At 39.1% G+C, this 72,089-nt stretch overlaps 1 long non-coding RNA gene and 1 pseudogene across 1 annotated transcript; one reads left to right on the forward strand and one right to left on the reverse strand.

Moving 5' to 3' along the window:
* Nucleotides 1–23,986: 23,986 nt before the first annotated feature.
* LOC138907550 (uncharacterized) lies at nt 23,987–55,422 on the forward strand (annotated as a pseudogene).
* Nucleotides 55,423–69,033: 13,611 nt separating this feature from the next.
* Nucleotides 69,034–70,053, reverse strand: LOC138908725 (uncharacterized). Its single transcript, XR_011415124.1, has 2 exons — nt 69,917–70,053; nt 69,034–69,231 (listed from the first exon to the last, which is right to left on the reverse strand). It is a non-coding gene; the product is annotated as an uncharacterized lncRNA (long non-coding RNA).
* Between the last annotated feature and the right edge of the window lie 2,036 nt (nt 70,054–72,089).

Raw genomic sequence — 72,089 nt, forward strand, 5'->3', positions numbered from 1 at the left:
ACCTGATCTTGTATTCAGTGTGGGATTATGTTCTAGATTTCAATCTAGTCCAAAGGAATCTCATCTGAAAGTTGCCAAGAGGATTCTAAGGTATCTCAAAGGAGCACAGGACCTGGTTCTCTACTATTCTTTAGGAGACAATTTTCACTTAATTGGGTATGCCGATGATGATTATGCTAGTTATCTGGTGGATAGAAAGAGCACATCTGGCATGGCACATTTTCTGGGGTCATGCTTAATCTCATGGGGTACAAAGAAACAAAACTCTGTGGCTTTTTCAACTGCAGAAGTTAAATATGTGGCAGCTGCCTCTTGTTGTGCCCAACTGCTATGGATCAAGCAACAACTAGAGGATTTCGGTGTGTTTTCTGATTGTGTGCCATTACTGTGTGATAACACAAGTTCTCTTAACATGGCAAAGAACCCGGTTCAGCATAAGAGAACAAAGCACATTGATGTGCGACATCATTTTCTTAAGGATAATGTTGAAAAGGGCCTCATCTGCATGAAGTTCTGCAAAACAGAGGATCATGTAGCAGATATCTTCACCAAAGCATTGAGTAGAGCGCACTTTAAAAAGAATCAACTAGCATTCGGGCTAATAAAATCAAACCAAGTACCAGGTCCCTCAATGATTGACTATGAAAGAATCAACAGGTAAAACTGCTAAAAAGTATTTTCTGGCAAACTCAAACTCATCTCTATACCGTTACAGGTAAACACGCATGGCAATTACAGAGTTAACAAGCAGTCAATAACCCTGCATCGTGGTAAAAGGATGAGGCCTACATTTACAAAACTCAATTAGGGAACCTGGTTCCCTTGAATCAGGTTAGTAGTTACTTTTACACTCATGCACATCTTATGTTACGCCCCGCAGTAGTATATTATGACGATGTTACATCCCGCATTTTTATACGTTAAAATTTCATCGTAAGTTAATCGACGTAAGTTCGGGAATTAGATATTTTGGGATTATAAGTATTGTTCTACTTCAAACAAGTGATGAGTAAATTTATGAATGTGAAAGGGTAAAGGAATCAAAGAAAATGAGTTTCATCAAAATTTGACAATTTGGGATAAAATATAGTCCAAGCTATAATACCCGGTATTTACGGACTAGTACCATACAAGGTACCACATGACGATGATAGTAAGGTGTATAAAGTGTGTTAAAAGTAAGTAATATTTTAAGTAATTTGAGATAATTCTTAATTGTGGGGATAATTGGATAATTATGGATTTTTAAGTGGGAGAATAATTTGTAAATGGAATTTTTGGATAAAGCTTAAGGGGGACACCCCCCTCAACGTGGCAGCAAGCATGAAGGCTTAATCAAGCCTAATGTGACTAAGTAAGTCTTGAGATTAGGTGGCATAATTTAGGCATTCTTTGGTCAAGTCACCACACAAGTAGGGCCCACACCCAAAGAAATAAAGACCTCTCTAAATTCACTTTGCATCTCTACAAGGTAATGGAGAAAAATCAGCAAGTATCGTACAAGACTTCTCAAATTCAAAGAGAGATATCATATGATTTGAATGGAAACGTGATTTACTTAAATACGTCATAAGAGATTGTATCTTAGTCACGTGAGATTGTGCAATTTTAAGGGAGTACTGTGCAATCTTTCTCAAGAATATCATACGGATTTTTCCCTACTTCGATCTGCCGTTATGTGTTTCGCCGCAAAAGACGTGTGTTAGAGGAATTGTTAAGAGAATCGCTCCAGGTATGTTAAGACTATCCCTTCTTTCTTTTTGGCATGATCCAAATGATACAAATGAAATGAGCAAAATACGCAACTTTCATAAATGACTCTATTCATGGAAATACTAGGGGTGTCTATATTCTTGATTCCCCATGTGTCTTATTATTCCGTCATCTGTTCATGGGTCTCAGAAAATACGTAAATTGATAAAGGTTATTTCATGACTTTAATCAAAGGCATAATGGTCCTACTACGTTCCGAGAGATTTTATTGACATATATAATATGCATTTCATTCATTTATACATGTACATTGACCCATAACCAGATAGTGTTGTATACGTGTATATATGTATATTATATGTATATGTGATATGGAAAAAGGCTACGGCGTTATATATGCACCACCACCTGATCAGTTGGTATACGTTGATGAATGGCCCACAGTGGCCGAGATGATATGATGGGATGCCCTAAGAGGCTTGATGATATTATGTACGCATATACCTATGCATGGTATGATATTTTATACGCATATGCACGACATTATAAATATTAATGATTCACAGAGTTATTCAGACATACATGTCGAGTCTTTTACTTTATGTTTTCTCATATCTATTGTTTACTGATTTTCATTCCTTACATACTCAAAACATTATTTGTACTGACGTCCCTTTTGCCTGGTGACGCTGTGTTTCATACCCGCAGGTCCCGATAGATAGGTCGAGAGCCCTCCATGTAGGCTATCAGCTCAGCGGAAGATGTTTGTGCGCTCAATTTGCTCCGAAGTTGCTTGTTTGGTCATATGAGTTAGACGTGTATTGTTTGGTATGGCGGGACTCTGTCCCGACCTTTATGAAAATTATATATTCTTAGAGGCTTTAGATAGATGTCATATACGTAAAAGATTGTGTGGCCTTGTCGGCCTATGTTCAGTGTACGAGTGGTTATTTTGGTCTTATAGGCCCGTATGTCTTATGTATAAGTTGGTATTACATGTTGTATTCTACTTCTCTCACGGCAGCCTTTCCTGCTCAGTTATCTATGATAGTTTGATATGAAAAGATACGTTACTTTGGTACTCGGTTGAGTAAGGCACCGGGTGCCCGTCGCGGCCCATCGGTTTGGATCGTGACAAAAGTGGTATCAGAGCAATTCTGTCCTAGGGAGTCTACAATCAGTGTCTAGTAGAGTCTTGTTTATGGGTGTGTTTTGCACTACACTTTTAAGCAGGAGGCTACATGACATTTAGGACTGTCACTCTTTCTTCTTACTCTAGATCGTGTGGTAGAGCTCAGTTGTAAGAACCTAATTTCCTAAACTCTATCTTATTCATAATACGATGATGCCTACACCTAGAAAGACGGTTGGTAAGGGATTGAATGCGGCTGTGGAAGAGTTAAGTCAGAGGAACTCTATTTTGCATCATACTTATGATGAGTAAATGTAAGGTCTCCAGCAGATCGTGTGTGTACTAAGACGTGTGAGCTTGTGGAAAAGGAGCCCTAAGGCATGAATATCTATCTACCCATATGGTAAAAAGCAACAAGAGAATTGGAAGGTAGACACAAGTTTCAGCAAGTAAAAGAAGCAAGGTGAAGAAGGGTACGACATTCCCAGTTAATGAAGATTATCATTATTTACCATTCAGGAAGAGAGATATAAGCATTTTGCATTACCTTCAACAGTAACAGAGGTTTGTATAATTGGCCACACCCATCTCAGTTATGCCCTATAGGAGCTAACAGATATAATTTAAGAGGAGGACAGGATATCAGGATCTAGATGGGGTTAGAGTAACCCAAAATGGTGGATGGATTGTTAGCGTTACCTGACATTTCCGAAGGATATTACAAAGGTGCTAATAGATCTCCTTGTGAGACACCCAGATGATGCACTCTAAAGTAGTACAGCTAGATATGAGTACTACAAAGATAGGCACTGGAAGCCTGGAAGAGATAAATATTATCTTAGTGTGGCTCCCCTCCCTAGTAGAGAAAGAATATTAGGCAACCCAAAGCGCCAATGGATGGAGCAAGGGGAGCTAAAAGCAAAAGAATGTCTTGTTCGAGTTTTCAAAATAAAGTGATAGACATAGATGTTAGCAGGAAAATAAGAAGAGAGTTAATGAAACATTATGAGTAAGATGTCAACATGGATGACAACGATAGATCAAAAACAAAATGATGACAGTATTACAGAGTCTATAGTTAAGTGAAGGAAAAGACGAGAGGTGACGGGCCTTGAGACAACAAAAAGAACACAGGCCATAAAATCATATCCTCATTTCGAGAAATAAGCTCGTGACTCAAACGCGACTACTAGAAGGAAAAGTTAGATCCCACAGTAATAGAAATCAGTATGGACTGATGAACAAGATAAACTAAACATGAATTAGGGGCTGAGTGATTTGATAATAGTCTGTATCATGAGAATTTCAGATTTCATTCCGGCAATAATAGAATGGACAACAGAAGGAGATTCATGAAAAATTCAGAGAATGATCATTCAGGAAGACGCTTCCCTAAAGCAAGCAATGTGAGCAAAGTTAAGCTTAAGGGACTGTATGTGCCAGTTATACTAAGTGTCACCCTCGTAAGTAAGGAACCTTTTTATCCTTGGTACAGAAGGATTATCGCAAGGCGAGTAAGAGTCATCAATGATATGAAAGGACACCAAAGATGAGGTAAAACAACTATACCTAGATCGTCGTAGCACTAAATCTTAGTACTCCCCTAGGGGGGGGAGGGGAATATGGAGTGATATGACATTAAGTCAGAATTAAGTGGTTCTAGTAACTATGGAATGGTAAAGGAAGAATGCGATAAAAATGAGAAAGGGATGAGATTGCACTTATTCAAATCCTACAGATCTGATACGATTCCAGAACATTATGTAAACACGACGTCAAGGAGAGGAAGTAAAGGTTCCTACCCGAGATGTTATTGATAGATAAGGGACCAGTACGGGACGTAAGTTAAGACAAAGGAAATAACCCAAGAAAGATTACGCGGAATATTTATTTGAGAATGGGCCAACGAGTAGTTAGTAGTTGATTCGGAAAGGGCCTAGTTATGGCTAGTCAAGAGGATACAGACAAATCAACAGATCGTGCAAGATGAACATAGTGAACCTAACATGCGGAATTCAGTCTCGCAGATATGACATCATGACCCTTGAGAAATATTCAGATAGGAGTTAGGGTAGTTAAAGGGACCGTATGAATGTTACGAAAAGAAGAGAGAGTCTAACTGGGTAGACAGTCAAAACTTCAGTTCAGAAGCAACCATATGAGCACATGAGTGTGGAGGTAAGTAACTACGGATAATTATAGGCGAGGAAGGACATCAAAAAATCTATCAAGTATACGATGTGATAAGCTTGTAACTTTACAAGAGCCAAAAGGTCTCCCTAAATACTACAACGAAAGACTAGCTGAGAAAACAAGGAAGAAGGCTTCAACCTAAGCACAGTGACCAAAAGAGGAAATGGTGTTGTAAAAATAGTCTCGCTACAACATTGTATGCACTCCATAAGAAAGTGGCACCTACCGTGGCTAATGAATAGGAAGTAAAAATCAAAAGTATCATTCGAGATCATATGAGTTGCACGAAAACTCCGGCATGCGTGGGAACTAAGATAAGCTAAGTATGCACGCAACAAGGGGCAGAAAGACCAGGAAAGGTAATATCTTACATTTAAAGAAAGCTGAGAAGAAATGAAAGGAATTATTCGATCAATGATCCAGAGTGAGTTACGTTATGAATGCACTCAAGATTTTGGAGTATTATCCATGCAACATATATGTTGACAATCATACAGCCGTAGAAGAATCTGGTATAAGTTAAAAGAAAGAATTGAGTCCAGGTCATAGACAAAGGATTGAATCGTTAGAAGATTGTATCATGGATATTCCATAGAGACCATGAAAGGCTATAGTAATAACTAATACCATGAGCCACAGATCGGAAGATAGCTTAAGCCTACATAAAGGCTAATTAGAAGGAAGAGGAAACTAAATAGTTACATCAACTAAGTAAATCAAGAGTTTGATTACTGGACCCAAAAAATTATAGAAATCATGATTTAGAACATAGTGGAATCACTCTTAATATCAGAGGTGCAAGAGAGATAGTACAAGCCATATTCTATAATGGCTCTATGATAAAGCCAGTTAGAAGAGTACCAGCCTCATAAGAAGTCAGTATGAAGCTCTCATCGGATTGTGTATGCACCTGAGGTGCAAGTGTTATAATAGAGCTTAAAGTCGTGGATGTAAATTATACCTATGTGGAAGGGAGGTCATGAAAGAAATAGAAGATATGGTGCGAGATTTTAAGGTAAGTAAAGTAAAGATGAACAACATACGAGATACTCAGGTGCAGAAGGTTGTGAATAATTCATACTGCAGATAGAAGGCTAGAAGTACAGGGATTCAATATCCAGGAATGGTAGCAGCGTCGTCAGTGGCATATCTTCCAGCCTATGGTTTCTAGGTACCAAGAGTCCTAGTTAAGAGAGCAAAGAAGAGTTAGAAACGGTGTGATGTCTCGCTTGATGTTCCAGAATAACACAAGGAAATCTATGGTGCAAGCAAGTTAAAGGAAGGTTGAGAATAATATAAATAGATATCTGTAGGTTGCAAGCTAAAGTATGGTAAAGCGACAAGGTTTTAGGACGACAAGAGTAAGGATAAGAAAGGGCAAGTATGGATAAGTCCTCGAGATTAAGCCAGTGAAAACAAGAGAGATGATGGTTTCTCTAAGTTATATAAAGCTCAATATAGCCTGAATGAACTCAAAGGAGTCTAAGACTAGTAGCATTTAGAAGAGATAGAATGCTGCCCTGGTAGTAGAATAAGTATGTGATTGTGATAGATAAAGGATGACGTTTGGGCCTTCGATTGAGTAATGACTTGAAGAGGATTTCATGAATTGTACGGGAGTAAAATACCCATGTAAGGTGAATCGCATTGGGATACTATAAAATATAATTACTGAAGTACAGTATCGCCCCTATGTGGATCAGGAAAATCACTTCAAATATTCCTCGACGCAACATAAGCCCTAGCGGCAATGTATTACGTAAGAAGTTTCAAGTTATCAATGGAAGATTGTAAGATCAACATTAAGGTGAATTGACAATGGATGGATAAAAGATACAAAGTACGAGATGAGATTAGGCCATCAGTCTTAAGATGAACAGTAATGAAGAAGCGTTAAAAAGACTTAGCTTTATGCATATAGGATAAGCAACGAGAGTAACCTGGAGTTGGTCTCAGACCTCAGTAACAATAAATCGAAGTAAGAGTTATAGTATAGCATGGCCTACTTAGATGTAGTAAAGCTAATGACGCCCAGAGGGACAGCTTGATAATTTTGTATATGTTCACAAAGTGAGGCCTAGAGATTGGCTAAGAGCTGGAGGAAAGAAGAAAGAACTGTCGCATATGCGCACATACAAAGTTTGAGTTGTACAGGCTGCATGATAGAAGGTAGCAACAGTTACGAGAATAGAAGTATTCCGACTACAAGTCATATATGAGAAAGAGGCTTAAAGGGGGGAATGCCCTGGCCTTTTGATTTATTCACAGAACAGTTGCCTAGATGGAAAGAAGAGTACTAAAGTATCCGGAAGACATAAGTTATGAAAATGATAAGTGCGTCAGTCAACATTCCAGGACGAATATTCCAAAGGGGGGAATGATGTTACGCCCCGCATTATTATATTACGACGATGTTACATTCTGCATTTTTGTACGTTAAAATTTCGTCGTAAGTTAATCGACGTAAGTTCGGGAATTAGATTATTTTGGGATTATAAGTATTGTGCTACTTCAAACAAGTGATGAGTAAATTTATGAAGGTGAAAGGGTAAAGGAATAAAAGAAAATGAGTTTCATCAAAATTTAACAATTTGGGATAAAATATGGTCCGAGCTATAATACCCGGTATTTACGGACTAGTACCATACAAGGTACCACATGACGATGATAGTAAGGTGTATAAAGTGTGTTAAAAGTAAGTAGTATTTTAAGTAATTTGAGATAATTCTTAATTGTGGGGATAATTGGATAATTATGGATTTTTAAGTGGGAGAATAATTTGTAAATGGAATTTTTGGATAAAGCTTAAGGGGGACACCCCCCTCAATGTGGCAGCAAGCATGAAGGCTTAATCAAGCCTAATGTGACTAAGTAAGTCTTGAGATTAGGTGGCATAATTTAGGCATTCTTTGGTCAAGTCACCACACAAGTGGGGCCCACACCCAAAGACATAAAAACCTCTCTAAATTCACTTTGCATCTCTACAAGGTAATGGAGAAAAATCAGCAAGTATCGTACAAGACTTCTCAAATTCAAAGAGAGATATCATATGATTTGAATGGAAACGTGATTTACTTAAATACGTCATAAGAGATTGTATCTTAGTCACGTGAGATTGTGCAATTTTAAGGGAGTACTGTGCAATCTTTCTCAAGAATATCATACGGATTTTTCCCTACTTCGATCTGCCGTTATATGTTTCGTCGCAAAAGACGTGTGTTAGAGGAATTGTTAAGAGAATCGCTCCAGGTATGTTAAGACTATCCCTTCTTTCTTTTTGGCATGATCCAAATGATACAAATGAAATGAGCAAAATACGCAACTTTCATAAATGACTCTATTCATGGAAATACTAGGGGTGTCTATATTCTTGATTCCCCATGTGTCTTATTATTCCGTCATCTGTTCATGGGTCTCAGAAAATACGTAAATTGATAAAGGTTATTTCATGACTTTAATCAAAGGCATAATGGTCCTACTACGTTCTGAGAGATTTTATTGACATATATAATATGCATTTCATTCATTTATACATGTACATTGACCCATGACCAGATAGTGTTGTATACGTGTATATATGTATATTATATATATATGTGATATGGAAAAAGGCTACGGCGTTATATATGTACCACCACCTGATCAGTTGGTATACGTTGATGAATGGCCCACAGTGGCCGAGATGATATGATGGGATGCCCTAAGAGGCTTGATGATATTATATACGCATATACCTATGCAGGGTATGATATTTTATACGCATATGCACGACATTATAAATATTAATGATTCACAGAGTTATTCAGACATACATGTCGAGTCTTTTACTTTATGTTTTCTCATGTCTATTGTTTACTGATTTTCATTCCTTACATACTCTGTACATTATTTGTGATGATGTCCCTTTTGCCTGGGGACGCTGCGTTTCATGCCCGCAGGTCCCGATAGATAGGTCGAGAGCCCTCCAAGTAGGCTATCAGCTCAACGAAAGATGTTGGTGCACTCCATTTGCTCCGGAGTTACTTGTTTGGTCAGTATGATTTAGACGTGTATTGTTTGGTATGGAGGGAGTTTGTCCCGACCTTTATGAAAATTATGTATTCTTAGAGGCTTGTAGACAGATGTCATGTACGTAAAAGATTGTATGGCCTTGTCGGCCTATGTTCAGTGTAATAGTGGTTATTTTGGTCTTATAAGCCCGTATGTCTTATGTATAAGTTGGTATTATATGTTGTATTCTACTTCTCTCACGGCAGCCTTTCCAGCTCAGTTATCTATGATAGTATGATATGAAAAGATACTTTATGTTGGTACTCGGTTGAGTAATATACCGGGTGCCCGTCGTGGCCCATCGGTTTGGGTCGTGACATCTTAAGCGTCTATAAAAGTGCCACATCATGAAATGTTTCCGCCTGTCTCTCTCATCTTTTTAAAACCCAAACGTCACACCCGTTACAAACTAACCCATCTACCTAGTACGTTACACCCGTTTGCAACTGGTCCCTCACCCCCTCTAAATAACCCGAAAAGACGTCTCTTTCCAACTATACATATCAAACCAACAAAAATTCCTTTCTTTCCCAAAAGAAAACCCTCTCTTTCTCATGTCTCTACTTCCAAACTCCACTATGTCTCAGAGTCCAGAGCTTTCAAACACCACCAATGTCATTCCTACTGTGCCTTCGTCTTTCGAAGCACATGAGTGTGAGTTTGAGTCCCAACCATTACCCATACAAAACCCCACACCAGACCAACAACCACCTACAGGTTCTTCTCTAACCCCATCGAGTTCTGGTTCTCATCGCAATCGTAAGACTCAGAACCCCAATAGATTTGTGCTACAACCTCTCACTCTACCGTGCCGAAAAAATTGGCAAACGATGAAAAGTAGATGGAGAAGAGGGACAAGAGATCTCCAGTCAGCAGGTTGGGGAAATCTCTAAAACCCAACAAGATGTTGTTGGCAGTGGTGAAGTATCAGTAGTGCCCGCTCCAAGCTTTGATCTGAATATTGCCACTCCGTCAGGTAATATTCCTCCTGCATCTTCTAATTCTATTTTGGGGGTGAATGAGAAAGAAGCTATTGAGAACATGCTACTGATTGCTACAGAGGGAGGTTTGTGTAACACCCCGGAAAAAGTTTGAAGTACTTAAGCGCTATTAAGAAATTTAATGTGCGCTGATTATATTATTCTATGCATAGACAAGGACTATTATATGAATGATATCAATTGATCATGATAATATATGTATGATGTGCATTAAGAATGGTTTATGGTCTAAGAAGATCCCCAAGGCTATGCCAAGTTAAAAATTTTATGATGGGATAAAGTTTCAAGTGAGTTCGCATAAGATCCTACTTCAAACGTATGCTTCTACAAAACTATCACTACTTAGGAGATTATCTACATATAAAAATAAATATCTTTGAGTCTAGGTTCCAATGCTTCAAACCGTTTGTCATTTGGATACTCCTACAAAAAGTTATGACCACATTACCAAAGGGTGGAAAAATGTGACTCTGCGACCAATTCTGCGATCGCAGAATAATTATGCGTTCGCAAAAGTGCTTCTGCGACCGCAAACTAGTCGCAGAATGGACCAGTGCAGCCCAATTTTTGGCACCGATTTTGCGGTGCATTTTGCGACCCACATAGCCATTCTGCGGTCCATTATGCGACCGCAGACCTGATTTCGGAGGGTTAATTTTTTTATTTTCATAACCCGGCCCCATTTTGATAAATAGGCTTTGGGGCTTATTTTGGGGCAATTATTTGAAGTTTTTTAGAGAGAAGTGAGAGTGTTCTAGATAGATAAAGTATATGAAGTGTTTTTTTCATTAAGATCTTACCCAAGCTTTGAAATCCAACAAGGAAATATCACAAGATCTTCATCTAAGAGGTAAGGTTCCACATCCTAGTTTTCAATTTCGAATTTGGGTAAAAGATGGTTGATTGGGAGTATGATTGTTAGGTGTAAGAGCATTATTTATATATGCTTGTACTAATAAGATTTTTGGAAATATTGTTAAGCTCAAATAAGTAAAGATTGGGTTGTGGAGTGAAGGAAATCTCGTAGAAGAACCTTGTAGTTTAATTTGCACACCTAGTGTTTGATAAAATGCTTAAATGAGCTGAGACCATGTATATCTTCCTAATTATGGTTTAATTTTGTTATGTCTCAAAATAGATTGGGATTGCTAGAATTTTCGGGATGTTGTAGTAATTTAAGAAAAGCTCAAAGCGAGATATGTTGGCTAAACTTCCTTCTTAGAATTGAATTCAATGATGTTCCTATAAGTTTCAAGTATGGATGTCTCAAGTTCCTTATTCTATGTTCTGGGTTGTTCCCAATAAATTTGAATGTCCCAAATAAGCAAAGTGTCGAGAATTATGTATTCAAAATGTGTTCCGAATGTTCATATCACATTGTGTTATCTTTTGGGAATGTGTTCAAGAATCATATGTGTGTTAAAATGCTATGTCTTTGAGTGGTGTTTCAAAGGAAGGTTATGATGTCAAATTGTGTGAGAAAACTCAATATGCTTAAGACTCTTAATTGCTCATATGTGTACCTAAAGTATTGATTGGAAATGTCTTATTGTTGATAACCTATAAAGATGGTTGGAAGTGAAATAAATGAATTGGGGATAAAAAGTGTGGCCAGCGTGCCAAGAGTTAAAGTTATACTTGTGGCCAATGGTGCCCATGAAATGAGATGATGTGAGAAAGATTATGAAATGAGCTTTGATTCAATTATTCTAAAATTAACTTTGAAAATAGAATTGCCTAAAAGCTTATGAATTCAAGTGATACCCATATGTGGCTGTTTTAGCTAATGCTATGTTTAGTGAGTATTTTCAATGTGTTTTGCATTCTTACATATTCGTGAGTGGAAATTATGTATTGTCCTTTTTGGGAAAAAGTAATTCAAGAAGAAATGATGTGTTACTTGTTTATGATTTTAACTTGTTCTTCGATTGCCAATCATTTTACTCCATTTTTCAGAAAGAAATCCATTGTGTTTAAAGTCTTCATTACTAATGAACCTAAAGTTGTGATTTTCGGAATATTGTATATGTTGATATTTAGGATGATGATCCATGAAAGGAAAGATATGAAAGTGTGGAATATGAAATACAATCATTGTGCCATAAAAGAAGAATCACATGTATGGCCAAGAGAGACAATGAAATAATAATGTTGTAAGTGGTTGAAAGTATGGATTAAGTGATATAGGGTGTGAAAGGTTATGAGATGTACATAGTTGTACTTTTGTTTCCAATGTGTTATAAGCCCCTATGTTCTTGCGAGTAAAGATTATGATGTTCCTAAATGTTCTAAATGTTCTATGATCACCCATGGCAAGTACAAGTAAGTGATAGTATGAACATGAAATGTGATCGTTGCCTAAATGAGAATTTTGAAGTGTTGTATGTCCCAGTGGTTTCAACTATAGTTGTATGATTCTGAAATAATGTATGTAAATGACTTTGATTGTTAAGTCCTTAAGAGTCATGAACCTAGATAATGACCTCAAGAGGTCAAGAGAGTGAATAATGAGATGTCCTTTGTTAAATGATGATGAACCTTAAGAAAAGGAATTGGGCCCATGTGCCATTGAAATTGACTTATTGATTTACCATGCATGCGCTAATGTAATGAGTTGTGTTTCTCTATGATGAGCATGAACTTGAAGTATTCTAATAATATGAGTAATTCCGCTATTAAATGTAATGACAAACTATGTTGCTTTGAGTTTATATATGGTATTGTGATTGGGATTACCTCCACCCGCATATATTGGGGTGGGGCGGCATGACCGTTTTGTGTAGGGTTTGTGGTATTGTGGAATACACGTCCACCGGCATATATTGGGGTGAGGCGGCATGACCGCTTTGTGTAGAGATTGTGGTATTGTGATACACCTCCACCTGTGTATATTGGGGTGAGGCGGTAAGACCGCTTTGTGTAGGGATTTTGGTATTGTGGAATACACCTCCACTCACATATATTGGGATGAGACGATAGGACCTTTTTGTGTAGGGATTGTGGTATTGTGGAATACATCTCCACCCACATATATTGGGGTGAGACGGCATGACCGCTTTATGTTAGGATTGTGGTATTGTGATACACCTCCATAAACATATATTGGGGTAAGGAGGCAGGGCCGTTTTGTGTTGGGATTGTGGTATGGTGATACACCTCCACCCGCATATATTGGGGTGAGGCAGCAGGGTCGCTTTGTGTAGAGGTTGTGGTATCGTGATACACCTCCACCCGCATATGTTGGGGTGAGGTGGCATGGCCGCTTGGTGTGACGGTGGTTATAAAGGATCCCCGACTTAATATCGATAAATTTGAATGAAAGCTCTTAATAAATTTGCTTGACGTTAACGGCTATATAAGCCCATTTATTGTTACCATGATTCATCATATTCATGTTATATTTTCAAGCCCTTGAATAGGTGTATTTGTATCGTGTAAGTGAACGTTGTGAATGGTCTATGATGTGCATAGGTGTATAATATGATATGTGAACACTAAGGACGGTCTACGAAATGTGTATGTGTAAAATAAGGGAGGAAGGTGCCACTTTCGTTGGCATTGTTTGTACATGTTGATACAATTACATTATATTATGTATTCCACGTATAGTTCATATGGTGTAGTTGATCCTAAAAGAACGTTAGAATGATGCAAGTATAATAAGACTTGAAATGTGATTTTATTGGATGTTTCGTAGTTTCTTGATGTACTTTATTTGCCTCTTATTTGAGTTACCGTATTTTCATATGTTATTTTGACTGCCTTACATACGAGTACTATTCCACATGTACTCACGTCCCTTTTGTCGGGGGCGCTGCATCTTTTAATGGATGCAGGTATACTTCTACAGGATGATATGGATCTTTGATAAGGATCTTCTTCACTACTCAGCTTATGGTGAGCCCGCTACAGTTCTAGTAGGTGTTTGGGTCTAGTTTGTCTTATGTATATACCATCCATTGTCATAGAAGCTCCATGTACACTGTGGGTCATGTAATTAAAAATTTGAATTTTATCATGTATTTATGTTCACAGTATTTACAGCTATTTATAGAGCTGTGTAACCTCCACGAGAAAGCAAATATGGACCATCAAGCCAAGTTTAATTAATATGAAAGTCAAGATCTTATTATGTTATGGTAAATCATGCATGAGTAATGATGAGAGGTTAATGTAAATTAGGCTTGCTCGACTAGGTTTACTCAGTTGAGCGCCGGTCGCGCTCCTCGATTTTGGGGCGTGACAGTATGGTTGGAGAGTATAAGTGTGATGATGCGACCATTGAGTCTCAAGGGGAAGGTGAAGGTCATAGAGTTTAGGGTGGGGAAATGGTGCCTCTTGAAAACTTGGCACCAGTCAGTACTACTAGGGAAACAACATAGGGAGCTAATCCCTCTTCCCAAGAAGAGCAATCTGCTCCTACTTGGGATGAAACCCCTTTCTCCTCAAAAGAGCCCCAGGTCAGTACTAATCCTGCTCCTTCTCCTCACTTTGATGTTGTGCCGTTGAACTTTGTTATTCCTGAAATAAGACCTCTATCTGAAGAGAAAAATGAAAATTGTAAGGAAGACTATGATAATGTAATTGTGGCAAGCTTCATTGTTGCTAGAAGTGGTAGGGTAGTTCCCAAAGAGCCTATTCTTAAAAGACCCATTACCAGGCTTCAAAAGAAAGAAGCTTATGAGACTGTTCTGAAGAAAAACAAAGAGGAAAAGAAAAGAAGGAGGTTGATGAAAGGAGGAAAGCTAGTGAATGAGGAGGACGTGCCTCCAGCAAGTGTTTTCCATGTTGATGATGAAGGGGTTAATGAGGAACCTGCTTCCTTAAATCGTAAATCCTCTAACAAACCTATGATTCCAAAGCCCAAGAAAGGTTCATCTGTGAAAGCTGTAGAGGTTGATGAAGTGAAGAGTGTTGAGGGAGTGAGAAATCTGGTTAGAAGTCTGAAAAGAAGGAGAGAAATGTGAGGAAGTCTGTGAAGAGGAAGGCTAGTGACAAAGAGTAACCCGGTTCCTCTAAGAAGGCCAAAGTGACTGTGTCAAAGTTTGAAAGTGGATAGAACCTTAGGAAGCAGAGAGTGCTGTGGGGCACAACATTTGACGCTGACATTCTCAAAATGTCAGGGATGAGATGGTTGTTTGACATCTGCGAATTTCAGAAGTGGACTCATTTGTTCACCAATCAGAGTCCCAAGGTTCATGAGGAGGAGATTTGTAGCTTCTACGCGATAACATTTTCTTGAAGGTCAATGGTGTAGATTTTGTGATGGACGAGGTTGTTCTAGGGAGTATTTTTGGAGTGCCTACTGAAGGGCTTTCATCCATTGAAGGGACCTTTTCTCCTTACTTTAGAAGAGTCATTCTGAAGGATCAGGCTATGCAGTAGGGGGAACGGGTGCACAAGAAGGCCCTCCTTCCAGGGTATCAACTTATGTTTGAAATGAAGTTCTTGCTTCCACGTGCAGAAAGGTGCTCAATTGCTTCAAAAGCATACATGTTCCTCATGGAAGCTCTGGTTTCATACACCACCATCAATCTGCCAGGTATTATGATTGAACATATGAAGAAGGTGGCAGACTTCAAGGACGGAAACCATGGTTTGCCTTATGAGTTCTTGCTCACTAAAATGTTTGAATTCTTCAAAGTCCCTTTGGGAAGAGCATCAGTGGGAACTCACAAGGAAACCTTCTCAAATACAACCTTGGAGGAATATGAGTGTATTTACAAGAAAGGGGATGCTGGCAGCAATTCCACTATTTCTCAATTGATTGATGCCCAGAATGCTGCAAATGAGGAAATAAGGAGGTCGAAGGCACGGAATGCCATTCTTGAAGGGCAGCTTAGTCAGGCCAAGGAGGAACCTGGTTCTAGCAGTACACAAGGCACAAAGGTTGCTCGCCTGACCACTGAAAATGCATACCTGGGAAAACAGGTCGAGGACCTGAAAGAACGGCTGATTAACGATCAAGTCTGCAAATGCTCGAACGGACATTCTTCTCAGAACCCTTGCCTCTTCATCCTTCCCTCCCCCTTCTATTGCCCCTTAAACAGTTCCCTTCCCAGTGTCCAGTTGAATGATGTCTTTCCTACCCTAGTGTTTTTTTTGTTCCTCTGACTGGTACTTTATGTTTTTTTGTGTGTGGATGTTTTTGCAACAATGGTGTTACTACTTTTGATTTCTTCACTTTTAAATTATTGAGCATCTCATCTTTTTCTATGCATGATTATACTCTTGCGCTCTGTTTTTAGCCATGTTGTGTGCACACATGTAGCTTGAGTTAACTTTGTTAAAATTCTTTTTGAATTTACTTGTGTATAATATTTTTATGATGCCAAAAGGGGGAAGAAAATTAAGAGGGGGAATAGGTTCTCAGGTTCTCAAGGGGAACTTCAATTATAAGTTTGTCATCATCAAAAAGGAGGAAATTGTTAAGTTACATACTTTCTTGTATTTTGATGATCTAACAAACTTCATAATAAGAACCAGATTGGGAACCTGTTACACATCCTTAAAGTGCTCAAGAATATCAAGTCTCAAATCTGGCACAAGTTCCAATAACTTGAGTCAAAGAAACGACATAGGGAACAGATGGCCATAAGTTCCTCTAATGACAGTACAATTCAACTCTCTACAGATGTAAAGTCGCTGCACTGTTTCTCTGCACACGCAACAGTGCAACAGTCACTTTATGGAGGATGCCTTGTACCAGATAATTGCATACATCATCCCAATGACCTAATTTGTATATTACCAACATGAGGCAAGGGAAAAACACACACTTGCAAAAACCTAAATCATCAATTCTCTCTCAAGTGTGCTTCCACTTTCAAGTGATTGAAGAACAAAGTAACAACAGAACCAAGGACCAGATCCCAACACTAAGTCTATTATATGTCCTTAGTATTGTTGTATCTTTGTTAGTGTTATCTATTTGTAACTCCTATTCAGCTTACTTAGAAGCATTTTGTAGGAGATCATTCGTAAAACCATAAACCTTGTGTTTGTATTTTGGCAAGAGTTAGTCAAAGTGTATGCTTTGTAATAGAGTTATTACAAAGAGGATTGTAATAGAGTTATTACAAGTAGGTGAGGGATTAAGAGGTTAATTCCTAGATTACAATAGGTTGTAATCTAAAGTTTTCTCAGTTAGTGAAGTTGAAATCCTACGAGTGTAGGTCGTAGTTTCTAATCCCATGAGCTGGGAGTTTTCCACGTACAACTCTAATGTATTGTTGTGTGTGTTCTGTGAGAACTGATAGAGAACAATATTCTCTATACAGTTTGGTGGACCCTTAGTTTACATCATATAGTGTATATCTTATCTGACATTTGGTTCATTATATAAAATAATAGAAACATAGTTTTTGTACATCTGTCCTTCCATGACTATATTTGATTGGGATGCAAAATCGAGAAATAGATCGATCGCATGTCAAGATTTGGGAATAAGCACTCTGATTGATCAGTTATGTTTGAGAAGAGAGGAAATCTCTATTCAAACTCAAAGCATTAGTCTTACAATCATGTTGCTCACAGGAGGCCAACCCTGCATGCCATTTGTCATAGGCGGCTTTCCAGCCATGCCCCATGACCCCTTGGACGCGTCCCGTGGCGTCCTGGAAACCTTCCCAACACCCATCGCCACGGTCGGCCCCGTGGTCTTGGCAGCTCCAAGTGACAAGCGCGCATGTGCCTCTGTCGCCCCACCGATAGCCATTGCCAGTGCCCAGCCACAGGCAGATGCCAACAGCGCCGCGCACGCAAACCCTGCTGCTAAAGACAAAGTTGCTGCCAACGGACTTGTTTCTGTTCTGTAGAAGACTAAGTCCTTTTAATTGTAAATATAGAGTAGTTTTACTGCATTTTCTTTAAGTGTGATTTTCCAGCTTTCATAGATCTAGTCATGTAAATTTGGTTTATTTTTTTTAAGTATTATTGAGGGGGACCAAGCAATCAAACTTTCAAGCAAGCAAACAATTCTCTGTACTGGTTTCTTTCCCCCCCGACACCGTTTTTTTCTTTTCTGTAATAGCTTTCATTCAATGCAATCAAGCTTTCTTTCATTCTCTATTCTCTTTTTTACTCTCTCTCAATTGATCACGACATTGGTTTTTCTGTACGGCACTGACAATCTAGTCTAGCGTATGGAGGGGACCTCAGTTGGCGGACAACAATCGCACTAACATCGGTTGCTTAGCCTGGTAAAATACGAAGCCATCAAGGCTGGTGAAGATGCCCTCGAGACATGGGCAGAACTCAAGGCAGCCATACGCCTACAGTTCTTCCGCGAAAATGTTGAGTACAATGCTAGGAGAAAGCTACGGGAGCTCCGCCAGACCAAATCAATGCGGGATTACGTGCGGCAATTCTCTGCGCTCATGATGAACATCCGCAACATGGGGGACAAAGAAAAACTCTTCGCCTTCCTGGAAGGGTTGAAACCTTATGCCCACATGGAGTTGCAAAGACAAAGGGTAGACACGTTACCTAAGGCAATCCAAGCAGCAGAGTGCCTTGGGGAATATCAAGTGGAAGCCCGGAAGGACAGGCCTCAATAGCCTGTCCGAGGAGGATACAAAGGAGGCCCTCCGAACACTGGTGGCCCTAGCAGAAGTGGAGGAGACCGCAGTGCAACAAAATCTAAGGCTCCCTCCTCAGGCAGTACTAGCGTTGCATCTAACAACAATGATCGGGGGAGGAAACCCTCCTCTGTATGCCATCATTGCGGTGGACCACATTGGAATAATGAATGCCCACATGCACAAATGAACACCCATCAAGCTTTTGAGGATGGGACGGATGATGATGCCGATGATGTGGACCAAACCAAACTAGTAGGTGCATTCAATGCCATTGTTGGCTCTATTTCTGAGCCCCTAGCGGGAACCAGTGCTGGTATCCGTAAGAAGAAGGACCCTTGTCCAATCGCTAAGAAAGGGAAATAGAAGGCGAAGGAGAGGATTCCTCCTCATCAAGAGAAGACCTTAATGTTTGTTGATATGAAGGTAAATGGCAAACCCATTCGAGCGATGATAGACACGAGTGCTACCCACAACTACTTAGCCTCGACTCAGGTAGAGCGCCTTGGCCTAGTTATAGGAAAGGGCAAAGGTTGTGTCAAGGCTATCAACTCACCACCTCAACCAGTGGGTTGAATAGCCAAAGAAGTACCAGTGAAACTTGGCCCTTATGAAGGAAAGTTCAACCTGCGCGTGGTGATCATAGATGGCTTCGAGTTGATAGTGGGGTTGGAATTCTTGAGATAGACCAATACCATGCCCGCACCGTATGCAGGCTTGTTACTGATGATGGGAGAAAATGGGGCCAAGCCCTGCATTATTCCGTGCATTCACATGAAGATGGACACCGAGAACATCTCGGCCTTGCAGTTCAAGAAGGGGGTAAAAAGACATGAACCCACGTTCCTGGCTACCCTCTGCATGGAAGATATAGAATGCTCCTCGGGTCCCATTCCTACACTCGTAAAGGAGTTGCTTCTGGAATTTGAAGACATCATGCCACAAGACATGCCAAAGCGTCTTCCGCCTAGGTGAACTGTGGACCATGAGATTGATTTGGTGCCGGGTGCAAAGCCACCTATCCGGGCGCCGTACAGAATGTCACAACCCGAACTCACCAAGCTTTGGAGACAATTGACAGAAATGCTAGACACAGGGATCATCGTGCCCTCCAATTCCCCATACAGGTCCCCTGTGCTATTCCAAAAGAAACATGATGTTAGTTTACGACTCTGCGTGGATTACCGGGCTCTAAACAAAATCACCATGAAAAACAAGTACCCTATTCCGCTAATGGCAGACTTGTTTGATAGACTGGGTGGTGCGACGATATTCACCAAAATAGACCTGAGGACAGGTTATTGGCAAGTTCGGATTGCAGAGGGTGATGAGCACAAGACGACCTGTGTGACAAGATATGGGTCGTACAACTTCCTGGTTATGCCCTTTGGCTTGACTAACGCCCCAGCCACATTTTGCACCTTGATCAACCAAGTCTTCCGAGAATACATTGATGAATTCGTCGTGGTTTATTTGGATGACATTGTGGTATATAGCCAGACACTGGAAGAACACCTGGAGCACTTGCGGAAGGTCCTAGCCCGATTGCGGGAGCACAAATTATATGCGAAGCTATCCAAGTGCTCCTTTGCTCAGAAACAAATTGACTTCCTCGGACATGTCATCGAGGAAGGGCGGATCGAGATGGACCAGCAGAAGATTCAGGCCATCACAGAATGGCCGCCTCCTAAGGATATCCACGCCTTGAGGTCGTTCCTTGGCCTATGCAACTTCTATCGGCGTTTTGTGAAAAGTTACTCCCTCATTGCGGTGCCACGGACAGAACATCTCGAGAAGGTCATACCGTGGGATTGGGGCCCCAAGTGAGCAGAGGCCTTCAACGCATTAAAAATGGCTATGTCTAGTAGCCGAGTCTTGGCCCTCCCTGACTTGGCCAAGCCATTCAAAGTACAAACGGATGCCTCCGACTATGCACTTGGTGGAGTATTGCTACAAGAAGGGCATCTCGTAGCATACGAGAGCCAGAAACTGAAGGATCCAGAGCGGTGCTATGCCGCCCATGAGAAAGAATTATTGGCTATCGTTCATTGCTTATGCCTTTGGAGGCATTATCTACTGGGAGCCCTATTCGTGGTCAAGACAGACAACACAGCCGTTAGCCATTTCATGACCCAGCCAAAGCTAAATGGTCGACAGGCTAGGTTGTAGGAACTCCTAGCGGAATTTCACTTCAACCTAGAGTACCGAAGTGGGAAGACCAATCATGTTGCTGATGCGCTCAGTCGGAGAGCTGATCTAGCATCGGTGTGTGTACTCGCCGCCCTAAGGGGAAGCGAAGTAACCACCACCATAAAAGACCAGATATAGGATCTACTCATCAAGGATCCTGCTATACAGTATTTGGTTGATTTGGTAGGACAGGGCAAGACTCGCCAGTTCTACACCGAAGATGGTTTCCCGAAACTGAAAGGGAACCAACTTTATGTTCCTAAAGGAGGAGATCTACGAAGGGCTCTTCTGGCGGAATGCCACGATACTTTGTGGGTCGGTCATATCGGTGAGGAACGCACCATGGCATTGCTTCACCGTGCATATTATTGGCCTCAAATGGACGATGACGTCGCTCAGTATGTGAAGACTTGTCTAGTATGCCAGAAGGATAAGTCAGACCGCTTGACGCAGGCAGGGCTCTTGGAACCACTAGCTATCCCAAAAAGACCTTGGGAAAGCGTTTCCCTGGACTTCATCACCGGATTGCCCATGGTCGGAGATCTCACAACTATCTTGGTTGTGGTGGATCAGTTTTCCAAGTATGCTACCTTTATAGCATCCCCACAATATATATCAGCAGAAGATACAACTCGACTCTTCTTCTCTTATATCGTCAAATATTGGGGCCTACCTAAAGACATTGTTAGTGATCGCGACTCACGCTTCACTAGCAATTTTTGGACCCAACTCTTTAAGTGTCTCGGGTCAAAATTGAGTCATAGCTCAAGTTTTCATCCGCAATCGGATGGCCAGACGGAGCGATTCAATGGCATGCTAGAGGAATATCTCCGGCACTTTGTGACCGGATCACAGAAGAACTGGGTGAAGCTTCTGGATGCTGCTCAACTATGTTTCAATTCACAAAAGAGCTCAAGTACTAACAAAAGCGCTTTTGAAATTGTTACCGGACAGCAACCGCTACTCCCACACACTGTGAACGAACCAAACATGTCAAAATCTCTTCGGGCTACTAGCTTCTCAAAAGAATGGAAGCAAAATTTGGAGATAGTGCGGAGCTATCTTGTCAAAGCCCAAAAGCGGATGAAGAGGCATGCTGATCAAAATCGCCGCTTTGTTGAATACCAAGTGGGAGACAAAGTGATGGTCAAAATCCCAAAGCGGTACTTGTTTGCAGGGGTCCATGACCCTCGCCTATTGCAAAAATATATTGGACCCTTGTCCATTAAAAGGTGCATTGGGAAAGTTGCATACCGGGTGGATACCCCAGCTTGGTGGAAAATCCATCATGTTTTCCATGTCAGTCTCCTAAAACCTTTTCGGGAAGATATGGAGGATCCTTCACTAAGCCAACTCATAATACCAAGTATTCGAGGTCCCAATTTAACCGGGAAAAGGCGTGCTAAAACTATTCTTGATGATTGAGTGATTCACGCCTCAAGAAAAGATCACCACGAGTTCTTGGTGAAATGGCAGGGATGTGATGCAGAGGAGAATACTTGGGAGAGGGGAACAAACCTCAAAGCCTACAAGAGCCTGATTGATGATTACCTTACAAGGAAGGCGCCGAGGATGTCGCCAACTCAGGTGGGGGAGAATGTCATGGGCGGCTTTCCAGCCACCATGACCCCTTGGACACGCCCCGTGGCTTCCTGGCAAGCTTCCCAACGCCCATCGCCACTGTCGGCCTCGTGGTCTCGGCAGCTCCAAGTGACAAGTGCACATGTGCCTCTGTCACTCCACCGATAGTCATCGCCAGCGCCCAGCCACAGGCAGATGCCAATAGCACCGTGCGCGCAGACCCTGATGCTAAAGACAAAGTTGCTGCCAACGAACTTGTTTCTGCTTTGTAGAAGACTAAGTCCTTTTCATTGTAAATATAGAGTAGTTTTACTGCATTTTCTTTAAGTGTGATTTTCCAGCTTTCATAGATCTAGTCATGTAACTTTGGTTTATTTTTTTTAAGCATTATTGAGGGGGACCAAGCAATCAAACTTTCAAGCAAGCAAACAATTCTCTGTACTGGTTTCTCTCCCCCCCGACACCGTGTTTTTTTTCCTGTAATAGCTTTCATTCAATATAATCAAGCTTTCTTTCATTCTCAATTCTCTTTTCTGCTCTCTCTCAATTGATCACGACATTGGTTTTTCCGTACGGCACTGACAATCTAGTCTAGCGTATGGAGGGGACCTCAATTGGAGGACAACAATCGCACTAACATCGGTTGCTTAGCCTTATGTCGCCCTTCCAAGGAACTTCAGGAAGGCACCGTGTAACAGTTGGTATCAGAGCCTAGGCTCGACATCGGACGAGTCATTACATTGCAATTACCACCATTTCTGACCATGGTGAATTATGGGGATCGCATCGCGACCCTTGAGGGAACGGTTGACGCATTACGGCCCATGGTGGAAATGGTGCTTGACCTAAAGACCAGCCTAGTGCAAAGGTTGGATGACCTGGACCGCAGACTGATCCAGGCCGAAGTTGACATAGAAAACATCAGTCGCGACTCTGAAGGAGACCAGCAAATGGCAGCCACAGAGGCAGCCAAAATTTTTGGTAAATTCAAGGTCCTCCAACAGGAGCGGACCTAGGATTTAGCCAACAGGGCATAAGAGGCAGACAGGGTGACTGCCATGCAACAAACTATAGACAACTTGACAGGCCAGCTCAACGTTGTCAATGCTACTTTACAAGGCCTGCTTCGAAGAGGTAGAAACCAAATCGGTATTGTGAACCTCACCCTGTGGCCCAAAAACTGAAAATTCCTGAGCCAAAGCCATATAGTGGAGCTCGGAATGCCAAAGAAGTGAAAAACTTCATCTTCGACATCGAGCAATACTTCGATGCCGTGGGGGGACCTAGAAGAAGCTAAGAAGGTAGCAACTGCTACCATATATCTTCAGGGTGATGCCAAACTCTGGTGGCGGGTGAAATACAAAGCCATCAAGGCTGGTGAAGATGCCCTCGAGACATGGGCAGAACTCAAGGCAGCCATACGCCTACAGTTCTTCCGCGAAAATGTTGAGTACAATGCTAGGAGAAATCTACGGGAGCTCCGCCAGACCAAATTAGTGCGGGATTACGTGCGGCAATTCTCTGCGCTCATGATGAACATCCGCGACATGGGGGACAAAGAAAAACTCCTCACCTTCTTGGAAGGGTTGAAACCTTATGCCCGCATGGAGTTGCAAAGACAAAGGGTAGACACGTTACCTAAGGCAATCCAAGCAGCAGAGTGCCTTGGGGAATATCAAGTTGAAGCCCGGAAGGACAGTCCTCAACAGCCTGTCCGAGGAGGATACAAAGGAGGCCAGCCGAGCACTGGTGGCCCTAGTAGAAGTGAAGGAGACCGGAGTGCAACAAAATCTAAGGCTCCCTCCTCAGGCAGTACTAGCATTGCATCTAACAACAATGATCGGGGGAGGAAACCCCCCTTAGGAAGCCGTCATTGCGGTGGACCACATTGGAATAATGAATGCCCACATGCACAGATGAACACCCATCAAGCTTTTGAGGATGGGACGGATGACGATGCTGATGATGCGGACCAAACCAAACCAGTAAGTGCATTCAATGCCATTGTTGGCTCTATTTCTGAGCCCCTAGCGGGAACCAGTGCTGGTATCCGTAAGAAGAAGGACCCCTGTCCAATCGCTAAGAAAGGGAAAAAGAAGGCGAACGAGAGGACTCCTCCTCATCAAGAGAAGACCTTAATGTTCATTGACATGAAGGTAAATGGCAAACCCATTCGGGCGATGATAGACACGGGTGCTACCCACAACTACTTAGCCTCGACTCAGGTGGAGCGCCTTGGCCTAGTTATAGGAAAGGGCAAAGGTCGTGTCAAGGCTATCAACTCACCACCTCAACGAGTGGGTGGAATAGCCAAAGAAGTACCAGTGAAACTTGGCCCTTATGAAGGAAAGTTCAACCTGTGCGTGGTGATCATAGATGACTTCGAGTTGATAGTGGGGTTGGAATTCTTGAGACAGACCAATACCATGCCCGCACCGTATGCAGACTTGCTACTGATGATGGGAGAAAATAGGGCCAAGCCCTGCATTATTTCGTGCATTCCCATGAAGATGGCCGCCGAGAACATCTCGGCCTTGTAGTTGAAGAAGGGGGTAAAAAGACATGAACCCACGTTCCTGGCTACCCTCTGCATGGAAGATATAGAACACTCCTCGGGTCCCATTCCTACACTCATAAAGGAGTTGCTTCTGGAATTTGAAGACATCATGCCACAAGACATGCCAAAGCGTCTTCCGCCTAAGCGAACTGTGGACCATGAGATTGAGTTGGTGCCGAGTGCGAAGCCACCTGTCCGGGCGCCGTACAGAATGTCACATCCACATGTTAGTTCCCCGTATTTCTCCCTGTATCTCTCTAGCTCATCATAACTATTCCTCCGCCACTGAGGGCTATGGTCTAGTGATAAGAATAACATGTGATATGTGGATTAGAATGTATGTCACGAGTTGGAACCCTCTTGCAGGGATTTCACAATTATACGAATAAAAAGTGTTTTGGGATTAAGAAGGGGTATGGTATAGCTCCTGTTTCTAGTGCTAATTTATAAGTCATGTGCCTATTATTTTGATGATTTAACAAACTTCATATGAGAACCTGATAGGGAACCTGATACAACTAGCCTCTCCGCGTTCAAAACAACAAGTCAAATTCTGGCACAAGTTTCAATGAAATCTGTTAAGGGAATAGCAGAGGGAACAAATAGATATCAGTTTCTTCGGTCACAGTACAAGTCAACTCTTACAACTGTTAAAGCTGTTGCACTGCACACGCAACAGTACATCAGCACTGTTGAAGCATGTTATGTACCGGACACTCCCTTACATCATCCTTTATAACCTCACTTATATATTATCAACACGAGGCAAGGGATTACACACACTTGCAAAACCTAAATATCATTTACTCTCAAGTGTGCAGCCGCATTCATTCTCCCAGAGGCATTGAAGAACAAAACAACAATATAACGAAGGACCAGATCCCAACATTGATTACATCGTATGTCATTAGTATTGTTGTGCCTTTGTTTATGTTATTCATTTGATATAACTCCTACTCAGCTTAATTAGAAGCATCTCATAGGACACTTTGTAAACTATAAATTGTGTGGTATTGTTGACTAGAGTTAGTCAAGTGGTTAGCTTTCTAATAGAGTTATTACAAAGATGCTTGCAATATAATTATTGTAAGTAAGTGAGGGATCAAGAGTTTAATTCCTTGGTTACAATAGGTTGTAATCTAAAGTTGCTCAGTTAGTGAAGTTGAAATCCTACAAGTGTAGGTCGTGGTTTTAATTCCGTGAGCTGAAAAATTTTCACGTAAATGTCATTGTGTTATTTATTTACTGTTGTATTCTGTGGGAACTGATAGAGAACAACCAGATTTTCTCTACAGTTTGATGGACTCTTAGTTTACATCACTAATACTATAAAAAAAAATTATTCTTGGTTAATCAAATGGTACCATGTTGACTCAGTCGCTAGATTCATCTAATGTGCGGCATTTTCCGAATGCTGAATTTTTACATTGAAAATGCATCCAAGTATTTGTCAGCTGTTATATTCTTTTGTTCTGTATGTCACTAAAAGTAGAAGCTGTGAGTTGTGATTCCTAAATAATGATATACATAATGGTGAAATAATAATTAGGAAGATTATGGTTTGAATTTTCAGAAGTAATATTACATATCATGTATATATTTCAAGTACGTATCTACTTGGTAAAATGCATCGTAGAAGGCAATAAATTCATTACATTATACCGATAGTTTAGCTGGACCATTCTTTTGCACGGACCAAACTCCTCTCTATTTTTTACTCTCTCCGTTATTCCAAGTTCCTCTTTAGATTTGCGACACTTGTCCAAATATTGACTTAACTAAATAATAGCTTTAATCATGATTAATAAATTAGTACATAATTACCAAAAAAATAGATTAGTAGATATTACCATTATTTTAGGAAAAAGATACACTCATCTTCTTTTAAATAAATTATTTTTCTTTTAAAACTAATATTTTACATTAATAAAATTTCGATGTTTGAAAAAAGGGTAGGGTATGACTATATGACAATTGTATTTCGTAGTCGATCATTTCAGGCGAGAAATGCTTGGATACACGCTGCAGTAACTTTTTTAGTTTAGGTGGAAAAACTCAATTCAAAAAAATTAAATAAGAAGATGCAATACCTTAAAATCATAGGTGGCAAAGTTAAACTTTAGTATAATTATATTGAATATATGCACATAAGCTAAAACAAGTATTTTATTTAATTACCTTCATTTGCTTAGATAATTTTATCGTAAAATATTCTATGAACTCGTCTTATTAAAATGCAATTCTAAGTATAAATGGACAAGTTTTTAATGGTTGGCAAAATCTTATAAGACGAAGATCTTTTACCAAAGACAGTACTTCTTTCCAAGTTTAATGGGTAAATCAACTTTTTTAACCATAGTTAAAACTATTATTTGATTAAATAAATATGGGCGTTTGACATTGTAACGATCCGATAGGTCGTTTTGAGTACTAACCCTTGTATCCGTATTCCGAGACCTCTTGTAGCTTCTTTTGATGTTTATCGATTTGCGTGCGTGGTCCGTGTTGTTTTCCGAAAAGCTTTTACGTAAAATTTTGAAGAAATTATAATTTTTGGCCTAAAATGGAACTTGAGTTGACCACGATCAATAATTTTGGTAAACGACATCGGATCAGTGTTTTGACGATTCCGGTAGGTTCGTATGATATTTTTGGACTTGTTCGCACGTTTGGTTGGGGTCCGGGGTGACCTGAGCGTGTTTCAGCGCATTATGTGAAAGATTGTGAAAATGAGTTTTTGTAACGACCCGACCGGCCGTTTTGAGTATTACAACTCCGTTTCCCCATTTACTGCTCAAATTGGGCTTTACAGTTATTGTGTGACTTGCCGGGATAATTGGTTCGGGTTCGGTGAGGTTTTGGAATGAATTAGAACACTTAGTTCTAAGGTTTAAAGCTTAAGTTAAAATAGTGACCGGATGTCGACTTATGTGTAAACGACCTCGGAATTTAATTCTGATGATTCCAATAGTTTCGTATGGTGATTTTGGACTTAGGAGCATATCCGAAAAATTATTTAGAGGTCTGTAGTGGAATTAGGCTTGAAATGCCAAAAGTTAATTTTTTGGGAAGTTTGACTGGGGGGTTGACTTTTTGATATCGAGGTCGGAATTTGATTCTGGAAATTGAAATAGCTTCGTTATGTCATTTATGACTTGTGTGCAAAATTTGAAGTCATTTCGGATTGATTTGATGTATTTCGGCACAAGATATAGAGTTTGAAAGTTCAAAGTTCATTAGGCTTGAATTGAGGTGCGATTAATAGTTTTAGCGTTGTTTGATGTGATTCGAGGCATCGACTAAGTTCGTATGATGTTTTAGGACTTGTTGGTATAATTGGTTGAGGTCCCGAGGGGGCTCAGATGAGTTTTGGGGTGGTTTCGGACCATTTCTAGGCCATTTTTAGTTGCTGGTTTCTATCTACAGAGGTGTGCATCGCGATCGCGAACATTGGGTCGCGTTCGCGAAGAGCAAACAGCAGTTTGGAACCTTATGAATCGCGATCGCGGAAGCTCTTTCGCGATCGCGTAGAACAAAATCTCTGCTGCACTGACCCGACTTTGGAAGGTTATATCTCACAATCTATAAAAAATTTGAAAATGATCCAAAACTAAAAGTTGTATCTCTTGATGTCTAGTTTTCATAAATGTGAACCATTTGTCATTTGGAGTTGTGTATAAAAACTTATGGTAGATACACTATAGGCTATCTGGGAACAATTTAAAAATCTCTATTGCATAGGGTTGACTTTGGAAGCTTATATCTAATAATCTATAAGGAATTGCTGCGTATTGGTGCACGGATAGCACGGGTGGTGGCTCTGATGTTATATTGGTTCGGTATGTCTGTGGAACAAATATGTTTAGTAATATAAGGTCATTGGACCGGGAATGGGTACTATCGGGTTTGAAACGGTATATTCAGGAGGATAATATTGAAATTCGGCTTAGAAAGTGATTATGGTTCTGGTTGGGGCGAGAGAGCTCCATGACTTGTTGATCTGATAAGGGGTCCTGAGATTTCTGCGTGTTTCTTTTATTATCAACAGTGTACGAAGGATTTGGGATGAAGTTTGGTTCGATATAGGGTTTAATACTAGTACTTGGTTGGTTTTGGAGTAGTTACTGTGATCAGGAATGGTGCTACGAGCATGCGAGTTATGTAATATGCTGGGTGATTATATCCGTTGTTATAGTTATAGCTCGATGCAGCTTGTTCGGACTTATACAGTGTGTAGATGTGAGATCCAGGTCTTGAAAAGAATTTTGGATGTTAGAAATTTTGCTCCATAGGTTTTGGGCTAAGGTTAGATTAACAATTTTCAGTTATATTGTATGGTCAGGCCTATGTAGAATAGGGTGACGTGAGATCAACCCGAGTACATGTGTGGTAAGATGGAACAGTGATTTGATGGCTTGGAAACAACTCTTGGCACGTTCGAGGACGAACATATGTTTAAGTGGGCGAAAATGTAACGACCCGACCGGTCGTTTTGAGTATTACGACCCCGTTTACCCATTTACTACTCAAATTGGGCTTTACAGTTGTTGTGTGACTTGCCGGGACAATTGGTTCGGGTCCGGTGAGGTTTTGGAATGAATTGAAACACTTAGTTCCAAGGTTTAAAGCTTAAGTTGTATCTCTTGGTGTCTAGTTTTCAGAAATGTAAACCATTTGTCATTTGGAGTTGTGTATAAAAACTTATGGTAGATACACTATAGGCTGTCTGGGAAGAATTTGAAAATCTCTATTGCATAGGGTTGACTTTGGAAGCTTATATCTAATAATCTATAAGGAATTAGGAGATGAGAAACAAATAAAAGTTATAGTCCTCGGTGTCTAGTTTTCAGAAAGTTAAACTAAGTGCAATTTGGAGTTTTGTACAAAACGTTATGACCATTATACTAGAGGCTGTCTGGAATAGTTGAGGAGTTTGTTCTACGCGATCGCGAAGCATTTTCTGCGATTGCGAAGAGCTATTTTGGGGCTGAAAATTTTTGTGCTTCGCGATCGCGAAGAGTAAATGCCTGAATAGAAGATATATTTCGAGGTTTCAGCCATTTTAACACATTTGGAGCTATGGAGCTCGGATTGAAGCGATATTTGAGGCGATTTTCACCATATGGATTGGGATAAGTGATTCTAACTCGGTTTTGGTTAAATTACACAAATCTATTATTATTTTTATTAACAAATTAGTATTTTGGGTTGAAAATAGTAGAAAAATTCATAGACTTTAATTGAGAATTTGAAGGCCGAGTTGTGGTCGGATTTGAGTAATTTTTGTATGGTTGGACTCGTAGTTGAATGGGGGTTCGGATTTTGTGAGTTTTATCGAATTCTAAGATGTGGGCCCCACAGATAATTTTTGGGGCGTAATTTCATATTTTTGGAAAATATTAATATTTTGATATGGAATTAATTCCTAGAATTTTTGTGAGCTGAATCAAATTAATTGTACTAGATTCGAGCCATTTGGAAGTTGATACGTGCATAATGGGATTTTTGGAGCATTGTTTAGCTTGCTCGGCATTGGATTTGGCTTGTTCGAGGTAAGTAACTCTTCTAATCTTGGAGTTGAGGGTATGAACCCTGAATATATGTATTTCGTAAATTGTTGGGAGGTGACGCACATGCTAGGTGACGGGCGTGTGGGCGTGCACTAAAAAAATTGTGACATAATTGTTTATGTAGAATTTTGTAGTTAAATGATCTTGGCATTTTCCATGCGATTTTATGAGTTAAAGAAATTGTGCTGAAAAGCATATTAAAAATCATGTGGAGGCTATGTGCCAGTATTATTGGGACCCACGGAGGTCATATTGTTGTGAAATATTTATTTTAAAATGAAAATTCAAACTCAGTCATATTCATTTCATTGCATATCATATCTCAGTCTCTTTTGTTATTTATTGATACATCATATCATCATTTTTGGGCTATTCTCATGACATTTTGAGCCCATGAAAGAGAGACTAGAGAGATTGATGATTGAGGGAGGCCGAGATCCTGATTGTGAGGATATTTTTAGGATCGGATTGCACACCGCAGTAGGCCATGTTGGCTTTATATATATTATACTATTGCACGTGAGTTGGCCGTGCGGATCTATATATTATACTATTGCACGTGAGTTGGCCGTGCAGATCCGGATATTATTATAGCACGTGAGTTGGCCGTGCGGATCCATATATTATTATTGCACGTGAGTTGACCGTGCAGCACGTGATTGGCCGTGCGGATCCTTATATTATTATTGCACGTGAGTTGGCCGCGTAGCAAGTGAGTTGGCTGTGCGGATCCAGATATTTATATTATGGCACGTTAGTTGTCCGTGCAACACGTGAGTTGTCCGTGCTTATAGCGCTTGGGCTGTAGGAGCCCCTCATGAGTCTGTACACCCCCAGTGAGCGCAGTCGGCTATAAACAGGGATCGTACTGCACGCCACAGCAGGTATTGTATAGCGCTGAGTGATTGAGTGTGCTGAGCACAGTGAGAGAGAATGTGAGATAATGAGATTGAGTACTCTGAGAGTGTGAGTACATGAGTACAATCTCTGAGATACATTGCATTGACATGCACACATGACATATATGCATAGAGATGTGTTTTCCTCATGCTGTACGGTATCACATTATTCATGATTTCTCACATATGTTGACAGATGGGCATAGTGATGTATTTGTTTTACACTGGTTATCTGGAAAGAAAATGAGATATTTTATTTATTATTGAAAGGATTTTGGAAAAATTTCTGTATTCAAACTTATTCACATTTTTGGTAACTTTGGCAATAGATTTGGATTTTCACTGATGTACTTGAAAGGAAGAACTATTATTGCTGAAATCATGAGGTGACTGAGCATTTTATCTCTGAGTTACTTCTGGTATTATTTGCTTTATGCTGTTGTGGATTGTTGTGGACTATTGGTTTTGGACCCGACCTTGGTGGAAGCTCGTCACTATTTTCAACCTACGGCTAGGTTTGTTACTTACTCAGTACATGGGGTCGGTTGTACTGATACTACACTTCTGCACATTTCGTGCAGATGTTGGCTGTTGTTGTTGTTGTGCTCGATGGTTGCGGGATTTGAAGATGTACCTGCGTTCTTATTGTAGCTGGCTCTTGTTCAGGGTAGCCTTAGATTTATAAAAGCTCTGTTTATGTATTATTCTAACAGACTATGTATTTATTTTATTTTCGCTTTGTATACTCTATTCTTAGAAGCTCATGATTTGTACTACCAGTTCTTGGGAAAATGCATTGGTTTTAGATATTTTATTTTAAATAATTATCATTGTAATTGAATAGTTGGTAATTGGCTTACCTAACGGGTTGTGTTAGGTGCCATCACGACTAGTTGGATTTTTGGGTCATGACAAGGTGGTATCAGAGCTCTAGGTTCATAGGTTCTACAAGTCATGAGCAAGTGTCTAGTAGAGTCTTGCGGCTCAGTATGATGACGTCCATACTTATCTTTGATAGGCTACAGGGCATTTAGGATATATACTTCCCATCTTTCCTTCTTTATCGTGCGGAATTGATTCAGCTTGAGACATAACTCTTTGAATTCCTTTCACGTATTCGTATGCGCACAGGAGCGCTCGATATCAGCTGTGCATCGCTGGCTTGTGATTCTATGAACGAGGGTCGAGGTGAGTATTTTGTGTTTTGGTGATGGGCCAACCTGGAGGACTTTAGGCCATGGTTAGACCGTAGCTTGAGCTCGGTAGCTTCAGTTGTAACCTATACAATTGGACTCATATGTCCGGTAATGACCCTATAATGGAATTTGTGGCTCGATGAGTGGTGGAATGGCTTTGTGATGAGTATGATGTAACTGCGGGATGTGTTAAGACGATTTGAATGTGACGAGAAGTGTTTCCTCGAAATGTAAAGGAAGGCCATTGGGTGCTTGATTTTCATTTTGATGTGACGTACAGTCTCTAGTGTGAATGTTTTGAAGGATCTTTCACGATGGTTAAATTTTGTGACAGACCAAATTCTCATGTCTTGTTAATGAGTTTGGACTCAGAAAGATTAAGTGATTGTATAGTAATTGTGGTTGCGAAAGGGTATAACAAGATGCCAATTTAAGGCTGAGCAGGTGGGTTATCTCCTGCGGAGTAATCTACGTAGGTGTGTTCCTTATAATGTTGAGTGGAGAGTTTCTTTTCTACCAGCGGAGGGTATGTGTTGAGATTTGAATTTGAATCTGGTTGAGAAAGTTGAATTGATTGTCAAGAGAAATAAATGCATGCTTAGCGGATGGTTTGGGGTATTTTTTGTGGTTGGTGTTGTATGAGCTTGAGAATAATTTTGTGGCACTGACTACGGTATTATGACAATAATAGGGTATGGGTATTGTGCATTATGGAGTGTTTTAATCTATGGCTTTGAGCCAAGTGGGGGAGCCTGCTATAGACAAATCAATTAATGGGTATGTGTCAAATTTTGGTTGGGTCTAAAGTATACTTGAGAATCAGTGATGACTTGTAGAGGTGGAGTTCGAAAATGACTCGAATAAGGAAAGTACCTGGTTATGGATTATATTTCACGGATGAGTATATGAGAAACAAATCGTGGGATGAGTGAGTTGTTATTGGTGAATGATGTAGTGTGCATGGAGTATGAATTTGGTATGTGGCGTTAAAGTAAAGTTACTTCTTTGAGTATTGTGGTGCCAATGGGGCACGTGTCTTTTGGCCCATTTGGGCGGTGCAATTAGATGTGAGCAAAGTGGGTGACTCCCGAGAAAAATTCCAGTGGGTTTGAGAATTATATATAACAATTGAGAATGTTTCCGGACTTATGTATGGATAAAAAAAATTTGAGATTTGCGTTTGATGGTGCCTGGACTTGTGAAAATTCTATATGACTATGGATTCTACATTTTTGTATAAGGAAGGTAAGAAGAACAATTTCTAATTCACAAAAGGTATTCTCAGAATGAGTGTTATAGTTGTGGTATATTTTGAAGGTGCTTAAGAAGAATACAGTTGCTTATGGGCCGTAGGGCGTTGTGGTTCAATGCTAAGGTTTGTAGGTCTTGATTATGTGCAAATGGATTCCAAAGTATTATTGATGGTTTGTACCGGTGTGGAGAACATGTTGTGTATCGTGATTTCCTCCTGGAAAGAAGCAAGAGAAAGGTTTCTAACTAAAAGGGTATGTAAATTATTGGTGACTCAAAGTTGATAATGGGATTCTTGTGCTTGTCACATGATGGCATAATAGATGTGGTGTGTTGTGTGGGATTAAGGTTGGCGTGTGCAAGGTCATGGTTTGGCTTTGAAAGGGAGGTCATAAGTTCTTCGAGGGCATAAATAGTTTTCTATGTTTAGATGAATGCTATAGCTATTTGGTATTGCGTGAGTAGAGTGTACATTTCAGAAGGCACACTATGTTTTGAATTATGGATATTTCATAGGTATTGCGGCATTTTCCTGGTTGATCGACTGCTGATGTTTAAATTTTTCCTTGTGGCGCAGAAGAATTTTAGAAATATTCCTCGTGGGATGATCGTGTATGAGAGATGTGTTAGACATTCGGGCGGTGGAGATGGGACCAGAAATGGTGGCGTGTGTTCTATGGATTTGGAGACTAGGAGTTGTCAGGAACAAATTGTTTCATGGTTGTGGATTGTGAAGTTGTGGTCGGAGCTATCCAGATGATAGAATGTATTATGATTCAGTCATTATGGAGTTTCGGAGGGATTTTTATCTATTTGTGGATAACCAGAGTGATTTGGGGGTCCATTGATAGGCCCAATTAGGATGTGTATTCTACACCGAGCCGGGATGGTTGGCTCCATACTGCTATTGTTGAGGGACGTGCCATTTGGTTGATGTTGAACTTATTCGTGTTCTGAAATGATTTGTGAGTTACTCCTTTATGCTACGAGGAGTTGTGATTCATTGGTTATGTGCACACATAGTGCGGTTTTAATTGGGGGCCTTATGGCGGAATTTGAACAATATGAGCATTTGAGTACATTTGAATTGCTGCGTATTGGTGCACGGATAGCACGGGTGGTGGCTCTGATGTTATATTGGTTCGGTATGTCTGTGGAACAAATATGTTTAGTAATATAAGGTCATTGGACCGGGAATGGGTACTATCGGGTTTGAAACGATATATTCAGGAGGATAATATTGAAATTCGGCTTAGAAAGTGATTATGGTTCTGGTTGGGGCGAGAGAGCTCCATGACTTGTTGATCTGATAAGGGGTCCTGAGATTTCTGCGTGTTTCTTTTATTATCAATAGTGTACGAAGGATTTGGGATGAAGTTTGGTTCGATATAGGGTTTAATACTAGTACTTGGTTGGTTTTGGAGTAGTTACTATGATCAGGAATGGTGCTACGAGCATGCGAGTTATGTAATATGCTGGGTGATTATATCCGTTGTTATAGTTATAGCTCGATGCAGCTTGTTCGGACTTATACAGTGTGTAGATGTGAGATCCAGGTCTTGAAAAGAATTTTGGATGTTAGAAATTTTGCTCCATAGGTTTTGGGCTAAGGTTAGATTAACGATTTTCAGTTATATTGTATGATCAGGCCTATGTAGAATAGGGTGACGTGAGATCAACCTGAGTACATGTGTGGTAAGATGGAACAGTGATTTGATGGCTTGGAAACAACTCTTGGCACGTTCGAGGACGAACATATGTTTAAGTGGGCGAAAATGTAACGACCCGACCGGTCGTTTTGAGTATTACGACCCCGTTTACCCATTTACTACTCAAATTGGGCTTTATAGTTGTTGTGTGACTTGCCGGGGCAATTGGTTCGGGTCCGATGAGGTTTTGGAATGAATTAGAACACTTAGTTCCAAGGTTTAAAGCTTAAGTTGTATCTCTTGATGTCTAGTTTTCAGAAATGTAAACCATTTGTCATTTGGAGTTGTGTATAAAAACTTATGGTAGATACATTATAGGTTGTCTGGGAAGAATTTGAAAATCTCTATTACATAGGGTTGACTTTGGAAGCTTATATCTAATAATCTATAAGGAATTGGGAGATGAGAAACAAATAAAAGTTATAGTCCTCGGTGTCTAGTTTTCAGAAAGTTAAACTAAGTGCAATTTGGAGTTTTGTACAAAACGTTATGACCATTATACTAGAGGCTGTCGGGAATAGTTGAGGAGTTTGTTCTACGCGATCGCGAAGCATTTTCTGTGATTGCGAAGAGCTATTTTGGGGCTGAAAATTTTTGTGCTTCGCGATCGCGAAGAGTAAATGCCTGAATAGAAGATATATTTCGAGGTTTCAGCCATTTTAACACATTTGGAGCTATGGAGCTCGGATTGAAGCGATTTTTGAGGCGATTTTCACCATATGGATTGGGGTAAGTGATTCTAACTCGGTTTTGGTTAAATTACACGAATCTATTATTATTTTTATTAACAATTAGTATTTTGGGTTGAAAATAGTAGAAAAATTCATAGACTTTAATTGAGGATTTGAAGGCCGAGTTGTGGTCGGATTTGAGTAATTTTGGTATGGTTGGACTCGTAGTTAAATGGGGGTTCGAATTTTGTGAGTTTTATCGAATTCTGAGATGTGGGCCCCACGGATAATTTTTGGGGCGTAATTTCAGATTTTTGGAAAATATTAATATTTTGATATGGAATTAATTCCTAGAATTTTTGTGAGCTGAATCAAATTAATTGTACTAGATTCGAGCCATTTGGAAGTTGATACGTGCATAATGGGATTTTTGGAGCATTGTTTAGCTTGCTCGGCATTGGATTTGGCTTGTTCGAGGTAAGTAACTCGTCTAATCTTGGAGTTGAGGGTATGAACCCTGAATATATGTATTTCGTAAATTGTTGGGAGGTGACGCACATACTAGGTGACGGGCGTGTGGGCGTGCACTAAAGAAATTGTGACATAATTGTTTATGTAGAATTTTGTAGTTAAATGATCTTGGCATTTTCCATGCGATTTTATGAGTTAAAGAAATTGTGCTGAAAAGCATATTAAAAATCATGTGGAGGCTATGTGCCAGTATTATTGGGACCCACGGAGGTCATATTGTTGTGAAATATTTATTTTAAAATGAAAATTCAAACTCAGTCATATTCATTTCATTGCATATCATATCTCAGTCTCTTTTGTTATTTATTGATACATCATATCATCATTTTTGGGCTATTCTCATGACATTGTGAGCCCATGAAAGAGAGACTAGAGAGATTGATGATTGAGGGAGGCCGAGATCCTGATTGTGAGGATATTTTTAGGATCGGATTGCACACCGCAGCAGGCCATGTTGGCTTTATATATATTATACTATTGCACGTGAGTTGGCCGTGCGGATCTATATATTATACTATTGCACGTGAGTTGGCCGTGCAGATCCAGATATTATTATAGCACGTGAGTTGGCCGTGCGGATCCATATATTATTATTGCACGTGAGTTGACCGTGCAGCACGTGATTGGCCGTGCGGATCCTTATATTATTATTGCACGTGAGTTGGCCGCGTAGCAAGTGAGTTGGCTGTGCGGATCCAGATATTTATATTATGGCACGTTAGTTGTCCGTGCAACACGTGAGTTGTCCGTGCTTATAGCGCTTGGGCTGTAGGAGCCCCTCATGAGTCTGTACACCCCAGTGAGCGCAGTCGGCTATAAACAGGGATCGTGCTGCACGCCGCAGTAGGTATTGTATAGCGCTGAGTGATTGAGTGTGCTGAGCACAGTGAGAGAGAATGTGAGATAATGAGATTGAGTACTCTGAGAGTGTGAGTACATGAGTGCTATCTCTGAGATACATTGCATTGACATGCACACATGACATATATGCATAGAGATGTGTTTTCCTCATGCTGTACGGTATCACATTATTCATGATTTCTCACATATGTTGACAGATGGGCATAGTGATGTATTTGTTTTACACTGGTTATCTGGAAAGAAAATGAGATATTTTATTTATTATTGAAAGGATTTTGGAAAAATTTCTGTATTCAAACTTATTCACATTTTTGGTAACTTTGGCAATAGATTTGGATTTTCACTGATGTACTTGAAAGGAAGAACTATTATTGCTGAAATCATGAGGTGACTGAGCATTTTATCTCTGAGTTACTTCTGGTATTATTTGCTTTATGTTGTTGTGGATTGTTGTGGACTATTGGTTTTGGACCCGACCTTGGTGGAAGCTCGTCACTATTTTCAACCTACGGCTAGGTTTGTTACTTACTCAGTACATGGGGTCGGTTGTACTGATACTACACTTCTGCACATTTCGTGCAGATGTTGGCTGTTGTTGTTGTTGTGCTCGATGGTTGCGGGATTTGAAGATGTACCTGCGTTCCTATTGTAACTGACTCTTGTTCAGGGTAGCCTTAGATTTATAAAAGCTCTGTTTATGTATTATTCTAACAGACTATGTATTTATTTTATTTTCGCTTTGTATACTCTATTCTTAGAAGCTCATAATTTGTACTACCAGTTCTTGGGAAAATGCATTGGTTTTAGATATTTTATTTTAAATAATTATCATTGTAATTGAAAAGTTGGTGATTGGCTTACCTAACGGGTTGTGTTAGATTCCATCACGACTAGTTGGATTTTTGGGTCGTGACAAGGTGGTATCAGAGCTCTAGGTTCATAGGTTCTACAAGTCATAAGCAAGTGTCTAGTAGAGTCTTGCGGATCATTATGATGACGTTCATACTTATCTTTGATAGGCTACAGGGCATTTAGGATATATACTTCCCATCTTTCCTTCTTTATCGTGCGGAATTGATTCAGCTTGAGACATAACTCTTTGAATTCCTTTCACGTATTCGTATGTGCACAGGAGCGCTCGGTATCAGCTGTGCATCGCTGGCTTGTGATTCTATAAACGAGGTTCGAGGTGAGTATTTTTGTGTTTTGGTGATGGGCCAACCTGGAGGACTTTAGGCCATGGTTAGACCGTAGCTTGAGCTCGGTAGCTTCAGTTGTAACCTATACAATTGGACTCATATGTCCGGTAATGACCCTACAGTGGAATTTGTGGCCCGATGAGTGGTGGAATGGCTTTGTGATGAGTATGATGTAACTGCGGGATGTGTTAAGACGATCTGAATGTGACGAGAAGTGTTTCCTCGAAATGTAAAGGAAGGCCATTGGGTGCTTGATTTTCATTTTGATGTGACGTACAGTCTCTAGTGTGAATGTTTTGAAGGATCTTTCACGATGGTTAAATTTTGTGACAGACCAAATTCTCATGTCTTGTTAATGAGTTTGGACTCAGAAAGATTAAGTGATTGTATAGTAATTGTGGTTGCGAAAGGGTATAACAAGATGCCAATTTGAGGCTGAGCAGGTGGGTTATCTCCTGCGGAGTAATCTACGTAGGTGTGTTCCTTATAATGTTGAGTGGAGAGTTTCTTTTCTACCAGCGGAGGGTATGTGTTGAGATTTGAATTTGAATCTGGTTGAGAAAGTTGAATTGATTGTCAAGAGAAATAAATGCATGCTTAGCGGATGGTTTGGGGTATTTTTTGTGGTTGGTGTTGTATGAGCTTGAGAATAATTTTGTGGCACTGACTACGGTATTATGACAATAATAGGGTATGGGTATTGTGCATTATGGAGTGTTTTAATCTATGGCTTTGAGCCAAGTGGGGGAGCCTGCTATAGACAAATCAATTAATGGGTATGTGTCAAATTTTGGTTGGGTCTAAAGTATACTTGAGAATCAGTGATGACTTGTAGAGGTGGAGTTCGAAAATGACTCGAATAAGGAAAGTTCCTGGTTATGGATTATATTTCACGGATGAGTATATGAGAAACAAATCGTGGGATGAGTGAGTTGTTATTGGTGAATAATGTAGTGCGCACGGAGTATGAATTTGGTATGTGGCGTTAAAGTAAAGTTACTTCTTTGAGTATTGTGGTGCCATTGGGGCACGTGTCTTTTGGCCCATTTGGGCGGTGCAATTAGATGTGAGCAAAGTGGGTGACTCCCGAGAAAAATTCCAGTGGGTTTGAGAATTATATATAATAATTGAGAATGTTTCCGGACTTATGTATGGATAAAAAAAATTTGAGATTTGCGTTTGATGGTGCTTGGACTTGCGAAAATTCTATATGACTATGGATTCTACATTTTTGTATAAGGAAGGTAAGAAGAACAATTTCAAATTCACAAAAGGTATTCTCAGAATGAGTGTTATAGTTGTGGTATATTTTGAAGGTGCTTAAGAAGAATACAGTTGCTTATGGGCTGTAGGGCATTGTGGTTCAATGCTAAGGTTTGTAGGTCTTGATTATGTGCAAATGGATTCCAAAGTATTATTGATGGTTTCTACCGGTGTGGAGAACATGTTGTGTATAGTGATTTCCTCCTGGAAAGAAGCAAGAGAAAGGTTTCTAACTAAAAGGGTATGTAAATTATTGGTGACTCAAAGTTGATAATGGGATTCTTGTTCTTGTCACATGATGGCATAATAGATGTGGTATGTTGTGTGGGATTAAGGTTGGCGTGTGCAAGGTCATGGTTTGGCTTTGAAAGGGAGGTCATAAGTTCTTTGAGGGCATAAATAGTTTTCGATGTTTAGATGAATGCTATAGCTATTTGGTATTGCATGAGTAGAGTGTACATTTCAGAAGGCACACTATGTTTTGAATTATGGATATTTCTAAGGTATTGCGGCATTTTCCTGGTTGATCGACTGCTGATGTTCAAATTTTTCCTTGTGGCGCCGAAGAATTTTAGAAATATTCCTCGTGGGATGATCGTGTATGAGAGATGTGTTAGACATTCGGGCAGTGGAGATGGGACCAGAAATGGTGGCGTGTGATCTATGGATTTGGAGACTAGGAGTTGTCAGGAACAAATTGTTTCATGGTTGTGGACTGTGAAGTTGTGGTCGGAGCTATCCAGATGATAGAATGTTTTATGATTCAGTCATTATGGAGTTTCGGAGGGATTTTTATCTATTTGTGGATAACCAGAGTGATTTGGGGGTCCATTGATAGGCCCAATTAGGATGTGTATTCTACACCGAGCCGGGATGGTTGGCTCCATACTGCTATTGTCGAGGGACGTGCCATTTGGTTGATGTTGAACTTATTCGTGTTCTGAAATGATCTGTGAGTTACTCCTTTATGCTACGAGGAGTTGTGATTCATTGGTTATGTGCACACATGGTGCGATTTTAATTGGGGGCCTTATGGCGGAATTTGAACAATATGAGCATTTGAGTACATTTGAATTGCTGCGTATATTGGTGCACGGATAGCACGGGTGGTGGCTCTGATGTTATATTGGTTCGGTATGTCTGTGGAACAAATATGTTTAGTAATATAAGGTCATTGAACCGGGAATGGGTACTATCGGGTTTGAAACGGTATATTCGGGAGGATAATATTGAAATTCGGCTTAGAAAGTGATTATGGTTCTGGTTGGGGCGAGAGAGCTCCATGACTTATTGATCTGATAAGGGGTCCTGAGATTTCTGCGTATTTCTTTTATTATCAACAGTGTACGAAGGATTTGGGATGAAGTTTGGTTCGATATAGGGTTTAATACTAGTACTTGGTTGGTTTTGGAGTAGTTACTGTGATCAGGAATGGTGCTACGAGCATGCGAGTTATGTAATATGCTGGGTGATTATATCCGTTGTTATAGTTATAGCTCGATGCAGCTTGTTCGGACTTACACAGTGTGTAGATGTGAGATCCAGGTCTTGAAAAGAATTTTGGATTTTAGAAATTTTGCTCCATAGGTTTTGGGCTAAGGTTAGATTATCGATTTTCAGTTATATTGTATGGTCAGGCCTATATAGAATAGGGTGACGTGAGATCAACCCGAGTACATGTGTGGTAAGATGGAACAGTGATTTGATGGCTTGGAAACAACTCTTGGCACGTTCGAGGATGAACATATGTTTAAGTGGGCGAAAATGTAAAGACCCGACCGGTCGTTATGAATATTACGACCCCGTTTACCCATTTACTACTCAAATTGGGCTTTACAGTTGTTGTGTGACTTGCCGGGGCAATTGGTTCGGGTCCGGTGAGGTTTTGGAATGAATTGGAATACTTAGTTCCAAGGTTTAAAGCTTAAGTTGTATCTCTTGATGTCTAGTTTTCAGAAATATAAACCATTTGTCATTTGGAGTTGTGTATAAAAACTTATGGTAGATACACTATAGGCTGTCTGGGAAGAATTTGAAAATCTCTATTGCATAGGGCTGACTTTGGAAGCTTATATCTAATAATCTATAAGGAATTGGGAGATGAGAAACAAATAAAAGTTATAGTCCTCGGTGTCTAGTTTTCAGAAAGTTAAACTAAGTGCAATTTGGAGTTTTGTACAAAACGTTATGACCATTATACTAGAGGTTGTCTGGAATAGTTGAGGAGTTTGTTCTACGCGATCGCGAAGCATTTTCTGCGATTGCGAAGAGCTATTTTGGGGCTGAAAATTTTTGTGCTTCACGATTGCGAAGAGTAAATGCCTGAATAGAAGATATATTTCGAGGTTTCAGCCATTTTAACACATTTGGAGCTATGGAGCTCGGATTGAAGCAATTTTTGAGGCGATTTTCACCATATGGATTGGGGTAAGTGATTCTAACTCGGTTTTGGTTAAATTACACGAATCTATTATTATTTTTATTAACAAATTAGTATTTTGGGTTGAAAATAGTAGAAAAATTCATAGACTTTAATTGAGGATTTGAAGGCCGAGTTGTGGTCGGATTTGAGTAATTTTGGTATGGTTGGACTCGTAGTTGAATGGGGGTTCGGATTTTGTAAGTTTTATCGGATTCTGAGATGTGGGACCCACGGATAATTTTTGGGGCGTAATTTCAGATTTTTGGAAAATATTAATATTTTGATATGGAATTAATTCCTAGAATTTTTGTGAGCTTAATCAAATTAATTGTACTAGATTCGAGCCATTTGGAAGTTGATACGTGCATAATGGAATTTTTGGAGCATTGTTTAGCTTGCTCGGCATTGGATTTGGCTTGCTCGAGGTAAGTAACTCTTCTAATCTTGGAGTTGAGGGTATGAACCCTGAATATATGTATTTCGTAAATTGTTGGGAGGTGACACACATGCTAGGTGACGGGCGTGTGGGCGTGCACTAAAGAAATTGTGACATAATTGTTTATGTAGAATTTTGTAGTTAAATGATCTTGGCATTTTCCATGCGATTTTATGAGTTAAAGAAATTGTGCTGAAAAGCATATTAAAAATCATGTGGAGGCTATGTGCCAGTATTATTGGGACCCACGGAGGTCATATTATTGTGAAATATTTATTTTAAAATGAAAATTCAAACTCAATCATATTCATTTCATTGCATATCATATCTCAGTCTCTGTTGTTATTTATTGATACATCATATCATCATTTTTGGGCTATTCTCATGACATTGTGAGCCCATGAAAGAGAGACTAGAGAGATTGATGATTGAGGGAGGCCGAGATCCTGATTGTAAGGATATTTTTAGGATCGGGTTGCACGCCGCAGTAGGCCATGTTGGCTTTATATATATTATACTATTGCACGTGAGTTGGCCGTGCGGATCTATATATTATACTATTGCACGTGAGTTGGCCGTGCAGATCCAGATATTATTATAGCACGTGAGTTAGCCGTGCGGATCCATATATTATTATTGCACGTGAGTTGACCGTGCAGCACGTGATTGGCCGTGCGGATCCTTATATTATTATTGCACATGAGTTGGCCGCGTAGCAAGTGAGTTGGCCGTGCGGATCCAGATATTTATATTATGGCACGTTAGTTATCCGTGCAACACGTGAGTTGTCTGTGCTTATAGCGCTTGGGCTGTAGGAGCCCCTCATGAGTTTGTACACCTCCAGTGAGCGCAGTCGGCTATAAACAGGGATCGTGCTGCACGCCGCAGCAGGTATTGTATAGCACTGAGTGATTGAGTGTGCTGAGCACAGTGAGAGAGAATGTGAGACAATGAGATTGAGTACCTGAGAGTGTGAGTACATGAGTACAATCTCTGAGATACATTGCATTGACATGCACACATGACATATATGCATAGAGATGTGTTTTCCTCATGCTGTACGGTATCACATTATTCATGATTTCTCACATATGTTGACAGATGGGCATAGTGATGTATTTGTTTTACACTGGTTATCTGGAAAGAAAATGAGATATTTTATTTATTATTGAAAGGATTTTGGAAAAATTTCTGTATTCAAACTTATTCACATTTTTGGTAACTTTGGCAATAGATTTGGATTTTCACTGATGTACTTGAAAGGAAGAACTATTATTGCTGAAATCATGAGGTGACTGAGCATTTTATCTCTGAGTTACTTCTGGTATTATTTGCTTTATGCTGTTGTGGATTGTTGTGGACTATTGGTTTTGGACCCGACCTTGGTGGAAGCTCGTCACTATTTTCAACCTACGGCTAGGTTTGTTACTTACTCAGTACATGGGGTCGGTTGTACTGATACTACACTTCTGCACATTTCGTGCAGATGTTGGCTGTTGTTGTTGTTGTGCTCGATGGTTGCGGGATTTGAAGATGTACCTGCGTTCCTATTGTAGCTGACTCTTGTTCAGGGTAGCCTTAGATTTATAAAAGCTCTGTTTATGTATTATTCTAACAGACTATGTATTTATTTTATTTTCGCTTTGTATACTCTATTCTTAGAAGCTCATGATTTGTACTACCAGTTCTTGGGAAAATGCATTGGTTTTAGATATTTTATTTTAAATAATTATCATTGTAATTGAATAGTTGGTAATTGGCTTACCTAACGGGTTGTGTTCGGTGCCATCACGACTAGTTGGATTTTTGGGTCGTGACAAGGTGGTATCAGAGCTCTAGGTTCATAGGTTCTACAAGTCATGAGCAAGTGTCTAGTAGAGTCTTGCGGATCAGTATGATGACGTCCATACTTATCTTTGATAGGCTACAGGGCATTTAGGATATATACTTCCCATCTTTCCTTCTTTATCGTGCAGAATTGATTCAACTTGAGACATAACTCTTTAAATTCCTTTCACGTATTCGTATGCGCACAGGAGCGCTCGGTATCAGCTGTGCATCGCTGGCTTGTGATTCTATGAACGAGGTTCGAGGTGAGTATTTTGTGTTTTGGTGGTGGGCCAACCTGGAGGACTTTAGGCCATGGTTAGACCGTAGCTTGAGCTCGGTAGCTTCAGTTGTAACCTATACAATTGGACTCATATGTCCGGTAATGACCCTACAGTGGAATTTGTGGCTCGATGAGTGGTGGAATGGCTTTGTGATGAGTATGATGTAACTGCGGGATGTGTTAAGACGATTTGAATGGGACGAGAAGTGTTTTCTTGAAATGTAAAGGAAGGCCATTGGGTGCTTGATTTTCATTTTGATGTGACGTACAGTCTCTAGTGTGAATGTTTTGAAGGATCTTTCACGATGGTTTAATTTTGTGACAAACCAAATTCTCATGTCTTGTTAATGAGTTTGGACTCAGAAAGATTAAGTGATTGTATAGTAATTGTGGTTGCGAAAGGGTATAATAAGATGCCAATTTGAGGCTGAGCAGGTGGGTTATCTCCTGCGGAGTAATCTACATAGGTGTGTTCCTTATAATGTTGAGTGGAGAGTTTCTTTTCTACCAGCGGAGGATATGTGTTGAGATTTGAATTTGAATCTGGTTGAGAAAGTTGAATTGGTTGTCAAGAGAAATAAATGTATGCTTAGCGGATGGTTTGGGGTATTTTTTGTGGTTGGTATTGTATGAGCTTGAGAATAATTTTGTGGCACTGACTACGGTATTATGACAATAATAGGGTATGGGTATTGTGCATTATGGAGTATTTTAATCTATGGCTTTGAGCCAAGTGGGGGAGCCTGCAATAGACAAATCAATTAATGGGTATGTGTCAAATTTTGGTTGGGTCTAAAGTATACTTGAGAATCAGTGATGACTTGTAGAGGTGGAGTTCGGAAATGACTCGAATAAGGAAAGTTCCTGGTTATGGATTATATTTCACGGATGAGTATATGAGAAACAAATCGTGGGATGAGTGAGTTGTTATTGGTGAATGATGTAGTGCGCACGGAGTATGAATTTGGTATGTGGCATTAAAGTAAAGTTACTTCTTTGAGTATTGTGGTGCCAATGGGGCACGTGTCTTTTGGCCCATTTGGGCGGTGCAATTAGATGTGAGCAAAGTGGGTGACTCCCGAGAAAAATTCCAGTGGGTTTGAAAATTATATATAACAATTGAGAATGTTTCCGGACTTATGTATGGATAAAAAAAATTTGAGATTTGCGTTTGATGGTGCCTGGACTTGCGAAAATTCTATATGACTATGGATTCTACATTTTTGTATAAGGAAGGTAAGAAGAACAATTTCAAATTCATAAAAGGTATTCTCAGAATGAGTGTTATAGTTGTGGTATATTTTGAAGGTGCTTAAGAAGAATACAGTTGCTTATGGGCCGTAGGGCGTTGTGGTTCAATGCTAAGGTTTGTAGGTCTTGATTATGTGCAAATGGATTCCAAAGTATTATTGATGGTTTCTACCGGTGTGGAGAACATGTTGTGTATAGTGATTTCCTCCTGGAAAGAAGCAAGAGAAAGGTTTCTAACTAAAAGGGTATGTAAATTATTGGTGACTCAAAGTTGATAATGGGATTCTTGTGCTTGTCACATGATAGCATAATAGATGTGGTGTGTTGTGTAGGATTAAGGTTGGCGTGTGCAAGGTCATGGTTTGGCTTTGAAAGGGAGGTCATAAGTTCTTCGAGGGCATAAATAGTTTTCGATGTTTAGATGAATGCTATAGCTATTTGGTATTGTGTGAGTAGAGTGTACATTTCAGAAGGCACACTATGTTTTGAATTATGGATATTTCATAGGTATTGCGGCATTTTCCTGGTTGATCGACTGCTGATGTTCAAATTTTTCCTTGTGGCGCAGAAGAATTTTAGAAATATTCCTCGTGGGATGATCGTGTATGAGAGATGTGTTAGACATTCGGGCGGTGGAGATGGGACCAGAAATGGTGGCGTGTGTTCTATGGATTTGGAGACTAGGAGTTGTCAGGAACAAATTGTTTCATGGTTGTGGACTGTGAAGTTGTGGTCGGAGCTATCCAGATGATAGAATGTATTATGATTCAGTCATTATGGAGTTTCGGAGGGATTTTTATCTATTTGTGGATAACCAGAGTGATTTGGGGGTCTATTGATAGGCCCAATTAGGATGTGTATTCTACACCGAGCCAGGATGGTTGGCTCCATACTGCTATTGTTGAGGGACGTGCCATTTGGTTGATGTTGAACTTATTCGTGTTCTGAAATGATCTGTGAGTTACTCCTTTATGCTACGAGGAGTTGTGATTCATTGGTTATATGCACATATGGTGCGGTTTTAATTGGGGGCCTTATGGCGGAATTTGAACAATATGAGCATTTGAGTACATTTGAATTGCTGTGTATTGGTGCACGGATAGCACGGGTGGTGGCTCTGATGTTATATTAGTTCGGTATGTGTGTGGAACAAATATGTTTAGAAATATAAGGTCATTGGACCTGGAATGGGTACTAACGGGTTTGAAACGGTATATTCGGGAGGATAATTTTGAAATTCGGCTTAGAAAGTGATTATGGTTCTGGTTGGGGCGAGAGAGCTCCATGACTTGTTGATCTGATAAGGGGTCCTGAGATTTCTGCGTGTTTCTTTTATTATCAACAGTGTACGAAGGATTTGGGATGAAGTTTGGTTCGATATAGGGTTTAATACTAGTACTTGGTTGGTTTTGGAGTAGTTACTGTGATCAGGAATGGTGCTACGAGCATGCGAGTTATGTAATATGCTGGGTGATTATATCCGTTGTTATAGTTATAGCTCGATGCAGCTTGTTCGGACTTATACAGTGTGTAGATGTGAGATCCAGGTCTTGAAAAGAATTTTGGATGTTAGAAATTTTGCTCCATAGGTTTTGGGCTAAGGTTAGATTAATGATTTTCAGTTATATTGTATGGTCAGGCCTATATAGAATAGGGTGACGTGAGATCAACCGGAGTACATGTGTGGTAAGATTGAACAGTGATTTGATGGTTTGGAAATAACTCTTGGCACGTTCGAGGACGAACATATGTTTAAGTGGGCGAAAATGTAACGACCCGACCGGTCATTTTGAGTATTACGACCCCGTTTACCCATTTACTACTCAAATTGGGCTTTACAGTTGTTGTGTGACTTGCCGGGGCAATTGGTTCGGGTCCGGTGAGGTTTTGGAATGAATTGGAACACTTAGTTCTAAGGTTTAAAGCTTAAGTTAAAATAGTGACCGGTCGACTTATGTGTAAATGACCTCGGAATTTTATTCTGATGATTCCAATAGCTCCGTATGGTGATTTTGGACTTAGGAGCGTGTTCGAAAAATTATTTAGAGGTCCGAAGTGGAATTAGGCTTGAAATGCCAAAAGTTAAATTTTTGGGAAGTTTGACCGGGGTGTTGACTTTTTGATATCGAGGTCGGAATCCGATTCTGGAAATCGGAATAGTTTTGTTATGTCATTTATGACTTGTGTGCAAAATGTGAAGTCATTCCGGATTGATTTGATGTATTTGGCACAAGATATAGAATTTGAAAGTTCAAAGTTCATTAGGCTTGAATTGAGATGCGATTCGTAGTTTTAGCATTGTTTGATATGATTCGAGGCTTCGACTAAGTTCGTATGATGTTTTAGGACTTATTGGTATAATTGGTTGAGGTCCCGAGGGGGCTCGGGTGTGTTTCGGGGTGGTTTCGGACCATTTTTAGGCCATTTTTAGCTGCTGGTTTCTGCTTACAGATGTGTGAATTGCGATCGCAAACATTGGGTCGCGTTCGCGAAGAGCAAACAACAGTTTGGAACCTTGTGAATCGCAATCGCGGAAGCTCTTTCGTGATCGCGTAGAACAAAATCTCTGCTGCACTGACCCGACTTTGGAAGCTTATATCTCGCAATCTATAAGGAATATGGATATGATCCAAAACTAAAAGTTGTAGCCCTTGATGTCTAGTTTTCGGAAATGTAAACCATTTGTCATTTGGAGTTGTGTATAAAACGTTATGGTATATATATTATAGGCTATCTGGGAAGAATTTGAAAATCTCTATTGCATAGGGATGACTTTGGAAGCTTATATCTAACAATTTATAAGGAATTGGGAGATGAGCAAAAAATAAAAGTTATAGTCGTTGGTGTCTAGTATTCAGAAAGGTAAACCAAGTGCAATTTGGAGTTTTGTAAAAAACGTTATGACCATTATACTAGAGGCTGTCATGAAGAGTTGGAGAGTTTGTTCTTCGCGATAGCGAATCATTTTCCGAATCTATTATTAAATTACAAATTAGTGTAATTTAGTGGAAGAGTTGGGGAGTTTGGTTACAAATTAGTGGAAGAGTTGGGGCGTTTGGTTAAATTACACGAATCTATTATTGTTTTTATCAACAAATTAGTGTTTTGGGTTGAAAATAGTAGAAATATTCATAGACTTTAATTGAGGATTTGAAGGGCGAGTTGTGGTCGGATTTAAGTAATTTTGGTATGATTGAACTCGTGATTGAATGGGGGTTCGGATTTTGTGAGTTTTATCGGATTTCGAGACGTGAGCCCCACGATTGATTTTTATGGTGTAATTTCGGATTTTTGGAAAATATTAATATTTTGATATGGAATTAATTCCTATAATTTTTGTTAGCTGAATCAAATTAATTGTACTAGATTCGAGCCGTTTGGAAGTTGATACGCGCATAATGGAATTTCTGGAGCATTGTTTAGCTTGCTCGGCATTGGATTTGGCTTGTTCGAGGTAAGTAACTCTTCTAATCTTGGAGTTGAGGGTATGAACCCTGAATATATGTATTACGCAAATTGTTGTGAGGTAACGCACATGCTAGTTGACGAGTGTGTGGGCGTGCACTATAGAAATTGTGACATAATTGTTTCTGTGAAATTTTGTAGTTAAATGATCTTGGCATTTTCCATGCGATTTTACGAGTTAAAGAAATTGAGCTGTAAAGCATATTAAAAATCATGTTGAGGCTATGTGCCAGTATTATTGGGACCACGGAGGTCATATTGTTGTGAAATATTTATTTTAAAATAAAAATTCATACTCAGTCATATTCATTTCATTGCATATCATATCTCAGTCTCTGTTGTTATTTATTGATACATCATATCATCATTTTTGCGCTATTCTCATGACATTGTGAGCACTGCATATCGGTCGCATAATTGGTGTCCAAAATGACCAAAAATCTGCCTGAGTCTGCGGTCGCATAGTACACCGTATAACAGTTATGCGGTCGCATAGTCGACCGCATAATTGCTTCCAACAAACCCAAATAACTGTTTCACTCTGCGGCCATTATGCGGTCCGCAGAGTGATTCTGCGGTCGCATAATGGGCCGTAGAAATGCACAGTTCCGCCAAAAAGTTTCCTTTACTTTTCCGTGCATTGTTCAACCCAAAAGGTCTGAGCCGTGGTGAGCAAGCTCGCCGCGAAGAATTTCTATAATCCTCAAACACGTAAGCCTAATCTGGCACTATGAAACATTATTTTCTTTGTAAATTTTACCGGGCTTTACACTTAAGTTCTTCAAAATTTTCCGGGGTGTTACATTCTCCCCCAGTGAGCGCAGTTGACTATAAATAGGGATCGGGCTGCACGCCACAGCAGGTATTGTATAGCGCTGAATGATTGAGTGTGCTGAGCACAGTGAGAGAGAATGCAAGACAGTGAAATTGAGTACTCTGAGAGTGTGAGTACATGAGTACAATCTCTGAGATACATTGCATTGACATGCACACATGACATATATGCATAGAGATGTGTTTTCCTCATGATGTAAGGTATCACACTATTCATGATTTCTCACACATGTTGACAGATGGGCATAGTGATGTATTTGTTTTACACTGGTTATCTGGAAAGAAAATGAGATATTTTATTTATTATTGAAAATGAGGGTGATAAGAAAGATATTCATACCATCACACTTTCAAAGAGAGCTACAACAATGTCTTCAAACATTGAAGCAAGGGTCCATGTCTGTGGATGAGTACTTTAAAGCTATGGATATGGCTATGATCCAAGCTAATTGTATGGAGGAAGAAGAGGCTACAATGGCTAGGTTTTTAAATGGTTTAAATAAGGAAATAGCTGATGTAGTAGAATTACAACAATATGTAACAATAGATGAGTTAGTTGATTTGTCTGTAAAGGTAGAAAATCAAAATAAAAGAAAGCAAACTAGCTCGTAGAAAGATCGGTCAAACACCATCTCCAAGAAGCCATGGTCGAATCAAGAGATGAAGAGTTCTTCTAGACCTCAAGAAGACAAGGATAAAGGTAAATTTGAGAACAAAGAGGGAGGTAAAACCTTTAACCCTAAACCATTTACACCTTCTAGTTCTATTCAATGTCATAAATGTAAAGGAATGGGATATATGATGCATGAATGTCCAAGTAGAAGAAACATCATTCTTAGAGAAGCTGGAGGATATGAGAGTGAAAAAAGTGAGGGAGAAGAAGAGGGAGATGTGAGTAATGATGATGATATAGAACTACCTAATGATGGCGTGATTGGGGTAGTTAGGAGGATTACGACTATCAATTTGGGAAGCAATAGTGAAGAACAACAGGAGAATATATTCCATTCTAGGTGTGGGATAAAGGGGAAAACTTATTCTATGATCATTGATAGTGGTAGTTGTGCTAATGTGGTGAGTTCATACTTTGTGGGAAAATTGGGACTTGCATGCAGGAAACATCCTACTCCCTATAGACTCCAATGGTTAAATGATAGTGGTGAACTAAAGGTAAATAAGCAATGTATGATTTCATTCAATGTTGGTAGATATGAGGATGATATTCTTTGTGACATAGTCCCTATGCAAGCTTGTCATATCTTACTGGGTCGTCCTTGGCAATATGATAGGAATGTTTTTCATGATGGAAGGAAGAATTAGTATTCTCTTGAGCTAAATGGCAGGAAATTTACTCTTGCCCCTTTACCTCCTTCTCAAGTGTTTGAAGATCAACAGAGATTAAGGGAAACAATAGGAAAACCAAGGGGAGGGATAAAAAGTGAGCTTGAGAAAAAAGAAAAGAAAGGAGGCCAAGAGTTAGAAAAAAAGAGGGATGGCCGAGAGAAAGAGAGGGCAGCAATTTGAGAGAAGAGATAAAAAGGGGTTTGAATGAAAAAAAAAAGTCTTGGTGAGAGGAAAGAGGATAAGGAAATAAAAAAAAGAGAGTTTTTATACAAAAGCCAAAGAGTATGTAAATGCAAGAAAAGAAGGTTTTCCCATAATACTACTTACTTACAAAGAATCTTTAATTAATTATGAGTTACTAACTTCTTCTTTGCCAAGTAGTATTACTTCTCTTTTGCAGGATTTTGAAGAAGTCTTTCCTGAAGATATTCCTAATGGATTACCACCTTTACGTGGCATTGAGCATCAAATTGATTTTGTACCTGGATCACAAATCCAAAATAGACCTTCTTATAGGAGTAATCCAGAAGAGACAAAAGAGCTTCAAAGGCAAGTTGAGGAGCTGTTTGAGAAAGGACTTGTGAGAGAGAGCATGAGCCCTTACTCTGTTCCCGTCCTATTGGTACCCAAAAAGGATGGAACTTGGAGGATGTGCATGGATTGTAGAGTAATCAACAAGATAACGGTAATGTATCGCCATCCTATTCCTCGCCTTGATGACATGTTGGATCAATTACATGGATCCAAAATCTTTTCTAAAATTGATGTAAAAAGTGGTTACCATCAGATTCGAATGAATCCTGGAGATAATGGAAAACTTCTTTTAAGACCAAATATGGGCTTTATGAGTGGTTAGTTATGCCTTTTGGCTTGACTAATGCACCTAGCACTTTCATGAGATTAATGAATCATATCTTTAAGGATTTTCATGGAAAATTTGTTGTGGTGTACTTCGATGATATCTTGATCTTTTCTAACACTTTAGAAGATCATGTAGAACACCTAAAACAAGTTTTTGAAGTTCTTAGAAAGCAACTCTTATTTGCTAATCTTAAAAAGTGTAATTTCTGTGTGGATCGTGTGATTTTCTTGGGTTTTGTGGTTAGTTCTAAAGGAGTTGAGGTTGATGAAGAAAAAATTAAATCAATAAAAGAATGGCCTAAACCTAAGAGTGTAACTGAACTTAGGAGTTTTCATGGACTTGCTAGTTTTTATAGGAGGTTTGTGAGAGACTTTAGCACCATTGCTTCTCCTTTAACTGAAATTATTAAAAAGAATAAGATTTTTACATGGGGAAAAGAATAGGATGATGCTTGTAACTTGTTGAAAGAAAAGTTATGTTCTGCTCCATTGTTACAATTGCCTGATTTTTCTAAATCTGTTGAAATTGAATGTGATGCTTCTGGCAAAGGAATAGGCGTCGTTTTGATGCAAGATTCTAAACCTATTGCCTACTTTAGTGAGAAGTTGAGTGGAGACACATTGAACTATTCCACTTATGACAAAGAGCTATATTCTTTGGTAAGGGCTTTAGCCACATGGCAACATTACTTGTGACCAAGAGAGTTTGTCATTAAAACTGACCATGAATCCTTGAAATACTTGAAGAGTCAAGGTAAGCTTAGTAGAAGTCATGCTAAGTGGGTTGAATTCATTGAAACTTTTCCTTATGTAATTTCTTGCAAACAAGGGAAAGAGAATGTTGTTGCGGATGCACTTTCAAGAAGGTATGTCTTAGTTTCTACCCTGACTTATAAATTAATGGGTTTTGATCAAATCAAGGGACTTTATGCTAATGATGTTGATTTTGGCAAGATTTTTGCAGATTGTAAGTTGGGTCCTTCTGAGGTTTAACCTCCAAGATGAGTTTCCCTTAAGGAAAATAAGTTATGTATCCCTAATTTCTCTTTACGTGAAGTATTTGTAAGGGAAGCACATTGTGGAGGGCTTATGGGTCACTTTGGAGTCCCAAAGACACTAGACATACTTGCTAAAAATTTATTTTGGCCTCGAATGAGAAAAGATGTTGAAAGAATGTGTGCACTGTATTTGGAATGTAAACAAGCTAAATCTAAAGTGTTACCACATGGTATTTACACGTCATTACCTGTTCCTACTTCACCTTGGATTGATATTTCTATGGATTTTGTGTTAGGTTTGCCTAGAACAATGTATGGTAAGGATAGTATATATGTTGTGGTAGATAGGTTCTCCAAGATGGCTCATTTTATTCCTTGTTTAAATACTAATGATGCTTCATATGTTGTTGATCTTTTTGTAAAAGAAGTTTTCAAATTGCATGGTATACCTAGAAGTATTGTTACTGATAGGGATGCTAAGTTTTTGAGCCACTTTTGGAGTGTATTTTGGGGGAAGTTAGGTACTAAATTGTTGTTTTCTACTTCTTGTCACCTACAAACTGATGGATAAACTGAAGTAGTTAATAGAACCTTAAGAAACATGTTGAGGGCTGTTTTGAAAGTTAACTTAACTTCTTGGGAAGCTCACTTACCTATGATTGAATTTGCTTACAATAGAATATTCCATTCTTCTACAGGTATGTCTTCTTTTAAGGTTGTTTATGGTTTTAATCCCTTCACTCCCCTTGATTTATTACCATTACCTAATAATGATATTGTTAATCTTGATGGTAGGACAAAGGCTGAGATGATGAAAAAAATTCATGAACAAACAAGGCTTGCAATTGAGAAAAAAAATGAGCAAACTGCCTTGAGAAAGAATAGGGTCGAAAACAAGTTATTTTAAAACCTGGAGATTTAGTTTGGGTTCACTTTAGAAAGGACAGATTTCCCTCCAAAAGGAAGTCAAAGTTGCATCCTAGAGGAGATGGCCCATTTCAAGTCCTTGAAAGGATTGGAGACAATGCTTACAAGCTGGACCTTCCTAGTGAGTTCCAAGTAAGTGTTACATTCAATGTTGCTGACTTGTCTTTGTTTGATGTAGGATCGAATTCGGGGATGAATTCTTTTCAAGAAGAGGGGAATGATAGCATCAAGGACAAGGATAGAGTTTTGGAAGCTCCAAGGCCATTTACCAGATCTCAAGCTAAAGAGTTGCAGACTAAGGTTGCTGGACTTCAATGGAAAATAAAGAAGCTTTTAATTGTAGAGGAAGAGCTCAAGCCCGAAGCAGATGAATTATCCAAGTTTTACAATTATTTGGTGATCCAAATTGAAGTCCAAGAGGAAGAATATTGGGCCACCAAATCAGTCCTTGAAGTCCACCAAAGGGGCTCAAAATGGGCTTAAAAGAGGTCCAAAAGGGGTGTTTCAAAAGGAGCCCAATTGGAGTCCAAACCAATGGCCCAAACTAGTAGTGTTAAGGTCCAAATCTGCCCCAAAGGGATTTGGCCGCCCCCCACCTAATTTTAATGACTTTTCTTACTCCTTAGCAACCACCCTACCTAGTTGTATTGACTTTTTGATGCCTTAGCAGCCACCCTACCTAATTTTAAGGACTTTTTATGCCTTAGTACTTCTATAAATAAGGAGTTCTTCTCATTCATTGAGACACTTCATTATTGATTAAGTATATCATACTTTGAGAGTTCTTTTGAACCTTTGTTACTTGTGCTTTGAGATTTATCTTTCAACCTTTGCTAGTTCATAGTTCAAGGTAGTAAGATTACTTCTCTATTGTGATATCTTTGATTCCTTTGTGGTATTGTTAGAAGCAAATTAATACTAGTTATTAATTGTTGTCTCAAGTTACTCGTAAAGCGGTCAAGATCCGAATCTATTGTTTTGATTTGTTTTTAAGTAAAGGCGTTTGATTTCTTCAATAAATCAAAACATTGTTGCTTTGATCTTGCCAAGGCTATAGAACTTGCGTTCTTAGAAGTTCTTGGAATTCTTTCCTTGAATTTTCCCATATCCTTTATTTTCTGCCCTTTAGTTCTAGTTGTTCAATTCTTTACTGTTATTGCTTCCGCATTTACTTTTCAAATTCTTACTCTAGTTTGGATTCTCGACCTAGTCGTTATCAAATTCCTTATGCGAAATTTTACGGGGCCTTACATTCTCCTCCACTTAGGATCATTCGTCCTCGAATGAGGGTCAAATTTCCTCATTAGCATTCAATGTGTCCCGACTGTTAATTCACACACACCAGTAGTTTCAAAATTTGGCTAACTCCCTAAATTTTTTAAAAAAAATCGCCAGAGTCTCCCCTGTAACTGGACCTATCCACCTGTCAGAGAATCCCAGCAACCAAGCCTAACAACATATACATAATCGATGATACAATATAACACAAGAACAACACCAACCGTGGCCTCATAAGCAATATATTGCCAGAAAAGGAACTGCCTTAACATCAACTGTACAATGATACATAATTCATAGAAAGTAACTCTTAGAATTTTCATAGATCACAACTTTCAAAATACATGGCTATTCAAACAAATAAGGATACTTTTTCTTCATTTCTTCCTCGGCCTCCCAAGTAACCTCTTCAACCTGTTGGTTTCGCCATTGCACTTTCACGAATGCAATTTCTTTATTTCTCAACTTTCGGACTTGCCGATCAATAATAGAAACTGGAATCTCTTCATAAGTCAATTCCTCATTAACCTCAATAGTCTCAACCAGAACAATGAGTTTCGGGTCTCCAACTACTTTCTTCAACATAGACACATATAATACCGGGTGCACTAATGACATCTCAGGTGGTAGCTCAAGCTTGTACACCACCTCACCAATCCTCTGAATGATTCTGTACGGTCCGACATACTTCGGACTCAATTTCCCTTTCTTACCAAATCGCATTACACCTTTCATGGGGACAACCTTCAAGAATACCCAATCATCTTCTTTGAACTCTAAATCCCTACGACGAACATCTAAATAGGACTTATGATGACTCTGAGCAGTCTTCAACCGCTCCTTAATGATGTTAACTTTTTCCATAGCCTGATGCACGAGGTCTGGCCCTATCAACTCTGCTTCCCCAATTTCGAACCACCCAATGGGAGATCTATATCTCCTTCCACATAAAGCCTTGAACGGTTCCATCCGAATGCTAGCATGATAACTATTGTTGTAGGCAAATTCTATGAGTTGCAAATGATCATCCCAGCTACCTTTAAAGTCTAGAACACAAGCGCGCAACATATCTTCGAGTGTCTGAATAGTCCGCTCTGCCTGCCTGCCCATCCGTCTGCGGGTGAAAGGCTATACTGAGACTCACCTAAGTACCCGATCCTTGTTGAAATGTCTTCCCAAAATTAGCCGTGAACTGTGCCCCCCGATCAGAAATGATAGAAACTGGAGTTCCATGCAAACTGACTATTTCTTTGATGTACAACTGAGCATACTGTTCCGCTGTATCGGTAGCCTTAACTAGTAAAAAGTGGGATGATTTCGTGAGTCGATCCATAATCACCCAAATCGAGTCAAACTTACGAGAGGGGCGAGGTAGTCCTACCACAAAGTCCATATTAATCATTTCCCACTTCCACTTTGGAATTTCTATGTTCTGTGCCAACCCACCGGACCTTTGGTTGTCGGCCTTCACTTGCCGACAATTTGGACATCTCGCCACAAAATCCGCTACATTTATCTTCATATCATTCCACCAATAGACTTTCTTAGGATCATGATACATTTTCGTAAAGCTCGAGTGCACAGAATACCTAGAAGTGTGAGCCTCAGTCATGATTCTATCCTGGAGACCATCTACATTTGGAACACATAAACGCCCGTGGTACCTTAATGTACCATCACCCATGCCAAGAGAAAAGGCCATGGTCTTATGTTTGTGAATCCCCTCTTTCAATTGTGCCAACAATGGATCATTGTATTGCTTCTCCTTGACTTCCACAACAAGTGATGATTCAGATCTATTTTGCACAATCACCCCTCCTTCACTAGAGTCCGCAAGACGAACTCCCAAACTAGCCAATCGGTGAACTAACTTGGCAAAATGGCCTTTGATATGCCGCCAAGTGTGCTAAACTACCCATAGATTTCCGGGTAAGAGCATCCACCACAAAATTAGCCTTCCTCGGATGATATAGAATATCAATGTCGTAGTCCTTGAGTAACTTAAGCCATCTTCTCTCAGATTCAATAACTTCTGCTTGAAAATATATTGAAGGCTCTTATGGTCCGTGAATATATCCACATGGACCCCATATAAATAATGATGCCAAATATTCAATGTAAATACCACCGCCGCAAGTTCTAAGTCATGTGTTGGATAGTTCTTTTCATGATTCTTTAGTTGCCTAGAAGAATAAGCTATCACCTTGCCATGTTGCATTAATACACACCCAAGTCCGATTCTTGAAGCATAACAATATACCATAAATCCATCTATATCCTCTGGTAGGGTCAACACTGGTGCCATAGTCAATCTTGCTTTCAACTCCTGGAAGCTCCTTTCACAAGCATCTGACCATTGGAACTTAACTGCCTTCTACGTCAATTTAGTCAACGGAGAGGCAAGAGTATAAAACCCATCTACAAACTTTCTGTAATACCCAGCTAAGCCTAAGAAACTCTGAATTTCTATTGGAGTTGTAGGCCTCGGCCAATTCTTCACAACTGTAATTTTTTGAGGATCCACCTTAATTCCTTCACTTGAGACGACATGAACCAAGAATGTAAAAGCTTCAAGCAAAAATTCACACTTTGAAAACTTTGCATATAACTTGTGCTGATATAGGGCTTATAGAACTACCCTGAGATGATCAGCATGGTCCTCTCGACTTAGTGAATATACAAGAATATCATCAATGAACACTATCACAAAGGAGTCAAGAAAAGGCTTGAAGACTCGATTCATAAGATCCACGAAAGCCGCTGGGGCGTTTGTTAAGCCAAAAGACATCACCAAAAACTCAAAGTGCCCATATCGGGTTCTAAAAGCTATTTTTGGAACATCCTGCTCCCTGATCTTCAATTGGTGATACCCGGATCGTAAATCAAATTTGGAGAAGTAATTAGCACCTTGCAATTGGTCAAACAAGTCATATATCCTTGGCAGTGGGTACTTATTCTTGATCGTGACCTTGTTGAGCTGCCGATAGTCAATACACATTCTCAGTGACCCATCTTTTTTCCTTACAAAAAGGACCGGTGCGCCCCAAGGTGAAACACTCAGCCGGATGAAACCCTTCTCTAACAAATCCTTGAGTTGCTCCTTTAGTTCCTTCAATTCTGCCGGTGCCATTTCGTTGATTCCGCTTGACCATTTGTGCTCAGATGATAAGGCGAAGATGTGATTCTTTTTATTTTCAAGTCTTCAAGGAACTTTGTGATATTTGCGCCTATAAATTATGGCCCATTATCATAGGCTATGTCTTTTGGTATTCCAAATCTACAAATTATGTTCTCCCACAAGAAATTCACCACTTCACATTTGCCGATCTTCTAATAAGGACCTGCTTCAACTCACTTAGAAAAATAGTCAGTCAAAATCAAAAGAAATCTTACCTTGCTAGGGGCTGGCGGTAGTGGTCTAAAGATATCCATTCCCCACTTCATGAATAGTCATGGAGACAGAACTGAGTGCAATGGTTTTGCTGGTTGATGTACCAGTGGTGTGTAGCGTTGACACTTATCGCATTTTTGTACGAAAGCTTTGGCGTCTTATTCCATTCGGGGCCAATAGTATCCTACCCTTACTAATTTAAGTACCAAGGAGTCTGCGCCTGAATGATTTCCATATATTCCTTCGTGGACTTCTCGCATAATAATTAGCTTTGGAAGCTCCCCAACATCAGGCCAGCGGACCTTGGAAAGATTTCCTGTATAGTTGACCTCCTTTGAAGATATATCGTGTTGCTTTGGCGCGCAGTGCCCGGGCTGCCTTGGGGTCTTCGGGCAACTTCCTGTGTTCGAGATAATCAATAATCTCATTCCTCCAGTCCCAGACCAAATTTGTTGTATTCACCTCATAGTAGCTATATGCGTCCAGAACCGAGTGCATGAGTTATACTACCGTCCTGGAATCCGATCCCTTCATTTCCATTGATGAACCGAGGTTAGCTAATGCATCCGCTTCTACTTTTTCTTCCCTCGATATATGCGTAATTGACCACTCCCGGAATCGAGCAAGCAGAGCCTGAACCTTCACTACATATTGTTGCATGCACTCCTCTTTGGTTTCGAAGATCCCGTAGACCTAATTTACCACCAGCTCGGAGTCGCATTTGATTTCTATGACCTCGGAATCTAGTCCCCGGGCCAATTCGAGTCCTGCAATCAAAGCTTCATACTCTTCTTCGTTATTAGTCAAAGGGACCGTTCTTATGGCATGCCTTAGGATTTCTCCCGAAGGAGTGGTTAACACTATGCCAAGCCTGGACCCCTTTACGTTGGATGCTCCGTCCATAAATAGGGTCCAAACTCCCGATGTCGATTCTGACACCATCATTGCCTCTTTGGTTGCCAGAGGCAGCAATCCCAAACTGAAATCGGCCACAAAGTCGGCCAGAACTTGTGACTTAATTACAGTCATAGGTTTGTATTCTATGTCAAATTTACTCATTTCGATGGCCCATTTGGCCAACCTACTCGAGAGTTCGGATTTATGAAGGATATTCTGCAGGGGAAAGGTGGTCACCACAGCTATTGGGTAACATTGGTAGTAAGGCCTCAGCTTCTGAGCAGAGACTATGAGAGTTAAGACCAGCTTCTCCAAGTGCGGGTAGCTAGCTTCTGCTCCCGTTAAAATTCTACTAACATAATAAATGGGAGATTGCTTACCTTCGTCCTCACGGACTAAAACAGCGCTTACCGCTACCTTTGAGAATGCTAAGTAGATTAATAATTATTCACCTTTCTCCAACTTTGATAATAACGGAGGGCTTGAAAAGTACCTTTTCAAATCCCTCAAAGCTTGCTAGCATTCCGGGGTCCATTCAAAGTTGTTCTTATTTTTTAGCAGTGCGAAGAAACGGTGGCACTTCTCTGATGACCAGGAAATGAACCTGCTCAAAGCGGCCAATCTCCCTGTGAGCCTTTGAACCTCTTTTATGCTTGATAGCTGGTCCAGGATATCTTCGATGACTTTTATCTTATCGGGGTTTACCTCAATCCCCCTTTGTGACACCAGAAATCCTAGGAATTTGCCAGAGCTGACACCGAACGCGCACTTCTCGGGTTAAGCATCATGTTATGCTTCCTTAGGATGTCAAAGGTTTCTTGCAAATGCTTAAGATGATCACCTGCGTTCAAAGACTTAACAAGAATATCGTCTATATAAACTTTCATGGTTTTCCCTATCTGTTTTTCAAACATCTTGTTTACGAGGCTGATAAGTGGCTCCGACATTTTTTAGCCGAAGGACATCACATTATAGCAATATGTGCCGAAATTCATTATGAACAAAGTTTTTTCCTGATCCTCCGGGTTCATCTTAATTTGGTTGTACCTTGAATAAGCATCGAGGAAACTCATTAACTCGTGCCCGGTCACTGCATCAATCATTTGATCGATGTTTGGCAGTGGGAACGAGTCCTTTGGGCACGGCTTATTCAAGTCCTTATAGTCTACGCACATGCAAAACTTACTGTTCTTCTTAGGAACTACTACTACTTTAGCTAGTCAGTCTGGATACTTTACCTCTCGGATCGAACCAATATCAAGTAAGCTAGTTACCTCTTCATTGACGAATTTATTTCTGGCCTCGGCAACAGGACATTTCTTTTGTCTTTTCGAAGGAACGTTGGGATCAAAGCTTATCTTGTTTACGACCACTTCCGTCGGGATATTTGTCATATCTGCATGCGACCACACAAAATAATCAGCATTAAACTTAAGAAATTCAATAAATCCATACCTGAGCTCGGGGTGCAGTCTTGTCCCCAAGTGGAATTTCCTCTCCAAGAACTTTTCAAACAATTGGACTTGCTCAAGCTCTTCCGTTGTGGACTTCGTTGCATCCGTCTCTTCTGGTACCTGGAAATATCTTGGCATCTGATAAGATTCCGATGCTTCTTCCCCTAGTTAACTTCACTTGACTAGGTAGCAGGCGCCGGTTCCTGTAATTACTATGCCGCATGCTCCTTCCCTTTCTACTGGAGACCGAAATTGCATTCATCTCCCTTGCCGCCGGTTAGTCGCCTTTTCTCTGTGTAATCCCCTCTGGAGTTGGGAATTTCAGCAACTGGTGATACGTTGATGGTATGGCTTTCATCTCATGCAAATACGGTCTTCCCAGAATAATGTTTTGACCCATGTCACAGTCCACAACCTTAAAAGGGTCATCTTCATCACCCCCTTGGCATTTGTGGGCAGCAGGATCTCTACTCGGGTTGTCACGCTTGCGAGGTTGAACCCGACGAGGAGTTTTGTGGCTGGAATAATGCTTTCGGTAAGTTTGTCTTGCTCTAATACCCTTCATTGTATGATATTGGCCGAACTTCCTAGATCCGCCAAAACACGTTTGATTTTAAAATCTAATACATTTAAAGAAATTACCAATGTGTCGTTGTGCGGTAGAAATAATCCGTCTGCGTCTTCCTCCGTGAAAGTGATGTCGTCCTCAACGACTTCCCGGAGCCTTTTGCCGTGAGTTACTATTACCTTCGTCTTTTTTGCTGCTAAGAAGGTAAGCTCGTTAATCTCGTTTCCCCCCCCGAAAATCATGTTGATCGTCTGGCGCGTGAGGTCTTCTCCTATATTTGAGGGCTTTGTGTTATCACAGTTGCGGCCGTAATTATTTTGGCCCGTTCACTTAATAATTCCCTGAGATGGCCATTTTTCAGTAGTGTCGCCACCTTTTCACAGGTTTGGGTTGTGTTGCGCTTGTTTTTTTTTTTTTTTAAATATTTTGACGTCGTTTCTTCAAGCATAAATGGTACCACATTAAGCAAATGAGCTCCAATTTTTGTTTTGATTGAAGCATTAGATCTGTATCGTAATTTTGGAATTATAAAAACTTGAATCATCAAGTTTCGACATCGTATGAGGAATTTATGATCATTTTACTAAGAATTGGGTTGCTAGATTTTTCAGATTAATATTGAAATTGCCACTGAATTCGTATTTAAAAATCTGCACTATTTGCAAATATTTAAACCAACATAGCTCCTTCATTATAAAGTCAAATGGAGTGATTCAAAAGCCTAACTTGACTGGAATTTTACAAGAAATCCACTGGCGGCATCAAAAGAAAGTTTCGGGATCATTTTGCATGACAAACAAGGCAGAACAGCTGGGCGGAAGTATATAAATCAAGGATTTATTCTTTTGGTCATATTTTGAGTTGGGGAGCTCGGATTTGGACGATTGTTGAAGTGATTTTCATCACATGGATTAGGGTAAGTGTTCTCTACTTATTTTGTATTATATTTTATGAATCTATCTTCGTTTTTGGCAATTGGTTGATGATTTCAAAAGTGAGATTTGGGGGTTTTTGTCTAAAATTTGATAAAGTGAATTTTTGACTTTTGAACATCGATTTGGAGCTGGATTTGAGTGAAACTAGTATGGTTAGACTCGTAATTAAATGGGTTGTCGAATTTTATAAGTTTCATCGAGTTCCGAGGTGCGGGCCCGGGTTGGACTTTTTGGTTGATTTTGGGCTTTTGAGTAAAGATTCGATCTTTATCGATTGTGTTCGATTCCTTTGGCATTATTTGATGTATTTGAGTTGCTTTTGTCTAGTTTCGAGCCGTTCAGAGGGCGGTACGCACGATATGGCATTTCTGGAGCATCGTGTGGCTTGCTCGATGTTGGATTTGGCTTGTTCGAGGTAAGTAACACTTCTAAACTTGGTGCTAAGGGTATGAAACCCCAAATTAAGTGTTATGTGATTGATGTTAAGGTGACACACATGCTAGGTGAATGGCGTGTGAGCATGCACCGTGTAAATTATGATTTAGTCGATTCCATAGAATTGTGTAGCTATTTTATCTGAACATTTTTACCGTACTCTATGTGTTAGAGCACTTGAGCTATAATTCATGCTAAAAATCATGTTTAGGCTATATGCTGGTACTATTTGGACCCACAGTGGTCGTTCTTAGATGTTGAGTTATTTGCTTAATTGCAGTTATGTACTTAGTCGCATTCATCATTACATATCATATCTTAGTCTCTCTAATTGTGTATTATCACATCTCGTATCATTGATTAGGGTTGCTTAGTATGAGCGTTGTGAGCCAGAGGGACTGGAGAGATTGATGACTGAGTGAGGCCGAGGGCCTGATTGTGAGTGATATTTATGGGATCGGGCTGCACGCCGCAACATATTTTATTTATTTATGCCTGGATCTGGCTTATTATAGCGCTTGGGCTGAAGGAGCCTCTCCGGAGTCTGCACACCCACAGTGAGCGCAATTGATTTATATTGAGGGATGGATCTTCCCTGGGCATGGATCTTACCCAAATCATTTATATTTGGGGATGGATTTTCCCTGGGTTGGATTGACCTTACACAGTATATGGGATGGATCTTCCCTGAGCGTGAGGTTGTATTTATGTTTGGTTGGGCTGGATCTGCCTTGTACAATGCTGAGTATTGAGCGTGATGAGTGAGAGAGTGAAACCATGAGATTAAGTACTCTAAGAGTGTGAGTACATGAGTTCATCACTAAGATAGATTGCATTTGACATGCGTACTTGAGATACATGCATAGAGATGCATTTTCTTCTGCTACCCGATTTTGGTGAAATTCATGATCTTACCTGTATCTTGATATGTAGGCATAGAGATGTATTTTCCTCATGCTATCTGAAAATGAAAACATCTTATTTATTGTTGAAAGGTTTTTGGACAAATCATAGTTTTCAAACTTACTCGTATACTTTTGGGACTTTCGGTGAAAGATCTGAGATTTACTGTCATACTTGAAAAGCATGTCTATTTTCCGTAACTGTGAACGAGTTGAGCATCTTACCTCTCATTTATTTTCATGTACCCTTTTATTATATTGTTATGAACTGTTGCTGGTTATTGGAGTTGGACTCTGACCCTTGTCCTAGCTCGTCACTACTTTCAACCTAAGGTTAGGTTTGTTACTTATTAAGTACATGAGGTCGGTTGTACTCATACTATACTTCTGCACCTTGCGTGCAGATTTTGAATGTTGATGTTGCTGTGTATGAAGGAAGCTAGCATTGAAGACGTACCTGCATTCCAGTTATAGCTGCCGCTTGTTAATGGTAGCCCTAGACTTATAAAAATCTGTTTATGTACATTCGGACAGATGATGTATTTATTTCATACTAGCTTTGTAAATTCTAAATCTTAGAAGCTCATGATTTGTACTACCAGTCCTTGAGGGAGTTGTATAAAATTAAGTTATCTCATCTTTGACTCACATCAATATTATTATATTGTGCTTTATTGTTAATTGGCTTACTTAGTGGGTCGGGTTAGGTGCCATCACGACAGTTCGATTTTTGGGTCGTGACAATTCTATACTCACATAGTATAATGATTTAGCATACATATATACTATATCGGTATAATATTTTACTAATAAAAAATACATACACAAACCAGTACAATTCTATACTCATATAGAATCATGATATACTATATATGTATCACATAGTTTTTTATTACTTGAAAAAATGCAGACGAACCTTCTTGGGCCTGATTTATTAACCCGATATTGACATTTTTCTCTAACGGCATACTGTTTCATAACGAGAGCCAGCAGGTTCTTGTCTTTATAAATTTGTCCTTTTTTAACTTTTTGATGAAATTGATCAGTTATGATGTTTGTATCATCAAGTTCTATACCAGTGCCATCTCCTTCTTGCACATCAAAAGTACTAATCATATCACTGCTTTCAAATTGTGTAATTTCTGATGAAATTGTAGCAACGTCGAAACTGGAGATGCTTGCAGCTATAGTATTTTTAGCAAACTACACACATAGTGGGAGTGTTGTCATCCCTGCACTTAGAATTTTTTAATTCCATGTAAACACTAACACTCATACCGCTGCAAATTGTAATTGGTGGATATCCTTGAGCAATAGCATACTGAACAACTATTATGTTATTGTCCTTTTGTAGTTGCTTTGCAATTTCTCTGAGAAGTTGTTCAAGTTTTCATCTGGTCTTTATTAGAATTACATCAACATGAAAGTTTATAAAATTATGGTTATCATTCCATTTTCCACTATGCTGCAGCAGAATTGGTATATTTTCCATGATTATACAGATCTGAAGTTATATCTACTTTTATGTACAAAATCGAATCTCGACAGTGTAAATTTCAATAGTGTTAACATCAAATACTGAATTTCAACAAAATATTTTTTGAACTCAAATAAGCTGTTATGATTCAAACCTCCAGATCTTCAAAATGAGAACAAAATTTTCAGCTAAAAATTTAGAAGTTTGAGCGCTAAATTTCTGTAATCTGCGAAATCAAAATCGGAATAATACGATGCGAATTTGAGCATCAAAAGTTTCAGCATCTTCAAAAGTCAAATCAGTTGCTATGATTCTAACAGATTGATACTTCTACAAAATGTAAGGAGAAAAAGTCGAATTTGAAAGAGAAAACATCTTCGCCCTATTTTTTCAGGCTTGCGATCTTCAAATCTTCAACATCGATTATGTGATGCTGGTGGAAATCTCAATTTTGTGCGCTAATTTTTGTGAAATTCTGCCAAATTTGAGCAGCTTTTCCTTTTTTTATAGGTAGGGTATTAGCGTGGATAGTTATTTTGAGATACTCTATTTGTTTATTAAATGGGTAGGGGATTGTAATTATTTAATGGTTAGAATTCTTTTATGGGTAGAGCAGGGTAAATATTTTCACTTTTATAGGTAGTCCTTGTTAGAACATGCGCAGCGGAAGCAAGCATACAATACATGCATCAAATACATGTAAACTAGACAATGATATAATTATGAGATTAGAAATCACTAACTTCTTGAAAACATTGCACATGTCCTCCTCAGAGCAAGAATCAAGGGCTGCAGTCTTCTGTTATGGTCCTAGTAAGACCTTGGACGAAATTGCTTTGAGTGGGCAAGAACAATACAACTCTAAAAAGTGAGTTATTGGGTGAAATATGTCTTCCTTATGTAGACTCGTTTTTTAGCCAAAGAGGGATCCAAAAACGTGTAGGATTCTGCTTGTGCAAGTAGAATCAAGCAGAATCCTACTCTAACTCTACATGATGACTTTTCTCCCAAGTCACTTTTTACCCAAGTCAGTCCAGGTTTTTACTAGGTATAACAGGGACCGCAGAAATAGTAAGAGGCTACCAATTATAGAATTAATTCAAAAATTTGGATGAATTAATTCCTACTATAATTAATTGCAGTTTATTCCACTAAAAACTGCAATTGAACTTCTCAATATGAATTTCAAAAATTCACTAACACTTATTTTAACTCCCCATGTTAAGATCACAAATACCAGTTAATTAAATTAAATCACTGATAATTTAATTTAATCAACTAATTAAATCCTCTATAATTTCGCTTAAACTATTTTATGTGACAGATACAAAATTCACCGTCCGGATTTTCACATGAAAATTTATAGGCTTACATAAAGGGGTATCATCAAACTCAAAACCGAGTCATGTATTCTATCAACTAATTATTATTTCACAAATGCTATTCGTTATTGTCCAATCTATTAGGCATACACTAACTCTTAATAGAGTTGTACTTTTTGATATATCAAAATAATAAATAATTCACATTGATCATAATAATTATATCAAGATTAGGAGTATAAGCTCATTTAATGAATTATAGAAAATATTTTATATATATTCAGTACAAAAATATTTTTTCTCTACTTAGTCCGTTTAATATACACTAAGTATACTAGCACAAGAAGTCGGAGTAAAACCACTCCCATAATCAAGACAAATTATACTATAATATTGTGCTACAATCATCAAGATATTTTGCCCAATAACATCTTCGACTGTGAACATAGTTTATTAATTATGAGAACCGATAATTTAATCTTCTGTGCATGAGCTAAGACTCCATACACTAAATTGTCTACTACATAACTAAAGGACACACATGTAACAAATGATCTATTTAAAATAGTACTTTATTGAATTGAATAAATTAAATAAATAATTATTCCATAAAGTATAAAATACAATACTATGTCTAAACTGCATGATTAATAGTATATCCCAACAGTCCTGTCTTATCCCCATGTTTTATCTAGGCTTTAAAAAGTAAATACCACGAAATAAGACAAAATTAGATTCAATTACTTCATGTAAGGCATAATTTGATCAATTTTGACTCATCAAAGTTTTTGTTTAGCGCTAACCAAACATTCCGTGAGAATATTAGTTGAACGTAACATAACTTCACGGGAAGCTTTAACGGTATTCTACATTAACCAAGTAGAGGATGAAATTTTATTAGACCGTGAGTATATGGTTGTGGGAGATAGCTGGGAGATAGCTGGAAGAATAGGCAGCATAGACTTGGTGTTCATTTGTTTCATGGATAATTGCGATTTTAAATCTCAACCCGTTATTAGAGTAAAACAACAAAACAGCAAGCTCTTCAAGTTTAATACTTGGTTACAAGGTAAAAAATTCCTAGCTCAAATGAAATAATACAGACTGAAGTAAGTGAAAGAATCCAAGTTTGATTCCAATGTGAAGAGTTAAAATCCTAGTAGCTATAGTTAAGTAAGCACTAACTTTTAACATCTAAAACCACAAAGGAAATATACAATGAGCCTAAACAACATATAGAAGAAACCCCAAATTAATTCCCAGAACTCATCTCCTCGTTAAGTTTCTTCATACATAACTGATAGCCTAACAAGCATTTCCAATCATTAAGACTCAAATGGGATTTTCTATCATATCCTCGCGCTTTTCCCTCTAATTGGTTATAGAAACATGGATGGAGACTCCATTAAAGATCATCAAGGAGTTTCCCAAGTCAATGTACCAGAAGAGAAGAACCCTCTATTGTCAACCAAGAAATGAAATAAATTTGCTGAAGGGGAAACTTTAGAATCATATTTGACAAAATTGTTCTTTTGCTACCTCTATCCCCAGTCAGGGACTAAAACAATAACAATTACAAATTTTCCTCATGCTACAACAGCGAAATAATCTACCAATTCTAGTGTTTAAAACCTATTTCATGTTTCGAACTGTCGATAAATATAGTCTAAATCCTGAATCTAGCCTCATCATACAGCGTGATACAGCTAAAAACAAATTCAGATCATTCATTTCTTCTTCTTCGACTTGTTAGAGAGCGACTGAGTATATGCAGTGCCCTGTATAAAAAGACAAAAGGAAGTTGCAAATTCTTCGATACCAACTCCAAGTATAGAAATATACTTAAAAAGGCCAAATCAAATCCAACCAAACATCACCCGGACCATAACATAATAACAACTACTACTACGTCGTAATCCCAAACTAGCTATGGTCAATGATGAATCAACTTCATCCATTCTGCCATTTTTCATCCTATTTCATTCCAATACTCAATAATTTGTCTTTTATTGGAAACGAATACAGAGCAATCGCAAAAAGAAAACACAACTCTAAAAATGTAAAATTAAGTGATCGAGACGAACATTCAAATAATTAAACCTTTATTTTGGCCAAATTGAATCTCACTACCCAAAATCATACAAAGGGAAGATAAGCTAATGTTAAAACAACATACAGTTCCCCACATTATCCTGCATGAGCATGCAGAAAATATATAATCACAGAGATTTAAGTTTAACAAGTGTAAGATAACCCTGCACCCACTATTCCATTGTGATCACAATTGACTCGGAACTGGTATAAAAATTTTATCTTTCAAAACAATGCATACAGTACATGCAAAAAATAATAATATATCTAAAGTTAGAGCAATTGGTCCAAGGGGGGAAATCTGAATCTGAGAAGAACAACGTAGAGGAAATGGAGTGTGGGGGCAAAGAGATCTGGATCTGAGGAACGAACCTTGAAGAATTGATGAAGAAGATAGGAGGGCGAGGAGAAAGAAGAGCCTAATTGCCATTGTGCTGAGAAAGAGAAAAATGGAGGACCAGAGCAAGAGGAGAGAGAAACAGTAATGAAGCGCTGATTAAAAGAGAAACGAAACAGTCCGGCAGGACAACACTCTGCGAAGAGATGTCTTTTTACCCGTGTAGGATTTTCATCGCGTGAAAAATGAGGAAGTCCAAATTGACGTGGAATATAAATCCGTAGAAATAACACCGGTAGCCATTTTTAATGGTGCTAATTATAATTTACAACATATTTTAAAAGGAAAAATAACATTTTTAGTTCCTGCAATTGGCTTATTCCAGTTTTCATTTTTTTTTTTATCGAAAATATTCATCAATCAATGCATTAAGGACGAGATATGTCCACACGATTTACAATCCAGCCTGGGAGTGTACTTTCCCAAAAAAAAAATGTACTAAAGAAATAAATAACTGCACTAAATTATGAGCAACGGAATTAAACATCCTAGGAATATATACAAAAGAAACATGCTCAAGGATTGAAGACATGTTCCAAATATCCTCACAAGTCACTTTAACATCCCAAGAAGCCTTCATATTTTTCTTCAACATATCTACTATACCTTTCGCATCAGAGAAAATATGTATTTTCCTCCGTCTATTTTGAATTGCCCTTTCAATAGCTTTCCTAATTGCAAACGCCTCAGCAATCATGACCTTCCCAACAAACTGAATCGGGGATTCATGGGCATGAAGCAAAGTACCCTTGTTGTCCATAGCAACCAACCCAATGCTTACTTTCTTTCTTTCCATATGTAGCCTTGCATCTACAAATAAACAAATTCCATCTACGGCATCATTAGTGAAGACTCATAACTTTTTTGTAAAGTACCATTTGGTGAGTTAGCAAGCCTTATTTCAATGAATTCATTATATTCAAACAACATTTTTGTAACAATATTAGGAGGTTCACTTTTTTTATTACTAAACTACCAAAGATTTCTACCTTTTCAAATATGCCATATGATGATTACACACAAATTTAGCACCATAACAAAATCAGAACATTTGTTTGCCTTGTTAATCTTATCATTCCACCATATAGAGAAATTAACAATACCATCAATGTCATTCCAATTAACATGACTCAATTTCCATTTTTTTTAAAGAATCGGGACAATTAAAAAGCATATGTTCTACAGTTTTATTTTCTAAGCCACATTTTTTACATACACCATTAACTTGATTCATTCTCTTCCTTAGAATATTACTTACAGGTAAAGTGTTAAGCACACATCTTGTAAGGAATTGTTTATGCTAATTTTTAATATCCATAGCCCATAAATAATTTTAAAAAGCTTTAGGAAAAGAATGACAACTAGATTGAGCAATATTCTTGCTATTCTCACCTTGTTTGCCTATATTTTTGTAGTATGATAACCAGATCTAACTTCATAGTTACCGAATTTGGTAAAGTGTCATATTAATTTATCCCTGAAAGTTGTGGTGGATAAAGGAATTATCAAAATAACATTTATATCATCTTCACAAAAAAGTCTATTTAATTCTTCCAATTTTCAAGTCCCAGATTCTAGATTTATAGCTCTGTCACTCTTAGGTCTTAGTTACATTAACAATACTTCTATAATGTCTAAAATTAGTAGCATTTGGAATCCAAGGATCTCTCCAAACATAAACATTTTTCCCATTAGCTACTCTCCATCTTAATCTCTTCTCTAGTAATTCTCTACCCTAAATAATACTTCTCCAAGTTCAAGACGCTGATGAAGAAATTGTAGTATTCAATAAGGAGTTATTAGGAAAGAATTTACTATGTAGGACGCTCGAAGGAAGTAAATCTGGATTAGTTAAAATTTGCCATGCCATTTTAGCTAACATTATTTGATTAAAATTCTTAATATCCCTAAAACCCAGCCCCTCTATATTTAGGTTCACATAATTTACCCCATTTTTCAAAGTAAATATTTTGGGTTTTACCCCCTTGGCTCCACCAAAAATTTGATAATATAGAGGTAATTCCTTACATAACCCATATGGAGGATACAAACAAGATAAAGTATATGTAGGTATAGCTATTAAAACTGCTTTTAACATAACCTCTTTTCCAACCGGACTTAGAAATACTCCTTTCTATCCTTTAATCT

The sequence above is a fragment of the Nicotiana tomentosiformis genome, chromosome 3, assembly GCF_000390325.3.
Source record: "Nicotiana tomentosiformis chromosome 3, ASM39032v3, whole genome shotgun sequence".
In the NCBI taxonomy this organism is placed as follows: domain Eukaryota; kingdom Viridiplantae; phylum Streptophyta; class Magnoliopsida; order Solanales; family Solanaceae; genus Nicotiana; species Nicotiana tomentosiformis.